Source organism: Saccostrea cucullata, unplaced genomic scaffold, assembly GCF_032062105.1.
Source record: "Saccostrea cucullata isolate Sc308-1 unplaced genomic scaffold, CSIRO_AGI_Scuc_v1 ctg2532, whole genome shotgun sequence".
Classification (NCBI taxonomy): domain Eukaryota; kingdom Metazoa; phylum Mollusca; class Bivalvia; order Ostreida; family Ostreidae; genus Saccostrea; species Saccostrea cuccullata.
This window is the reverse complement of record NW_026935580.1, coordinates 1-66,513: the sequence shown is the minus strand read 5'-3', so window position 1 is coordinate 66,513 and position 66,513 is coordinate 1. Positions and strand designations below refer to the sequence as shown.

General features: G+C 33.6%; 1 protein-coding gene, 1 long non-coding RNA gene and 1 pseudogene across 2 annotated transcripts; 1 reads left to right on the top strand and 2 right to left on the bottom strand.

The window, feature by feature from the left end:
• Positions 1 to 2,400: 2,400 nt before the first annotated feature.
• LOC134243343 (uncharacterized) lies at positions 2,401 to 9,164 on the top strand. The gene is made up of 3 exons (XR_009987013.1): positions 2,401 to 2,564; positions 5,481 to 5,669; positions 8,077 to 9,164. It is a non-coding gene; the product is annotated as an uncharacterized LOC134243343 (long non-coding RNA).
• A 12,835-nt stretch (positions 9,165 to 21,999) lies between these two features.
• Positions 22,000 to 28,862, bottom strand: LOC134243342 (uncharacterized). Its single transcript, XM_062725602.1, has 4 exons — positions 28,512 to 28,862; positions 28,296 to 28,406; positions 23,390 to 24,167; positions 22,000 to 23,145 (listed from the first exon to the last, which is right to left on the bottom strand). Exons 1-4 carry the CDS (start codon positions 28,848 to 28,850, stop codon positions 22,541 to 22,543), a joined length of 1,833 nt encoding a protein of 610 aa, XP_062581586.1. The 5' UTR covers positions 28,851 to 28,862; the 3' UTR covers positions 22,000 to 22,540.
• Positions 28,863 to 36,828: 7,966 nt separating this feature from the next.
• On the bottom strand, positions 36,829 to 64,905 carry LOC134243344 (protein O-mannose kinase-like; annotated as a pseudogene).
• Positions 64,906 to 66,513: the final 1,608 nt, after the last annotated feature.

The following is a 66,513-nucleotide window of genomic DNA, read 5'->3' as shown; positions in this document are numbered from 1 at the left end:
CCGTTTCAACGGAAGACCTTCTTATTATTCTGTTGTTTCTTTTCAACTTTTCTTATTATTATTCTTACCGATTTTGTGCAGGCGATTTCTCGTAAATGCGCCGATGGATTTTCATGAAACTTTCAGCATTGATGACAAATTATATGAACTTAAGGCGTTTTTTCTAAATTTGATGACGTCACTTCCGGTTCGGAGTTTTCTGCGATTTAGTGAGTTTTAGTGGGTCATTTTGTCCGGCAGTTTTCTCAATAATGGCTCAAGATAGAAACACGAAACTTTCAGGTATGATAGACCAAAGTCTATAGATATGTATAAGGTTTTTCATTTTTATCGGAAATTCCACAAGTCGGCGCTTCCTATGGCCCGAAAATAGACGTATCGCGAATTTCAAAATTTTTAACACCTTTTCCACGATAGCGTTTTACCTGGAAATAATTTGTTAAAAGATATAGAACAAAAGAAGTGTAGAATTTCAAGATCTTTCGAATGATATCTCGTAAAAAGGGCTGGCCCCTAAAATTAAGGGCCTAGAGGGTCCGAAAGTTTTTTCTTTATATCTCAAAACGTATTGAAAATTTGTAATACGTCAAAGAAGCAAAGTTGTTTAAAATGTCAAGCTTTATCTATCGGATTCGTCAAAATACGTCCGGCGTCGTTACTTGCGGTCAAACCGGAAGTAGTCCGAAAACGCGTATTTTTGCATTTCTTGACAGGTTTCTGGGTAACATATGTCTTTGGGAGCATAAAAATTAATTTTTTGTCCGTCGTCGTCACTTCCGGTCAAACCGGAAGTAGCCAAAAATAGCTTATTTTTTGCATTAATTAACATAGCTTTAGAGGAGTCTAAGCATTTTTAGGTGGTATTTCTCATTTTTGTTAAAAATGAAAGCTATTTCTGGTCAAACAGGACGGAAGACCTACTCGTTGCTTTGCAACGAGCTTTGCTCTAGTTTACCTAATATTATGTTCCCCAAACGAAGTTGGGGAACATATTGTTTTTACTCTGTTTCTTATTTTTAAGGTCTTCCGTCTTCAGCGGAAGACCTTATTGTTTTTCTTAGGTTTCTTTTCCACTATTTTTATTAGGGTCTTCCGCTTCCTTCGGAAGACCCTACTGTTATTCTACTGTTTCTTATTATTATTTTATTTTTTTTTCCCGCTCGATTTTTGACAGGCGATTTCTCAAAGACCTTTGGACTGATTTTTATGAAACTTTCAGGTTAGATACCTTGTAATTAAACCTATTTACACCTGTTTTCAATTTTTTGATGCATGCCTTTAATTGTGAGTTATTGCCCTTTAATTGAAAATTTTGATGTCTCGTTTCCGCTAAAAATCTCAAGGACGACGTAAGATATTTACACGAAAGTTGGAGAACTTGTAGCCAATACATTGTAGATGTGCAGAACGATAAAATTATAAGCTGATTTCCTAAGGTTTGGAAGCTATAAAACGGCAAATTTTAGTAATTTTTTTTCTTGAATTTTTGCTACTTTTTGTGTAATAACTTTTGAACCGAGAATAATTTGGTAAGAAATATAAAACAAAAGTTGTGTGTAATTACGAGAGCTTTCATATTAGATCAATGAAAAGGGGCTGGCCCCTGTAATTAGGGGTTAATAGCTCATACACGTTTTTTTCTGATAGCTAAAATATTGGTATATTATGAAAAAGTTTGACTGAAATAATTTCGAACTTATTAAATCTTGTCATTTGATATAAAAAGAAATAAACTCCCAGCTATATTTAATTGTTTTTTATATAAAACAAGTATACTTGTGAGAAACCTTTCAGGAACAAGTTGTCTACTATAGCCAGCCAAGCCTTTACTGCATGTGCACATTTTTAGTTGATGCATCTAAAAGATATAGTTTTGATTCGGTGTTTCTTTGTTTTCTTTTTATTCAAATAATTTTAAAATGTGATGATGTACACAACAATAATTAGTACCTAGTTTAGAGGATTTTTGTTTGTAAACAACGCGCGGCATTGTGGGAAATAGGAAGGTACTAAAGACGCGATGTACTAAACACTGATTTGACCTGATTCAAATTTGTCTGTGAATGTTCCAAACAATTGAATTTTTGTATAGCATATGCCTCGAAGTCATAAAGTCTGTACATAAGTAATTTAAAATACTCATTGTTACCATTTAATTAAAAATTAAAACGTCAGGTAAAATTTTAATATCAGGTCTCTAGTATATCCCGTTTTTAGTGTGCCCCTTCGAGTCGATGTCGGACACATCATCGTCACATGTTTACAAACTGAAAATAGAATGATTTGTGAAGTTGAACATTTTCTCACCAAAGAATACGTATGTAGACATGCAGCTACGAAGTACTTTGTCACACCTCTGGAACATTATTCTAAGCAGAATTATCCAGATTTATATATTCTAAGAATCTTGTGTGAATTGTTTACGAGGAAATTCCAACTGTCACATTAACAAGGATGAACACTCTTGACTCTGCTTGGGGTTTCCTAGTGATAATTGCATCGAGTGATGAAAGAGCTGACGGCGACATTTTAATGTATGATTGGCTTGGACCATTGGAATGAAGGTTAGAATATTTTTATTACTTAAAATTTACACTACTGATTATCCTGGCGTATTGTATTTTCGACCTATTTAGATGTTATTTTGTAATTTATCACAAACTTTATAGAACCTGAAAAAATATGGGCTTAAAATGTTAGCATATGTGTCTATAAATAAAATGATATAACCCAAGTTGCAGTTTTGTGTTTATTTTATTTATATGCCATAATATGGAAAGGGTGCATTTTCCTTACAAAAATATTAGCGTCTTGTGTTTTCGACCTAAATATAGTATCAACGATTAATCAGTATTGCCTATAAATATCCATTGGATATTCCAAACAATAAAAATACGATTGTCTGTCCTTCAAAAAAGTATTGAACAGGTTGCATATTTTGGTTGCAAATACATTTATTCGTTGGTTGAATCCATCTGTCAGTAGCTGTGTATTTCCAAAAAAAATCAATGAAATTACGTTGCATTTTTAAGTAAAAATCTGAATCTGAAAAAAGAAAGTGCTCATATTTAAGGTAGAAAAAAATTGTTTGATCCACCCATTCATTTCAATATTCTTGCGTCTCTTTGACATTTATCTTAATTTTCTTTTAGAAAAATTTCATCAAAAAATCTTTGTAATTAACCGATTACGGCTTTGATTAATCAACAGATAAAATGTGCATTAGTAAAAAGACTAGAATTTCTGACATCGGACTAAAACCATCAGGGAAAATCCGTTGAATTAATTATTTTGGGTATTTTCACTACAGCTGTGCTTCAAAGGTATTTTTCTAAGTGTAGCAACCGAAAATAATGTTCTACCGCGCGGAATCTGCACGGGAAACAGATTGAGAAAAATAGGTCGAAAATACAATACGGTCGAAAATAGGATACGAGACGATACTTAAATTTACACTACTGATTACATGACAGTGACATACATTGATGTTATAACAGTTATTAGAAATACACAGACACACCGATATATTATCTGTTTTACAGTTCAGACGCTCTCTGTTTACCTTGTAAATCCCCACAGCTTTATATTTTATTTTTTTTAAATTTGAGAATGTAATTTCAACAAGTCTTACTCACTCAGTCACTTTTACTTTCAAAACCAAAAATGCAAAAATTCCAACACAACAGTCCTACTTAACTATCTATCATAGTGATCATACCCTATAATTCAAACTGCACTTAGTGTTACAGAATATATTCAACTAATTATATATTGACAGTGTGACTTTAAGGGTGAGGGCAGATACTTATTTAGTTTTAATTTAGATTGTGCTTGTCAAGCCGCATTTGACATTTGGTGCATCCATGCTCAGTGTTCACACTGAGAGTTTATTCAAATGTTTAATTCGAAAGAATTCACTGCTCGTTAAATTAGTTATTACTTCCCATTAGCTCCATGTGAACATGAGTAAGGATAGCTAATTCAAATTAAATAGAAATGAATTTTGAATGTAGCTTAAACATGTTAAAGAAGCTAAGCACTGTGGGTAGGGTTGGACAACGATACACGGTACCAGTACCGTACCGAATAGTTACTTCAAAAATACCGGTAAAATACCGTTTCATTTCATACCGGTACTGATAACGGTATTTCTTTATCTTTAAAACATTGTTATACATTAGGCCAAAATGAAATTATTGTTTGGTTGGAATTGCCTCCCGCCTCATTGAAATGCCCCCTCCTGAAAAAATTTTATTGATCAAAAGTAGGAAGATTTCTTTTTATTTAATCAATTTTTTTGCCCATTACATGTAATACATGCACCATACAAAACACTGATATATAGTGTAGATATCTATGTAAAATTATGGGGTTTTTTGTTAATTGTAGATATCATTGTTTAAAGTCAGAAAATGTATTTACTGTTTACTGAGATATTTATAAAAAATTTAAAAATTTTCTTCCATTTAACATGTGTTTAAAACAAACAAAAAAATTTCCCTCCCTCCCTCCTCTGTCTGAAAACCTTCAGGCGGCAATTCCAAACAAACAATTTTTTAAGGATGGCCTTACAAATCACACTGAGAGTTTATTCAAATGTTTAATTCAAATGAATTCACTGCTCGTTAAACATGTTAAATTACTTCCCATTAGCTCCATGTGAACATGACTAAGGATAGCTAATTCAAATTAAATAGAAATGAATTTTGAATGTAGCTTAAACATGTTAAAGAAGCTAAGCACTGTGGGTCCAAAGTATACTGCGGAAGAATTGTGTGGAGCAATGTGCAAGTCACAATCTTCTTTTGCCAAGGTGTTATCATAAGAGCTCGCATTATGGGCAGGGATTTGTGCTGCTGTCTGGACTCGCTATTAATAGATGTTTTCAAAAAGTCTTAATTATTTAAGGCCATCCTTAAAAATTTTGTTTTTTGCGGTAACGCGCCTCATCATTTTAGGTGTTGGTAAGTAGGTAGGCATATTATTTTTTTTTTTTGATATAAAAAGTCAGAAATAAATTTAGATTACATAGAGGTATTAACTATGTCTTAGATTTCACCTTAATGAGTCAAACAAGAAAAAACATTCTTAATGAATTCAATCTTTTATTGCTCATATATCAGAACACATCAATTCTTTTGTAAAAACAGCTTAGGTGCAATGGAGACGTAAAAAAATATATCAATCAGATAAAAATGGAAAATGGATATGTAAAAAAAAAAAAAAAAAAAATTGAACCGATAAAAAAAATCCAGTAGGGTGGATTTTGGTGAGTCGGTCGCATTACTGCAAAAAACAAATTTTTAAGGATGGCCTAATATCATACTTCACTGACAAAAAAGGACAAATATTGCTCAGTTAAATTGCAAAAGAAATTTGTTTAAAAAAAATTGTAATAATAGAAAGTTTGCTTTTTTGTTTGATAAGACTGCTGTAATGGTTTAATGTTTGTTTATTTGCCTTAATCATACATTTTTCAGTCATTTCATGGTGCCACCACTTGGGATGGTATTAGCTGCAAATATAGACTTGTTTTTAGAACTTATTGCCTTTAAGAAGTATGAGATCCATTTTGTGCTAACACCTACCGTGACACAGAATCTTGGTTTATGCAGTCTCATAGGAGTAACCTGTCTAAAGCACTTAGCAATGGGATTGGAACCTGCGACGTAAGGTTCAGCTTCTTATTGATACTTTGATTGATAATATTTATTTGAGAATTTCACTCATTCACACTTAGAGATGTTGATATATACTGTTGAGTACCATCAATTTAGACCTTTACTTAGCTAAGTAAACATGTACTGTGAGGTTTTTAAGGTCTCATTCATTTTATATGCCAGATGCATGTTAAGGAACATTACTGCATAAATGTTTTTGTCTTAAATTTGAAGCTCTTTACTAATATAGAGATATGTTACCATATAGTGTTAAACGTCTTCAAATTAGGGTAGACCTTTACTTTAAACTCAGCAATGTGAGTGTGTTGTGTGAACTTGTGTTAGCGAGACAGTGTGTTGTATGAAATTGTGTTAGCTTGACAGTGGGTTGTCTGAATACTTGTTAGCTTGACGATGTGTTGCATAAACTCGTGTAAGCGAGACAGCGTGTTGTGTGAAATCGTGTATAAAGTGTAAGTGTGACAGTGTGTTGTGTAAACTCGTGTTAGCTAGACAGAGTGTTGATTGAACTCGTATTAGCGAGACTTTGTGTTGTGTAAACTGGTGTTAGTGAGACTGCGTGTTGTGTAAACTCGGGTTAGCAAGACTGCGTGTTGTGTAAACTCATGTTAGCGAGACAGCGTGTTGTGTGAACTCTTATTAACGAGACAGCATGTTGTGTGAATTCATGTTAGCGTGACAGTGTGTTGTGTGAATTTGTGTTATCCTGAAAATTTGTCGTGTGAACTGGTGTTAGAGAGACAGTGTGTTGTGTGAACTAGTGTTAGCGAGATTGCATATTGTGTGAACTCGTGTTAGCGAGACTGCGTGTTATGTAAACTCGTGTTAGAGAGACAGCGTATTGTGTGAACTCTTGTTAGTGATATTGCTTGTATTTTGAATATGTGTTAGCGTGACAGTGTGTTGTGTAAACTTGTGTTAGCCTGACAATGTGTTGTGTGAAATGGTATAAGAATGACAGTGTGTTGTGTGAAATGGTATTGGATGACAGTGTGTTATCGCAACAGCGTTTGGTGCGAACTTGTGTTAGTGAATAGTGAGACAGCCTGTTTTGTGAATTCGTGTTAGCGTGACAGTGTGTTGTGTGAACTCGTGTTAGCCTGACAGTGTGTTGTGTGAAATGGTATTAGGATGACAGTGTGTTGTGTGAAAATGGTATTAGGATGACAGTGTGTTATCGCAACAGCGTTTGTTAGTGAATAGTGAGACAGCCTGTTTTGTGACTTTGTGTTAGCATGACAGTGTATTTTGTAAACTCATGTTAGCGTGACAGTGTATTGTGTAAACTCATGTTAGTGAGATTGCGTGTTGTGTAAACTCATGTTAGCGTGACAGTGTGTTGTGTGAATTCATCTAAGCGTGACAGTGTGTTGCGTGAACTTGTGTTAGCTAGACAGTGTGTTGTATGAACTCATATTAGCGAGACTGCGTGTTATGTAAACTTGTGTTAGCGAGACAGCGTGTTGTGTGAACTTGTGTTAGCGAGACAGCGTGTTTGTGAATTCGTGTTAGTGTGATAGTGTGTTGTGTGAACTTGTGTTAGCCTGATATTTTGTTGTGTGAAATTGTATTAGCGTGACAGTGTGTTGTGTGTTAGTGTGACAGCGTGTGGTGCAAACTTGTGTTAGTGCAAAAGTGTTTTTCAGTGTTGTGATGGCGAGCTGTGTGATAGCTTATGGCATCTTTTGTGTCGGTAAGATGGCACGTTTTTATGAAAGTGCTATTGAGCTTTAGCAAGTGGCCCTATCTGGACACGCCTTATTATGATTGATCAGTTCTCAGATATACAGTGAATTACCGGTATTATTTTCACCATGAAATCAGCATTTACAGTTGCAATTACTTAGTTAATAATCATAAGATATTGGTTTGCCAGTTATTAAAGTTATGGTGTTCCAATGATGTGAAGTTGCAGTGTGCTAGCATGTTAATTTCAACAGACTGCCACTCCAATGCAGCTTTAGACAACACGCTGCTGTGATAACACAAAACAAAATATCATGCAAACACAACTCTAAACAATCTGTTGAGTGTTAGCTTCACTGCATGTTGGATTCAGTGTGCTGGCATATTATCACTGACGTACATGCTAGCACATTGTCACCTCGTGCTAGTATGTTGTCATAAATACTCTAGCACATTATCCTAGACCCGCTAGTGCATTATTACTTTGCACTTGTATGTTGTCTTATTAGGGAATAGCTTAAATGACTGCCTTAATTGGTGTAAACTTCTTTTAATTGATGAAAGAGTACATTAAAATTTACAAATTATACAGGGAAAATGTGACAATATCTTAGAACTCAATTTTATAATCTAATTTATAATCTCATGAATTGCATGTTTTATTGGTAAAAGAATTATGAATTAAAAAATTTCAATTTCTTTTGGATAGGTGTGACCCATCTGAATACTGAATTTTGATACCAAGCATGACCATGATTTGCCAGAAGATCATCTGTTTGGATGTGACATGGAATAAACAGCATAGTGAAAATAAGTCAAGTTTTGGTTTGTGACGACAACTTTTCAACACACTGTGTATCATTTTTAAATTTTGATTCGACAACATCAATCCACAAATACCGGGTATGAGCATATCAATTGCTCTTAGTTTTTCAAGTGAAATAGTTTTTGTAACAGAAATACATGTACCAGTAATTACATTGGACAAAATGTTATTTTTAAATATAATAATATTTTGTTTGTGTTGCATGTTGACCTCTTTATTAAGGTCTTCCCTTTCAAAGTTTAGACTTACTTATTCTAATGATTAAGATAGATCCTCTGTCTTCAGCAGGAATATAAGATCTTGTAATACATGTATGTGTATTTTTAGAGTATAATGTAAAAAAATTGTTATTTTGGCACATACAGCTAAATAAAGGCATATACATGTGTATGATTCCAAGGAATTCAATACATAGGGCATGTACATGTAGTTTTCTAAAACAAGATTGAAGAGATGTCCAGTCGCATTTCAATGTCAGCTGCAAAACTGTGCCTGTTGCATACTTATTAGCCCATCTGAGCTAAAGGAACCAGTAAATTTTTTAAAAACATAATTTTATCCATTATCATCATTGTCTAAAATTTCACAATATCATTTTCCAGAACCAAAGTGAAACTTGGCACAGAGCATCCTTAGTGTAGGGGATTCAAATTGTTCTTATGCAGGGCAATACTTTCAAAGAGATTTGTTTCTTTAATGCTGTAAATGTATTATATTTAGCGTGTACAATATTTGGTGGAAATTGACTTTTGAATAAGTTAGCGTAGATATTCTTATTTATGTTTATGTACAAGACTTTTAGCTTTGTAATTGATTTAGTGATTGCTGCATACCGTAAAAGCCGCTAAAAAAGAATACACAGCCATATGTAATATGTTTACAATAAACCTTTCAGAGAATTTTACACTCCTATTGAGGTACCACCAGTTGCTAGTGGAAAGCTGCAAATTTGAAATATACACAACACATTTCTGTGCGTTTATTATAAAAGTATTGTTCTACTTACTGATTGCAACTAATGAAGATTGTTCATCATTATTGTTATGTAAATACATTTGGATTTTTTGATTTATTATATAATTTGTTTATTTTATTTACCTAGTTATATTGTATATTAAATGATTTTAAAGCCATTTTTAAGATGGTAATGTAGCAAAACACTTATGTTTCTGTAGTATGACACGTTTCACAAACATAATTGCAACAAAGATGATATATCCGATATCAAAAGTCATAATATTGGAAGTTTAACTGTTTCAAGAATGCTGTTAGAGAGAGTACCCTTTAGACCTCATGCTCACACCAAATTAAAGAATTCAAGTAAGGGTTTTTGAGACAAATCGAAAAAGAGAATGTTAGCAAAATTGACAATCTAGACAGAAACATTGAATCTTTTGCTTATCGCTAGGAAGGAAGACCCACTCGTTGCTTTGCAACGAGCTTTGCTCTAGTTATTATTGTTTTTTTTTCTTACCGATTTTGTACGCGCGATTTCTCGAGAACGGCTCGATCGATTTTCATGAAACTTTCAGGTCTGATAGAACATCAAAAAATCTAGATATATATTTTTTTATTTTGATGACGTCACTTCCGGTTCGGAGTTTTCTGCGATTTAGTGATTTTTAGAGGGTCACTTTGTCCGGCAGTTTTCTCAAAAAGCACTTAACACAGGAGCTTGAAATTTTCAGTGATGCCAAAGCAACTTTTGGAGAAGTGCACTAAGTATATCACAACTACCGGAAGTACGAAGCGCCGATGCTCGCTATGGCCCGAAAATAGTCCTATCAAGAATTTCAAAATTTTAAGCACTTTTTCAACGATAACTTTTTACCTAAAAATATTTTGTTAAAGCATGTAGAACAAAAAATGTGTAGAATTTCAAGATCTTTCAAATGACATCTCGAAAAAAGAGCTGGCCCCTTAAATCAGGGGCCTGGAAGGGCCGAAAGCTTTTCCTTGATATCTCAAAAAATATTGAGAATTTGTGATACGTCAAAGAAGCAAAATTGTTCAAAATGTCAAGCTTCGTCTATTGAAGTCGTCAAAATACGTCCGGCGTCGTCACTTCCGGTAAAACCGGAAGTGGTCGGAAAACGCATATTTTTACCGTTCTTGACAAGTTTTCTGGTAACATATGTCTCTGGGAGCATTATAATTAATTTTCCGTTCGTCGTCGTCACTTCCGGTCAAACCGGAAGTAACAGAAAATGCCTTATTTTTGCAATAATTAACATGGATTTAGAGAAATCAAACCATTTTTGGACGTTTTTTCTCATTTCTTTTAAAAATGAAAGCCACTTCCGGTCAAACATGACGGAAGACCTACTCGTTGCTTTGCAACGAGCTTTGCTCTAGTTATTAAGGTCTTCCGTCTTCAGCGGAAGACCTTACTGTTATTCTTAGGTTTCTTTTCCACTATTTTTATTATTAAGGTCTTCCGTCTCCAACGGAAGACCTTATTGTTTTCGTTCGGTTTCTTTTTCCCTATTATTATTATTATTATTATTATTTTTCTTACCGATTTTGTGCACGCGATTTCTCAGAAACGGCTGGACCGATTCTCACCAAATTTTCAGATCTGATAGATATTTATCTGAACCTTGTCGGAAATTTTTCGTAAGTACGTCGTCACTTCCGGTCGTGAGATATGGACGATTTACTGATTTTTAGAGGGTCAGCTTGTCCTGAGATCTCCTCCTAAACGACTTAAGATATCGACTTGAGATTTTCAGTGAAGGTAGAGGAAGGATAGTAGATGTGACATTTTGCATATAGAGCTTTCCAGGTAAGAAGGTATCGACGCTCGCCTGGGATCGAAAAATAGCCTCATACTCATCTCGCAAAAATTGACACGTTTTCTTTTATAACTTTTTACCTGTTAATATTTTGTTAAGACGTGTATAATAAAAAATGTGCAATATAGTAAGACCTTTCATTTGATATCAAGTAAACGGGGTTAGTCCTTCAAATTAGGGGCATAGAGGGGCCAAAAGTCTCTCGTCTTTAACTTTTTTGTTTTCAATATTTTCAAATGATATTAGTAAAGTTGATAGAAACATTTCTTATAAGGTTGAATATATAATTCGTTTGTAAATTTATAAATTCAAACTCGAGATATTAACATTCAAAAATCTGAAGCGGGAACTAAATGGCGGCGGTCTCTGTCAATTCCGACATTTCGCAATAGCGGTTAACAGAGGCAGCCGAGCGTTTGCTTGAACGAAAGTAACATAAGGAGCAATGAAATGTGTAGGGATACTTGGATTGTCACGTCGTAGGTTCGTTGCAATTCTGTGTCAAACTACATTCATAATCCAAGGTCTCCTTACAAGTTTTCTTTAATTGGTTTTGGTTGTTTCTCAAAGTAGAAAAAAAGAAAAGAATTAATGTGCAAATTAAGTACGCATTGATGATATTATCTAAATCAAAAGGATTTAATCAAAAGAGAAAAGGCATGATTCCATGATGTTTTATCAAAGATCATAGTCAAAGTCATATCTCATCTTATCGAAAATTCGGACGGAAGACGTACTCGTTGCTCGCGACGAGATCGCATCTAGTTATTATTATTATTATTATTGTTTTTTTTCTTACCGATTTTGTGCACGCGAGTTCTCGAAAACGGCTCGCTCGATTTTCATGAAACTTTCAGGACTGATAGGGCATGGAAAAAACTAGATATATATTTTTTTGTTTTGATGACGTCACTTCCGGTTTTGAGATTTCCGCGTTTTAGTGATTTTCAGAGGGTCACTTTGTCCGGCAGTTTTCTCAAAAACCACTTCACACAGAAGCATGAAATTTTTAGTGATGCTAGAGCAACCTTTGGAGAAGTGAATTTCGTATATCACAACCACCGGAAGTACGAAGTGCCGACGCTCGCTATGGCCCGAAAATAGTCCTATCAAGAATTTCAAAATTTTTAACACATTTTCTATGATAACTTTTTACCTAGAAATATTTTGTTAAAACATGTAGAACAAAAGAAGTGTAGAATTCAAAGATCTTTCAAATGACATCTCGAAAAAAGGGCTGGCCCTTAAAATTAAGGGCCTAGAGGGGCCGAAAGTTTTTCCTTTTTATCTCAAAAACTATTGAGAATTTGTAATTCGTCAAAGAAGCAAAGTTGTTCAAAATATCAAGTTAAATCTATCGAAGTCGTCAAAATATGTCCGGCGTCGTCACTTCCGGCCAAACCGGAAGTAGTCGAAAAACTCGTATATTTGCCGTTCTTGACAAGTTTTTGGGTTACATTTGTCTCTGGGAGCATAAAAAGTAATTTTTCCGTCCGTCGTCGTCACTTCCGGTCAAACCGGAAGTAGCAAAAAATGGCTTATTATGAAGGTTTTGATGCAAAATTGAAATTATAAAGTCACTGGAGACTACTTAGCTCATTGCTTTTTTTTGTTCCGGCACTTCCGGTCAAAACCGGACGGAAGACCTACTCGTTGCTTTGCAACGAGCTTTGCTCTAGTTATTATTATTATTCCTGGGAAAATTTTGTCCACGAGTGATCTTGTAAACTATACATCTGACTAAGGTAAAATGTTTTTAGGGTCAGTAGACATGTTATGTAGATTTGCCGAACGAAGGTCATTTTGCGCGCACGTGCTTGCAAGAGCGCGCACGTGCAACACGTTAAATGACCAATATAATGGATATTGCTGTAACTTTTCTTTTTTTTAATGAATTTTTTTGAAACTCATAATGTAAGGATACATTAGTAGTGTAGACAAGATGGCTTGGTCAAAATGGCAAGATCTCACGCGCATGCACGTGCGCTTTGCTCTGATTGGCTAAAACTAAGGTCTTAATATCTTTCTTGTTTCTTGTCATAATCTTTTGAAATTTTGAACATAGTCCTACATTATGAAGATCTACAGCATGATATATAAAAACTTTCTTGAAATCATGCGCATGCGCGCGTGCTGCAATCTGATTGGCTGAAACTTTAAATGGCTATATCTCCTTTGTTTTTTGAAGAAATGCTTTGAAATTTAAAACATAGTCATGCATTAGGATATCCTAAAATATGATATAGAAAAAAATTCATGAAATCACGCGCATGCATGTGTGCTGCAATCTGATTGGCTAAAACTTTATATGGCTATATCTCCTTTGTTTTTTGACGAAATATTCTGAATCTTAAAATATAGTCATTCATTTAGATATCCTTCAAGACGATAAAGAAAAAAATTTATGAAATCACGTGCATGCATGTGTGCTGCAATCCGATCGGCTGAAACTTCAAATGGCTATAACTCCCTTGTTTTCCAACCAAACAGGATGAGAATATAGATAAATAAAAGGGAATCCTACAACAAGGTGTAGTCATTATGCACGTGCCTGCACGTGAAATGAGTAAAATTAAAAATACGCTCGAATGAGTGTTTTTTTTAAATACAGGATTAAATGCTTTGATATTAAGTATATTAAAATTTTAGATAGTGCAGACAAGATAATATGGTCGTTACGCACATGAACAGGCGTGCAATGCCTATTTTTAAATATATTTTGTATTTTTCTGGGAAGACCTTGATTAAGTCTAAATTCCATAAAGTATTTCTTATTTAATAGGGATTACGGGGAATATGGCAACAAAAGGGAGTTGGGGAGCGTTTGGGGAACATCTGTAACGGTCCCCGTTACAATTAGCACTAGTTTCTTTTATTTTTATACAGCAACTGAAAGTTATTATAAATTTGAAGGCCCCATTTCCAATTCAGTGACAGAATACATTTATTTATTACATATACCGGTACATTGAATTCAAACTCCCTGTTCTTGCTTAAAAATGTTGTTAGACAGACCAATGTCTTCAACTCGAATGTCTAATTAATTAACAATATTTACTTCCATTCATATGCCGATAAATCGTAGGGAACTTAAAGTAAAAGAACCATAAACTCTGACGCATTTTTTTCAATTTTGGAGATTTTGATCGAAAAAACATGAATGGTAACCTATCAACAAAACTTTATATAAACTTGATGACAATTTTTAAATTTATGTAACAATATACCCTTGAAGTTCAAGGTCATGCTTGCTTGTAGTGAGGTGGTGTTTGTTTTGCTCCTCTGTTAAAAAGTGGATTTTTAGAGTGTTTCAGTGTTTCATTGGTGGACAAAAATACTTATAGTGTGTGATATAGATATTTTGTAAAAAGTACATGTACATTAGACAGCTTTCATAAAATTTGAAAAAGTGGACTTTGTGGGGAAAAAATCAATTGCAGAGTGATAGTGGGAGCACTGAGTTTTGTTCACCTGTTTTCACCTGTATTCCATGTACCTGGAGTTCCTGTGTTCAGGACAGGTGACCTTTGTGTGCGTGTATTTAGTATTCATTGTTCAGTGAACCATTGTGCTGTTTAACAATGGCGGATCAACAGGCCAAAGACACAAAAGAAGTACAACAAAATGAGAAAGGTTTTGGCCTACTGCTTAAGCGATCAACATTATTTCTGTCAAGAGTGCCATCTGAAGTAAAGTCACAAATTGTATCATCAAAACCAGCATCAAAATAGAGGAGAATTTCCTCCGCAGGAGAAGAGGAATCTTCAGAAATTGATGAGATAAAGGACACGCTGGAATCAATTCAGTTGGCGGTTAAAAGAATTGTTTCAAAGGATGATATACGAGAGATTGTTAAAAGTAGTGGCTGAATTCAAGGGAGACCTAAAGAGGGAATTACACGAGGAGTTAACTATTAGTATCAAAGAAGAGATCATGAAAGATTTAAAATCAGACACTCAAGAAGAATTCAAGTCACAAATGAACAACATGTTGAAGATGTTGCCAAAATAGGGAAACATCTATCGGACAAAGTAGATGGGCTCTTGATGGACAATGTTACCAACAAGGAAAATGTTTCAAATCTTAAGAAACAGATAAGTAAACTGAAGACCAAACTGTAGGATGTAAACGAGCTTGCCAGCACAGCATGGCCAATTTTAACCAGCAGTACTTGCAAAAGAACAACATCAAGATCCTTAACTGGCCAGAACGGAAGGGCCAAAAAATGAAAGAAGAGTTTTGTACCTTGCGTTACTCTCGATCTGCGGGACATCCTAGCCATTCACAGAATTCCATCCGCTGATAAACAAAATCCGCGCCCTGTGATTGTCAAGTTTAATACAACAGAGGGAAGGAAAGCTGTGATAACAAAACGTAAGCATTAAAAAAGAATTTCATCATGTTAGACCATATCACCAGCATGAATGCGCAGCTCTTGAGAACCTTAAAAGCGGAAAACAGACAACATCTCCTTGATAGTGCCTGGTACTTCAATGGCAACATATTTCCTCTACATGTGAAAGGACACAGACACAGAATTGATGTCATGAATAACATTGACAAAATACTTAGAGCTTAAAAAAAACCCAAAAATTAAAAGACTAAAATGATTAATTGTCTACAATAAGTAAAACTAGCAGGAGGAGCCTGTACAGGTGGTACATTGACTTCAAGGCGAGGTATGCCTATTGAATGGTTGACTTTTGTGAATGTAAGTATGTGTGGAGTGTGTATGTATATGTTGTTTTTGAGCACCTTCTCTAATGTTCTGTTTAATAAGAATGAAAAAAACTTTCATGACATTTGATATGTCAACTAAATTGAACAACAAAGTAGAACTGTTAGGTATATTGAATATGAATGTAAGAGGTTTCTCTTCTTACAGCCAAAAACGTAGAGATATGTTTAAAAGGGTTAAAAATAAAAATATCTCTATTGTTTGTTTTCAAGAAATACATAGTACTCATGAGACTTCAAGGTTATGGGAATCAGAATGGGGCTACAAATCCTATTTCAGTAGTTATACTAGCAGCTCAGCTGGAGTCGCAATACTTTTCAAAAATAACTTTGAATTAGAAATCCATTCAATTAAATGTGACTCTTTTGGTAGATGAAGGATATGGAAATAACGAACAGTATTCAATCTCAAAGTCCATAAAGCAATATACAAAAAAGAGCAGAGGAAACACGGACCCCCGAAACATCAGAGGTGGGATCAGGTGCCATGGAGGAGTGAGCATCCCCTGCCGACCGGTCACACCCGCCGTGTTTTTCTTGTCATGATCAGGAAATAACAGAAAAAATCCATCGTCAATTCAGTATATAAATAATGGACTAACAATAGGTATGAAAAACATCAGTCAGCATTTGACTCAGTGATAAATTGTATTTGCTGACAAGGTCATTGTATCGACCATAGAACTTACGAAATGATGACTTTAAATTAGACTGTTGATATTCATGTTTCATCAACTTGCTTGTCAATAATTAACCTCATTTTAGAAATTGTTCATACGTAGAACATGCGTATCGAATTAACTGAGAATATATACAATGTACTCCGTATGCAGGTGATGGAGGTATATTGCTGCATAAGTAAGGGAAGTTGACGATAGAAAAGTTACAGTCATCACCTTTATCCTATAGCTTAGTTGTTAAATTACCATTGACGTCTTTTTCAGGTAAAATATCCAAGTATAAAACAGCTGTGTCAGACTCTGTGGTATCTTTTATCTCAAGCTATATCGTATCGACTTGGGAATGGAATGACCATAATTTTTAATTAACAATACGTCGTCGATATGTAAATGTCGAGTGGAAGGCCACATCAAGTGTTTTCTTCTTGTCATGCATAAGAGTCTGCACAAATTCTGCTTCATATGAATATAAAAATAGGTCTGCTAATAACGGAGCGAAATTGATACGCATGGAAATTTCAATTGAATTCTAATACGATTGAGCTTGTTCTAAGTATGAATTTTAAAACGACATGAAATATTAACTAACAAGACTTTTGAAACAAAAAAAATTTCAATCAATGTCGACATTTCGCAAATTCTATGGTAAAAACATTAATCCTATCAGCAAATCTAATTATTTTGGAGATTGCCTAGTAAATCTTTTCATATGAAATTTAAAGCAATTATTTACGCACTGACTTGTCTGAGGATTTTCCTTTTACTATGTATTGCCAGTCGTCGGGGATAGTTACTCCTCCATGGCATCTGATTAGTGGTCCGTCTTTGCGCCGGATTAAGCCTAGGAATCCAGTTTACCCATAGGTTTGGTACACTAATCTCTGCTGAGTTGACAGGACTGACTGTAACTTGTTGAGACTGAAGAGTTGTTTTAAAGAATTTTACTCTTAGAATAAAACATTTGGAGATAATGAACAGTGTTCAATATCAAAGTTTCAATAACAACACAATATAGGAGCAGGGCAAATAGGAGCCTCTAAACATCAGAGTTAGGATCAGGTGCCATGGAGGTGTAAGCATTCCCTGACGACCGGTCACACACACACTGTGTGCACCTTGTCAGGATGGGGAATTAAAGGAAATATCCGTCGTAGATTCAGTATATATATTTTTGACTAGAAATAAAAATATGAGCATGAGTTTGAATAATAAATGTGGAAATTTAGAAAAGTTTAAATAACAAGCCTTATAAGCTTCCTGGAACCGTAGCATATTGTCATGTACTTTTCTAACTCTTTTAACACGTCCCATGTAGCGACTACGGAGGGATAAGCAATACCTTCATGCTTTTTTAACTTTTGAGCACGAGCACTATTCTTAAACATAGGTCTATGTTGTCAATCTTTGATTAAAATGTAATAACAAAACTTTATGATAAACCTATTGACTTCGACTTTTCTATACAATGTAATCAAATTTCCTTATTTAATTAATGCCTTTTCATACAAATTATAAAGCTAGAATATACACACCGAATTGCATGAATAAACAGATTTCCCTTTATTTTTCCAATCTGATCACGATGGGTGTGACCGAACGACAGGGGGATGCTCACTTCTCCGCGGCACCTGTTCCCTTTTCCAATGTTTTAGAGGGCAGTGTTTGCTCTACTCCAAATTTGAATTATTTCAATGGACTCTCGAGCCTAATTATTCTTTTTTTTCTCCAAATCTAAGTCATAAAAATATTTTTTTAAATCTTTACCCACAAGATAAAAACTGTATAATCAAATATTTCAATATCCCATCATTTTGAAAATAACGGTTTTTGAATTAAAAGAAAAAATGTATCTTAATATAGATTTTTGTACTGTCCAATATTTTATTATTTTCAAGATATTTATCAGAGTTGTCAAACAGAAAATTGTGATATCTTTTCTGTTACATGTGTTTTGGCCAAATTCACATACAGGGATATCTTACAGAACATAGTCTGTCTTTATTCTCTAAAGAGAATAAAGCCCACTTCTAATGACATGAATTCAGGAAACAAAAAGTTTTTTGTACAACTTTCTATTTAATTTTCTTTGTGAATTTGAAATTAAGAAGAGACTTACCTGATATTTTTCAATATTCGGTGTTTTTTCTTATTTCTTATTGTTGGGATTCCTAAATACTTAAAATTTCCAAAGCAGTCAGTAAGTTTGTGTTTAAAATCTCTTTCTGTTGGGAGGAACCTGTTTTTATAACTGTCTTCAGATCTAACTTCCCTGTTCTTTTTTTATTTTTGTGGAATGCAGTTGATCAAGTCCCCATGACGTGTTCGACCCGAGTTATACACGTTCTACCTGACTGAGCTTTTTCAATTAAGTATTTATTGTGAAAATCAAACACATTATTTTTAGATTTCTTTTGTGCAAATTCAAATTTTTGTATGACATGGGTCCATTTTTAGCAACATTAAATATTGCTATATGATGGTATTGATTTTTTTTAGCAGATAAAGAATGGAGAATGTTATATTGCCAGACCCACGCGCCTTCATCAATTCTCGCTTTTCAGATCAAGGAATTGTAAACCTTTTGAATAGTCATCTGTAAACATATCTTGTAAAAAAGGAAATCGGAAACTTTATTTGTTATTCATGTTGACGATGGGGTCTTTATTTTGAGAAGTACGATCACTTCTTTGGTTTATTTTAGCTATTGAAAGAAGCAAAGATTATCTCTTCAATTGTCTGTCCGTTTTACTCAGTTTCCCTACCATTTTATTTAGTAAACGCATAAAAATGACCATATTTATACCCCCACTTAAAAAGTGGGAGGGTATACTGTTGTGTAATCGGTATGTCCGTCCGTCCGTCTGTCTGTTACGCTTTGGGCTACACATCTCTTATCCGCAACTCCTCTTATACCACTGAGTGAAATTTAATGAAACTTTCACAGAATCTTTATTACATATTGCTTTTGTGCACCTCCTATTTTACTTTTTGATCCGACACATAGTTTGGGTTTCCCGGCCACAACAAAACATGGACTTTTCCATTATAATCATATGGGAGGCGGGGTGTTTCATTTAGTGAGCTCGTTGCTCACAGTACCTCTAGTTTCAATTTAGGTTTCTGCAATCTTTTCCTAAATTCCAGATGTTGAGCTGATTGATCCCTAAACTCTACCGAGGGGCTCTTTACCAACTGAGAAATTCAAACAAGATCTCTAAACTCTAGGCAGGGGAACTTTACCATCTGAGACATTCAAATGAGATCTTTAAACTCTAGGCAGGGGAATTTATCAAGAAGGATATGCCAAATAACGAACAGTATTCAATCTACAAGTCCATAAAACAATACAAAATAAGAGCAGAGCAAACACGGACCGCCGAAACACCATAGTGAGGTTAGGTGCCATGGAGGAGTGAGCATCCCCTGCTGACCGGTCAATTCCGCCATGTGCTCCTTGTCATAACCGGAAAATAATAGAAGATTTCGTCTTCAAATCATTAAATAATAATGGATTAAAAATTAATATGAAAAACGTCAGTCAGCATTAGACTTGATGATTTTTAAATTGTATTTGCTGACAAAGTCATTGTGTCGACCATAGAAACTTATGATGACTTTAAACTAGACTGTTGATATTCTTGTTTCATAAACTTGCTTGTTAATAATTTACCTAGTTTAAGAAATAGTTCATACGTAGAGAATGCTCTTGTGTATCGATCTTCTGAGATATACACTCCGTATAAAGGTGATGAAGGTATATTGCTGCATAAGTAAGGGAAGTTGACGGTAGAAAAGTTAAAGTCATCACGTTCATCATATAGCTTAGTTGTTAGATTACCATTAGTGTCTTTTTCAAGTAAAATATCCAAGTATGAAACAGAAATGTTGGACTCTGTGATATCTATTATCTCAAGCTCACCAGGATATATCGTATCGACGTAGGAATGGAAATTATCATTGTTAATTGACAATATGTCGTCCATATATTTAAATGTCGAGTGAAAGGCCACATCAAGTGTTTTGTTCTTATCACGTATAGGATTTTCACAAATTCTGCTTCATATGAATATGAAAATAGGTCTGCTAATAACGGAGCGCAATTGGTACTCATGGGAATTCCAATAGATTGTTGGAATACCTGATCTGCAAAAACCACATAGATATTGTCGATCAGAAACTCAAGCATCTCTTTGATGTCAACTTCAGAGTACTTGTGTGCAATCAGAATGCAATCAAATCAAGACAGGGGCTCTTTTTAAAACAAATGAGGCATTAGCTACTAGTAAAAGACCACCAATATCCTACTTAACTAAAAAGTTGCTTGTTTACAATAAATGTAGGGCATCTGTCAATTAAATCAGTTTTCTGTAATTATTTCAAGAAAGAGATGTTTTTCTTTGTTTTTCTGTAACATATGATAAAATTGGTATGACAGTTAAAAAGACAAGTACTGTTAAATTCTTAACCGACATTATTTTATTGAACACAATATTATACACTGGCATAACGTTATAAACAACAACCAAAAACATGAGATAAACTTTATCAAAGTCAATATAGCATTTTTAAAATTACAACACAACCTCTAATGAGCCTTTGGATAAGTTACACTTACATATCGGTTCAATTTACAGAAAAAATAATAATAAATAATAATAATAATAATACTTTATTTAAAGAGGGTGACTCAATTAGTGCGAGCACTATTCTTCCTTGAGGCCCTCTATAAAAATACATATATAATACACAATGATAAATAGTACATTCAACAATGTTATATATTACACAACATACAATAATAATACATGCATTAATTATTTCAATAATACAGTCCACAGATATACAATTATATAATAATTTAAGTTGAACGTTGGTCTATTATAAATTTTCTTGACTTGATTTTAAAATTTTGAAGTGATGGAGACATTCTTATATTTATAGGTAAATTGTTCCACAATACTGCACCCGAATATTGAAAAGAATTTTGAAATAATTTGGTTTTGTGCTTTGGAACACACAAGTCAAAATTAGATTCAGATCTTAGATGGTAAGAATTGGTTGATTGGTAATTGAACATTTCAGACAGGTAATATGGACTTGCACCGTAAAGCGTTTTATATACTAATGCTAACTTATTTACAGTCAATTGCTCGTGTACTGATAGCCAATCAAGTTTTTCAAATAAGGGTTTTGATGGCGTGTCATAGGCAGCATCTAAGATACAGCGAGCTGCCCGTTTTTGTAATTTGTGAATCCTCTCGAGGCTAGAGGCTGATGCATTTCCCCAAATTGTTAAACAGTATTCAATTGATGGCATTATATAAGCATTATAGAATAACTTTCTTGTGTTTAATGGAAGATATTTCTTAATTCTTCGTAATACAGATATCTTTCCAGATAAAGATTTACAAACAGCATCGATATGTGTATTAAAGTTAAGTGAATTATCAATATGAATTCCAAGTAATTTTTCATGTGTGACATTCTCAAGAAAATGATCTGAAATTTCTAATATTAGATTTTGGTTTGTCTGTTTTGATCGTCTCTGATGTGTGCCTATCAACATGCATTTTGTTTTACTAGTGTTCAACAATGAAACATAAACAGCACTATAAACCTAGAATCACATCACAGCCGTGCAGCACAAAGTCACATTATGGAGATAAATCAGATTAAGGTAAATATATGTCTCAGGGACAGACACACCAACAAAGACTACAAATCTTACCTAGTGGAGTAGGCTGTGCACCAGTCCTAACCGCTCAAGGAAGCTATAACGGATTTAAACTGTAAATAATATAAATTTTCATTTTAAAAAAGACCCGTGTAATCAGTGCTGCATATCTAAATTACATACCAAAGAAATTCATTTGTATTAGAGAATAATGTCATTTTATTAAGTTTAAAGATACATAAAAAGAATACTTGTATATATTATTAACATATTGTAAAACAGTCTTTTTTTACAGATTTATACGGATATACTGCTTGTATGTACTTGTATATACTTATGTGTAAATGTTCAACACTAAAAATTCATTTATTATTGCACAACACTTAAAAAGAATCTCCTGTACCGTACCCGATGAAACGTCAATTTCATAGTTCTAATTAAAAAATTAACAACTAAAACTGTCAGTTTTGGTATGCACATAGAATAAAGAAACAACAGAAAAAATTCAAAATTGATAACTTGGATGTAGTTGAAGCATGAGAGATTTGATTGTTTAAGGTAGATAAAGAAGAAGCTGTTTGGAAATCTGTCATCGTAGTTGATGAGAGCGATGACGATGAATCAGCTGACAAGGACGATGACCGTGAAGATGATGTCGATGATGAAGCTGTCGAGAAAACTGCTGATGTCACGTCTGATGTTAATGATGATGATGGTGATGTGGATGTTTTCAATTCTAATTGATTTCTGAATTCTGACCCCACGCACTGATCACATGTGAAGAAACCGTCAGGGTCTTCTCGGAGTTTGATTCGGTACAAACGGTTGTAGTTAGTTCCCCAGAAGTTTGTCTGCCAGTTAGGGGTGGCCTGAGCTGCCTCGTTTGGATACATCCCATTACCAAATTTGGCGAATTCGATATTTCTTTCCATAGTCTTGTAGAAAATTTTCTCGATTTCTGGTATCCCAGGAAGTCCGAATCCCACACCACCTGACATAGAAAGGAGAGTGTCTCTGAAACCAGGATGGACAGATGTAACTTCCGGTCTTATCTCACGCATTTTCCCTACAAAATACAAATGTATTTTACTTGTAAATAATTTGCCAAGATCTTCCAATCGCTTCCCATTGTGCTATGGTTGCAACATTAAAAAATGAGGTAAACATACGGACAGTTCGATCTTTCAATGTTATCAATAAGATTCTACAAAATCAGTTTATAACATTAACTGTTAAAAATTTAACGATTGGGATGTCCCAGAAAAGTAAATATTTTTTTCTATGAAATCATTATGGATCTCTAAACTTGCCTCCAATTAGGGTGGCGGTATATACAGAGCCAGAATTCGGAGTGGGCTGGGTTAAAACAGTTTGTCTTATATAATCTCTAAACTCTTCTGTCAAATTAGAAGAAGGGATCAGAGAGTTATAAACGAAGGTAAAATAATACAGCTGGTCGTTTATTGTTTCTTCATACTCCAAAAAGGCTTGGTACTCCGTGACACTAAAATATCTCTTTGTTGGTAGAAATCCTATGAGACTTTCGAGGTATTTGTAAGATGACGTTGTGTTTGATCCCAGATGATTCAAAACAAAGGTCAGGTGTCCTTTGGAAAAGTACTCATCGGTATTGCCGTCAAAGATTAAATATCCTCCCCATTCATTTGGTAGGTCATCAGTGAATAACTCTCTGATTTTATCAAACACTTGGGAAAGGACGTCTTCACCATAAACTGTATACATTGGATAAATTATGATTAGTTTCACGACTTTCTCTGGTGGCATATGGAGTTTGAATAATAATCTGGTGGTCACTCCAAATGTACCACCCCCTCCGCCGGCAATGGCCCAGAAGAATTCACTGTCACTAACGTTAGACGTGCTTCCGTTGTTGTAAATGGTATGTACGTAGTCTTTTGTCGTTGTGACGATTCTACCGTCCGCCATGATCATTTCTACCTCCAGTAAATTATCAACAGCCATTCCATAGAATCGACAGATTGGACTGTGTCCCCCTCCTAGAGTGTATCCGCCCATACCAACGGTGTGGGCACTGCCACCGACAATCACCCTCCCGTACTTGTCTACCTAAAAGGAAAACCAGAAAGAGTTAAACCATCTTCTAAAAAACGTCCTCGAACGTTATTGATATGTAGACATTAAAATGCTACATGAAACCTATAGAGATAACAAACAGTATTCACGATCAAAAGTCCATAAAACATTACAAAATAGAAGCAAAGCAAACAAGGACCTCCGAAACATCAGAGGTGGGATCAGATGCCATGAAGGAGTGAGCATTCCCTGCTGACCGGTCACACCCGCCGTGTGCTCCTTGTCATGATCGGGAAATAACGGGGAAAATCCGTCGTCAGTTTAGTAAAAAAATAATAGACTAAAAATAAGTATGAAAAAATGTCAGTCAGCATTTGACTCAATAATAAGTTGTATTTTCTGATGAGGTCATTGTATCTACCATAGAACTTACGAAATAATGACTTTTATGATGAGGTAAATTCATTTATAAATAGATTTATCATGATCTCTAACTGCAAAATGATGAAAAAGATGGAAATTACAACAGTTATTGACCTCCAAAAACTAAAAGCAAACCACATCTGTAAACAAAGCAAAAATGTACCCTCGGAAACTAAAGGTGTCATTAGGTGACGACCATTTGATCCTGAGCGGGGGGGGGGGGGGGGGGGCAAATTTTTTTGAGACGGATTATTTATTTTCATGCCTGTCGAGGACAGATTATTTATTTTCAAGATTATCAAGGACAGATTATTTATTTTCTTCTGTGTCTTACCGTACCTTGATCAATTGATTCTAAAAGACTAATCATTTATATACCATATTCGGATACAGGATTTGGGGAGGGGACAGGTATAACTTTGTTTAGGCAAGAGGTCTGGGGCTGCCGTAAGGGCCCCAGTGGGTCCTGGGCGAAGCCCTGGTGGAGGCCAAGGGAGTACACCCACCCCCACCCCCTGACCCCCGAAGCTCTTGGGGTTTCGTGTATTTTAAGGGTAAAACCAGGCACTATTATAGTGGTATTGGTTAATATGAATCAAAGTATGACATAATTAATACTTGTCATACTGTACTTTGAATGAAGTAAGTTCAGGGAGCAAAGCCACCTGAAGCTCTTGGGTTTTTCAATACCGGTATGTATAAGAGTAAAACTTTTGTAGGAATTAGTTAGATGTGTACCAAAGTATGACATTATTAAGTCATATCATACTTTGAATGAAAAGGGCCCAGGGTGCGAAGCCCCCTGAAGCTCTTGGGTTTTTGTCTATTTTAAGAGTAAAACTAGGCACAAAAATATTGGTATTGTTCCAAAGTATGGCATTATTATTATTATTCGTATCATACTTTGAAATTTGAAGGGAGGGCCTGGGGTCGTACAAATGTACGTCCCCCTTAAATCCGCCAGTGTATATTTTGTATTAATTTATCTAGAAAGTATAATTATTCGACAAGAAAATTTATCTTTTGTGGTGTATAAGAATTGGTTTGTATTTAACGGTATTCTCCACACCTACTAATTAAGTGCACATTGTCATGTTGATAAACTGACTTAAGTATCCACTCTGGTAATCTGATTTTAAATACTATTTGGTTCTAAAATGGCGAGCGAAGCGAGCCCAAAAAAAATTTGGAATTGAAGACTTTTGAGATTAAATTACACGTAAATAAAAAAGGTATTTTTACAATATTTAATTATCAGAAGTCAAGGTCAGATTATTTATTTTCTCTGTAGTGGAGGACAGATTATTTATTTTCAACATTTTCAGGGACAGATTATTTATTTCCAAAATCTGCCAGCCCCCCCCCCCCCCCCCAGAATCAAATGGTCGTCCCCTTATGTTTTACAAAAAAAACATGAGAAATCAAAGATAACGAAGCTCTCCTCGTCAAATGTTATCAGTGTTAGTAATGCAAATCTCGCATCATTTTTTTGTATTTAGAGTGCACACTGAGGTCAACATCCATCAAAGTTGTTAAAGTAGGACAAACAGTTTCTTTGGAATAAACATGCTCCAAAAACTTTAAGCTTGTCATACATCAAGAAAATATTAATTCAGTCACAACATCCGAAGCAAATGTATATCCTTAGATGCATTCTCTATGCATGTTTAATCATAACAAGCCAACAAGCCATACAATGAAAGAGCTGATCCAAAATCATACCCTGATCTCTCATCTGGAAAATGAGGGAAAGATCCAGCATCCTAAGCAGGTCTCGTAGTGTTCATCTCTAATAAATCGTCCAAGCTAATTTGATTAAAGTATGGTTAAAATTCACGCATCCAGAAAATACAGGGCATATCAAGCACAGATCTGGGTTTGTTTCATTCCTTGAAATTTAAGTTTGGTTCAGATCGGACCTATAATTACTTGGGAACGGACCTGCTCTAAAAACTTTGACCTGGTCCCTCAACTGGAAAAAAAATATAGGTCTACCTATCCAGCATTTAAGGTACATGTAAGTCTGGTAGTGTCCATCCCTAGATGCATCATCAATGCAGGTTTGGTCAAGGTAGGGCTTATAGTTACTTAGGAATATATCTGCTCCAAAATCTTTAACCTGGTCACTCATCTGGAAAATTAAGGCCATGCAGATCCAGCATCTGAAGCAAGTCTTGTAGTACCTATCCGTAGATGCATCCTCAATGAAAGTTTGGTCAATGTTGGGCTTATAAATGTTGTTACTTGGGAAATGGATCTGTTTCAAAAACATCATATGATCACTCATCTGGAAAATGTGAGTCAAATCCAGCAAGTCTGGTAGTGCCCATCCCTAGATATATCATCTATTTAAGTTTTGTTCAGGTAGGGTTTTTAATTCCTTGGAAATAGACCTGCTCCAAGTACTCTAACCTGATAAGTATTCTGGGAAATATGTCAGATCCAGCATCTGCAGCAGGTCTGGTAGTGTCCATCCCTAGATGCATTATGCATGCAAGTTTGGTCAAGGAAGGGCTTATAATCATTTGGGAATGAACCTGCTCTAAGAACTTTAACTGGGACGCTGAAGCTAACGCTGACACCGACGCCGGGGGAATAGGATATATGTTCATTTTATTTTTGTCAAAGTGAAGTAATAAAAAGAAAAGTGTAGATTATTACACTTTTTCTCTACAGGAGGATTATTAATCTGGACACAAATTCTTAATACGTCTCTCTATATATAATAACTACTTTCTTCTCTATAGAAACCCCTGCTTACTTATATAATTTAGAAATTCGGATTTTACGCATTACTCTTTAAACATTAATTCTGCTCACTACTATTTAAACATTAAGTCTAATCATTTCTCTTTAAACATTAAGTCTACTCACTTCTCTTTAAACATAAATTTTACTCACTACTCTATAAACATTAATTCCACTCACTACTCTTTAAACATGAAGTCTACTCACTTCCCTTTAAACATTAATTCTACTCACTTCACTTTAGACATTAATTCTATTCACTTCTCTATAGACATTAATTCTACTCACTTCACTTTAGACATTAATTCTACTCACTACTCTATAAACATTATTTCCACTCACTACTCTTTTAAAATTATACTCACTTCTCTATATAAACACTAATTCTACTAACTTCTTTGAAGACATTAATTCTACTAACTTCTCTGTAGACATTAATACTACTCACTTCTCTATAGACATTGATTCTACTCACTTCTCTATAGACATTAATTCTACTCACTATTTTATAGACATTACTTCTACTCACTTCTCTGTAGACATTAATTCTACTCACTTCTCTGTAGACATTAATTCTACTCAATTCTCTGTAAACATTAATTCTACTCACTTCTCTATAGACATAAATTCTACTCACTTCTCTATAGACATTAATTCTACTCACTTCTCAAAAGACGTTAATTCTACTCACTTCTCTATAGATATTAATTCTACTCGCTTCTCTAAAGACATTAACTCTACTCACTACTTTATACACATTAATTCTACTCACTTCTCTATAAACATTAAAATTCTACTCACTTCTCTATAGACATTAATTCTACTCACTGCTTTATAGACATTAATTCTACTCACTTTTCTATAGACATTAATTCTACTCGCTTCTCTAAAGACATTAATTCTACTCACTACTTTATAGACATTAATTCTACTCACTTCTCTATAGACATTAATTCTACTCACTTCTCAAAAGACGTTAATTCTACTCACTTCTCTATAGACATCAATCCATTGGTTTCCAGGTCCCACGGTAATTGTCCCGTTTTCATGTCTCCAGGAATCTAGATCCACTTCTCTGCCCTTCATCAAACTTAGATTTATCTAAGTGTAAAACGGTTTTAAATCTCATTCATAACTACCTGTAAACATTGCTGTTTCAAATTTTGCAAACTTTTTTTTTCAATTTTAAAACGCTTTATTTCAAACCTGTAATGTGCCATTCCCCGTAGAACGACCATTGAAGTCGTGTCCAGTACCCAGAACAGTCACTCGCAGATTATATTGTCTGGCGAAGGCGATGGTGTCTTTGACATCGTCACGTGACATAGCCATGACAACCGCGAAAGGGTAACTAGTCCTGATGAGGTTGTGCATCAATGTGACGTTAGTGTAGGTTTTATTGTCAGAAGGAAATACAACTGATCCGTTAGGAAGGGAAGAAGAAAACGCTTGGATGACGCTGATGCTTGGAAAACAGGAGTCTTCAGGATAGCAGAAAGGGGTCAAGGTTAAACAAAGGTCAGGGAGGACCAATAAAAGGACCATAGATATGATAATCATTCTGAAAAAAAAGTGCATGAAAAGATTTTTTTATTAAAATAAAAAAAAGATTTTTTATTAGATATTGCAACTGCATTTCTTTCTTAAAATAATATTCCTATAGTTCAACAAACAAATTATTTTCAATGATCATAGAGGGAACGACTTTACTTTACCGGTCCCCAGAAAAACGCGTAAAATGTAGTGTCGCCGAAGGCGACTTCAGTTTATATGAGATCGCGAAAAAATTTTAAATACGCGGGTTTTTTTTTTTTTTTTTTTTTTTTTTGCTTTTTGATCTCAAAATCGAATTCTACGGTTAAAAGTTAAGTTTAAAACTACGTTTTAAACGGTTTTAACCTCGTTCTCTGAAAACATTTAACTAATATTGTTTATTCAAGGAAAAAATCGACAAAGAAAGATTATTCATGAACGAAACGCGTGCGGTGCATGCTTAGTGTCATTTCTTTCGGACTTAGCCATTCTTCCATATAAACAAACAAACGAAACGCCTTTGAAGCTGAATTATGATCTTAGAAAAATTACAGAAACATCTGAATTTCTTAACTTATCTAAGAGAACGAGTCACTAACCCTAATCCATCGTATGGTATGCAAGGACAAAGACGTTTAGACGAAATCTTCCGGGCAGATGCTAGACTAACCCTTATCAGTCGAATAATGTCCGAGGACTAACCTTAATCTCTCAGATGGACGCGAGACTAACCCTAATCAGTCGAATACTAGTGCAAGGACTAACCCTAATCTCTCAGGTGGGTGCAAGACTAGATCTATTTCTAATCACTCATATAGTGTGCAAATTTAACCCATTTCAGTTGAGTGACGTAGTTGTTACGTCATAGTCCAGTGAGCGCCAGGATCTTGCGGATCTTGGGACCGGTAAAGTAAAGTCTACCCGAAATCTGCATCATTTACAACTAACATATTTCAGGAAAAAAAACATTCCTATCCATGCATCCAATCTATTAATATAGCAAATGCCCTTAATTGTTATTGAAGAGAAATAATTTTTTAATGTTTATTTTAAAAGAGGAAATAAAATAGTCCTCACCTTTTACGCTCAGGCTCCTGGGTCTGCGTGGACTACCGTCCTTTACTCCGCGGTATTTAAGTTCATTCCCGGAGACACGGATATTAACCCCAGTCATAAGGTCTGGAATGTTTCGAAATACCTTTAAATTTATAACGAGCGGATTGTCAGGTGCTTAACATTGACAAAAAAGAAACATGAATCTTTCAGTATGTTTTAAATTTGGATATGTAGTCAATTCTTACCTGTTTTGTATCTCAGATTCTTATTTATTTACAGCATTTTCTATACACTACGGAACCTGATCCCATCTGATGTTTTGCAATCAAAACTGGCGAACTGGAATGCAGTGTGCAATAATCATAACTAATTGCATTCAACAATGCATTTCGCAATTCAAATTTTAACAGGTGTCCCATCATATGAGATTGTCAAGGTTATATAGTGGTGATCTGATACCATTTCTTTGAAATTATGGTGCCATCTTTACTTTCCAAATTCTGCAGGTCAAGATTTCAACTTTATTAATTAAACTGTATGAATGAAATCGGGCTCGAAATACCAAAATTAAAACGCACGTGTACACTGTACGTTGTAATAAACCCGGCCTTCTCAAATTCTCACCAGAGTCAATGCTTTTCTCGCAAAAAAGGTGTCGCGAAAATTTAATGATCTTCAAAATTTAATGTTCCTTGAATTCATACATATTGTAACGTGCAACGCGGCCGAGCTTGGTGTGTGTGATTTGTTTTGTATCACCGAGGCGTTACACTAGGTTCGTTAACCTGTTACCTCAGGTTTTTGTTGATCAAGTCCAATGTATACAAATATATACATATTTACAAGATATACAGTTTCTTCTCGATTGGACAACCACTAACTGTGGTCAACGGTTATCTCCCGCAATGAATTTCTTCTTGTCCTGCCACTTCATTCGTACTGCTGCATCTTGGCACTTCTCCCACTTCTGTGGTAGGCCACCTCTCTCAACATTGACCTACTGCCTTATGCAGGTCTTTCGTATTTGTTAATAATGTAAAGCGTTACTGCCCATCCCCCGCAACTGTGTGCCTTATTCAGGTCTTATCACAATGTTTAAGAGCATAGACATAAACGGTATAACAATTCTACCACCAGAGAGGTATCCTGAGCATATCCTTATACAACATGTATAAACCCAGTGCAGTCCTAGTACATAGGCAGCTATAAACTACTTAAATGATCTTAGAATTAATATTTTTTTATTGGTTAAGAATTTAAGGTGGCTCATTACATCCACAGTTTATTTTAGATTTCAATACAGCACCATTTATTATGTAGATGTCAAATATCCAGATGGGGGGTATTGATATCTAAATATTTTTTTATAGAATTTTTTAGTTTTTGTCTAATTTTAGTGAAATGTTTTATTTCAAGTTTATTATTAACAGAATTTCTGAACTTTCGGTGTCAACTGATGGGCATCTTCTTAAGACAAGTACACACAGGGAAAATACCTCATAATACCTAATAATAATTTTATTAGAAAAAATAATTTTCTCCTAAAAAACAATCAATGTCATTATCTTTTTAATCTATGCATAAAACATTAAGAAAATGAGTTCTGAAGAGACAAGGAATGTATTTCAATGAATTACATGTGTCAAATTGAATGAAGAATGTTTAAACAAAATGAAAAATCCAATTTTAAAAAATATTTGGAATAAAAATTCCACTTCCAAGAGTTATCTTTCCGAATTACCCAAGACTCAAAACACGAAGGAACGTTTGACATTACATTTAAAATTCAGAACAAAGCATTAATTTATTTTTTTAATTTCAACAAAGGTGTAGATTTTAACTCGAATTTCCTCCATACAAACATGTCATTGACTGCATGCATCGCTATGAAATTGACATTACTTGTTTGGCGAAGATTTGATTGTTGTTTTCCTTTGTTTCTGCTCAAAAGCAATTCTTCTTGGGTTATGCATTATAAATCCGTTACTTTGTTTTCACTTTTTATAACACCGCATGTTTCATCTATTTTTAAAGCGTTTTAAAGGTCAAGGTCATATTATAGAGGTACCTGTTCAATTCGTCCCCAGAGGAAACCGGTGGACACAATGGAGGTTTATTTTTTGTGTAGTACGTCATCAAAAAGTGGTGTAATGAGCCTCCTTAAACAAAAACGCACGTCTAACGTTTTATACGAAACTAAATCACAAAAACCAATTTCCGTTTCAATTTTTTATCTGGGACAACGTTATAGATGGATAACCTTTCTTAACCAGAGCTGATCAGAAAATATCTCACTCTGATATGAGATCGCAGTTGTCGATAGTACAAAATACCTACCTCTGTAAAGCGAAATTGATGATAGGGCTGCATGTACAAAAAATAGACCTCATCTGATACTTGATCAGTGGAGCAAGGCCTCTGCCGACGTTACAAAGTACGAGCAACCTCTCGAATGAAATAGGTAAATATTTACGTCAGTGAACCGCGACCTATGCAATAGTTAAATTTCTGTCCGCTGCATTTCATTTCCGGAAATATGCATATCATTTCCGACATTTTTTGTTTTCATTTCCGACATAATTTTTTTTTCATTTCCGGAATTTACCTGTGCGGCAATTTAATGTTTTCCAAGTTAGTGAAATGAAATTTTAAAAGTATTTATTGCAGAATATTGATAAAAAAAATATAAATCCATCATTACATATATGTATACATGTAGCACTAAGTCTAGGTATTAAAAGTGATCATTTAGCATAAAACTTTTTCACCACATTTAATGTGCACTAAATTAAATGTCAGTGACAGCAGCAAACTTATGTTCAAGTCATCAATAGATTAACTTAAATCAGAAATTGGATTTCAATGATATTTAATATCATAATGATTTTATTCATTTAAATTTTTCATAGGTAAAGTCTCAAATCTCTTACTAAAATGTCGGAAATGAAAACAACAAATGTCGGAAATGAAAACTAAAATTTGTCGAAAAATGAAAAGTTCATAATAATATTACAAAAAGTTCCGGAAATGAAGTGCAGCCTTTTTTTTGCTTGGGTGGGAAATAAATAAAACAACATTGAATTAGCTAATACAGTGAATCTCGTTTAGAAGTCCAAGTGTTTAATATACACTTGTCACGTACGTATGACAATATCTTTCCTGAAAAATCCCCCATAATACCCGTGCCTTCACATTGATCCCACGAGGTATTTTCATATATTTCCATTTCCAATTGTTTTCTCTATGATAAACACTACAAAAGTGTATCTTGTTAATTTCATGATAATACCCTGTGGTATGCATATTTCTCTATTACTGAAAGGTCAGGTGTCAACCTGCATGTATATCACTGGCGTATAAATATACTCAAGAAAAAATAGATGTTTTGTTTAATTGTTTACTAAGTAATTTGATTGATATATCTTTTTAACAAACAAAATAAATAATGAATTATCTTCGGCTCGAAAGCAAGTCACTAGCGCAACGCTGTCCACTATAATCGAGGCCTCGCGAGTCCGAGAACTCCACTTCCGTAACAGCCACGTGGAGAAATTGACATTGCCACATGGATCTGCACGTACTCCATCATCTGATACAGACATGGTCCCTTAGTCATTACCATCTGACTTCTTAAGCAACTCAACTTTTTCTGTTATTATAACATCCATACAAATCGGTTTCCTGACCATGCTGGCTAGCTCCCGTTTCATCAACTGCAACATTGCATTCAATATGGCGGCGGAGAAGTGACATAGTGCCTATATATGTTCGTGCTTCCGACAACCTAAATCTAGGTCACATATATAATTAAAGTCAACAAGATTACTTTGATTATCATTTAAAATTCTTTTGTTGTTTATTTTATAAATGTTGATATTTGGCTACGGTAAATATAAATAGTCAATAAAGGATGTATTCGCTTTAACAAAAGAATTGACCTATAGGAGAGAACAATTTCCCGGAAAAAGTGACATTGAAAAATTAATCTTTATTTGTTGTTTTTTACCGTATATATGTCTAAATTTTTTAAATTTATGTTTTATACCTTAAATTTATTAGTTATAACTTTACAATAAACCTCCAAACTTGGCCTAAACACCATTTTGTCCGATAAAGCGTTGATTTTTGCATGAATTTTGGCCTAGAAGTCCTTCAGGGCAGGCCTGCCCCTATATAAAATTGTGATATTTTGATAGGTTTGAATGTAATGATGAATTTAAGATAGGATTTTTTTAGGGGCACCCCTGCCCTAGGGTCGAAATTCACAAAAAACTTACAAAAAATAAGGAAATCTGATTTTAATAATCTGCTTCAAATTTATACCTATAAATTTTATAGTCAGACTAGCTCAGTTGAAATACATGCTGTCTTTTATACCGTACAAACTAACATTTTACTGTCGGGGGTTCGAATCCGCCTAGTACCACACTTTTAAAGTTTAAAATTTTCGCCTTTTCAAAGACTTTTTAAATATTTTTTATAGCCTTGTGTATTTTCCTTCAATTATATATCCTTTATGCATGCCCATTCTTGATATAAGGAACACTAAAGAGATATCAAATCGTAGAAATCTAATGTAAAGTTGTCAGTCAGGCGGAACAAACCTCAGTATAAGCACACTTTCTCCGAGGACAAGAATAACTCACTCTGTGTTACTCAATACAGGTACTCTTAGCAGCATTGAGCTGTGATGAATGTCAATTGTATATATTCTTTAGAATTTAATAACATTGCTTTTGGCTACATACAAATCAGTAACTGTCCTCCTCGGATTTGATTTAGGCCTATACAATTTGCACACATTAATCATGTAAATGGAATGTTTTACTTCATTCACAGATAACATTGCCTAGATATAAAGAATAGAATTTCAGAGGCAGTAAACATTACCATTTTGCATATTGAGAAGTTAAGACAAATATCAATTATTACTATTTGAGATAACAAACTCAGAAAGTCAATGAAAGGGTTCCTCATACCTCTACTCGCTGAAAAAAAAAAGATTTAGGAAAAACAAATTGTTATATGTATTCAGCCTAATGCCATTAATCAGAACGGAAATCGACAAGCTTTTTGTATAGAAAAAAACCAAGCCCGATCCTATAGGTCAAATCCCTATTTATAATGAAGTGATCCTTTGTTTCGTGTTTTGGGGACTATTTTTTATAGTAAAATTTGACGTCATGGGGCCTTGTGCATTTCAAATCTACTCAATTAGACGGTATTTCGATTTATTTTAAGATGGTTATTTCAAGTAAAAATGGAAATATAAGGAATCACTGTCTAGTTTTGAGGGTATGCCAGGGACATCAACAATAGTGGGAAACATGGGATAATTTAAGCATAACGGGCTTCGCCCGTTATGTAAATTATCCCATGTTTCCCACTATTGTTGATGCCCTGGCATACCCTCAAAACTAGACAGTGATTCCTTAATTAAACACTTTTTGCAGACATATTCTCGATTCATTTTCTTTAAAACAACAAATGTCTGCATTTTTCAAAATACGTATTTAATAGCACTACTCATTAGTGCTACTACCCTAGCCTTTTTAACTCTCTCGCTATTGTCACTTTAATGATTGCCTTTGTAAAAAAAAAAGAGACTTCCTTCTCCTCATTAAATACTTCTACTTTCACAATGCCATACATTGCCTCTGCAGCATTTTATATAGAAAAGGACAATACCATCTAAATAGGGGTAAACAGGCTGCTGGACTATACCATTAGTCCTGGTCATACCAGTGTTTGGAAGTTATAGGCCCATTGTCTATCTACTTCATCCTTCATAACAATATATATATATTTGGCAAAAAAAGTTAAGGTTTCGTCAAAGGTCAACATGTCCAAAGATTTATTTTTACAATAGCCCCAAAACTATGTAAGGTATAAAGTTAAAACTTTTACAGTTTATAAATTATTTATTGATTAACAGATAGAAAGTATCACTTGATAAAAAAAAATGCTTGAAATAATATTAATTGAGAAAAATTCTACTTAAAAATGCATATATTTTCCAAAAAATACACCTAATTAATTCCATGCTTTTCGTGAAAACCATCATTGCAGAAACAAAATATGTTTATCAATGAAGGGCAAGTTGGACTTGGATAGCCTCTGGAAAGTTGTTTTCCCTGTTTATTTTGTCCAAATGTTAAGACTTGAAAGTGAAAGTACACTGCAAATGGCGGATTCTATAGGGGTCTTGTCTTTATACATGTCATGCTTTCAATAACAGCCTTTCAGAGACCATTCACGTCCAACTTGCCCTTCATTGATAAACATATATTATTTCTACAATGTTGGTTTTCACAAAAAGGACAGAATTAAGCAGGTGCATTTTTTTTAAAATATGCACATTTTCTGATACAATTTTTCTCAAAAAATATTTTTTTTTAAATATTTGTTATCAAGTAATACTTCCTATCTATTAATTAGTGATATATTTACAAAATGTAAACGTTTTGACTTCATACCACACATAGTTTTGGAGCAATTGTAAAAATAATTTTTTAGATATGTTGACCTTTGACGAAACCTTAAGCTGTTAGTATTTCCATGCAATGTGTGACAATATATGATTTATGGTCATAGAGTTAAGCTACACTTCCAATGCTTTTCTTGCTTAACGTGTATCTACAATTTAATAATTTAATAGAGCTTGAAAAAAAAATCGATGTTAGCTAATTTCCGGTCCATTTTGATCTTTACAGTGACTAACTTTAAAAAGACGCCTTTCGTGAGAGGGAGGAATGCATCTTAAACATCTTTGACGAGCAAAGGGAAAACTAAAGGTCACCAGACATTGGTACACAACCATACAATACATGTAATTTGTTAGTTGACAAAATTATGTTAATGGCGGACGCCAGGTTCCTACAAGTATTGAAAGCTAACAAACACAGATATTAATTTTATTTTTAAATAACCCATTTTCTGCGACAACTGGTCGAAAAAATCTTTGGTAATTAATGCAAAAATGATTGCTCAGCTGTTGTATCCAGACCTACAGATGACAGGGATATATTCACACGACTTTTTATGACGTCACGTAAAACTCTTACGTAGGCGTGTAACACTTCTTCCGCGGACGGTCTTTTCCGAGGATTGGGGTTCTTGCACCATTTATGAATTTCTTTTAAAGAACGTTTAACCTTAAGTACAGAATTATCATCTCCCAAAAAGGACAAACACATGTCTGGAATTTTCCAAATTTCAATTTTTTCATCATACAACGGCATCCTGGAAGCGTCGAACTTTCCTGTGTACGGCCATAACTCCTCCGGGGCGGGAAAGTAGCCGGTCACTTGCCCCCAGTCCGTACATTTAATCAGTCGTCTGCTCGTTTCGTTCAAAATAATCGCCTCCATGGAATCTACGTCACTGAGCACCAACCGGAAGTCTTCTGTAAGGAGAAATTGTCCAGTCAACTTTCCCAGAGAACGCGCATCACATTGTACATATATTCTCCTGTCGATGCCTGAGTGCAGAACTCTTAAGATGTCCACGTAGCTTATACATAACTTCATTCTGGTTGACAATGTGTTATATTGAGGATACTCCTTAAGCCTTGTTTCTAGGTATCGCGCGTCCAGTAACGGATGGATTTCCGTGACGATGGTGTCGTTACATTGTCCCACTAACTGAAGTAAAACTGAACGCTTTGGGGAATTTTTCATGAGGTCTATTCCTCTGAAGTAGCCCGGTCTACCTATGATTCCACCAATGTCGTGACGCCGTAATTTTTTGACGACCACAGGAAATGAATTCCAACTCGACTGCCAAACCTAATAAAAGTAAAACATTTTTAGTGCCAAATGACGATCATTGGTTTTAACTTACACATAAAAGACAGACTTTGACCCGAAACTAGAATACAGTGATACTGAACGATCTTTTATATACTTCCGAAGCAGAACATTTTTGTTTCTAGAGTATTGCAAATCTGTTTCTTTTTCGGATATTTTACTCGAAGAAGGCATTGCATGCAAACCACTGTACACGTGCTGACTTAAACATTTCCAATGTTAACTTTGCTTATTGCAGTCCGGAGGACTGGGCTGCTCTATACATATGTTTACGAGTTGGTGTATGGGGATTGAGGTGGGAGTTATTCAGAATTACAGGTTTTCTAAACATTAAAAAGATTGTTGATCAGAATGTTCTTTCCTTTTATAATTTACGAGATATAGAATATACTTATAGTTCCATAAAGTGAATCTGTAAAAACATACATGTTTTTAATATTTAAGGTTGCTTATCATTTGCTATGTAAAAAACGACAAGTCCATTTTTTAGAACATCGAATTTTACTTTTCGCATAAAACGTACTTTACACAGTTCGTGTTTACATGTATATTCTTAAAGTGAAATACATTTTTTAAAATAAATGATGCATATGTCTGGTTGCATTTGATATTTTATGCAGCCAATATTTACAAGAGGAATTGATAAAGTTTAAAAAGGCATCGTTTTGTTCGATTTTCATTACCTTGGAAGACGGTATTGTATAGTTGGAATTTTTTACAGTCTTCGGACTATGCACTATCTCTCTTTTGTGATTGGTAGAAATTGCATGATGAGAAAATTTTCAATTATTTCATTGGTTGAAATGCTGTTCAAGGCAAGGGAGATAACTTTCTGATGATCTAATTTTCGTACGACTTAACAATTTTGCAAGATTTTCAATCTAAAAAAATGACAAAACGAACAACAAAATCAGCAGTAATTATTTCTTAATAACATGATATTTTTTATAACAATAAATAAAAAGGTCTCTTTAATTTCATTATAAATAAAATTTGATTTTTATTTCTTGCAGGCTTTACAATTTGTTATTATTCTTTTCCCCTTTCTTGTTTGAAGAAAGGAATGGAATCAGCCGAGGTTTGCCGAAAGCTCTTGGCCATTCGTGACTACTCGGCCATTTTCCGAAAGAGTTATTTGTTATCGTTCACGGAAATGGCCGAGTAGTTACGATTGAGCTCTTGGCCAGTCAAACTTTACGGAGATGACCGAAGGACAACCGTGGTAGGGCTAATGTCCGTAAAAAAGCAAATTTAGATTTAGAAATACAAATTCAAGATATTCAAAAGAATTATACGGCCTGATAGGTGTAGATCAGTTTACTGTTTAAGATTGTTGCTAAAGACGGGAAGCTTTTTTAAAAAGCTCTACTTGTCCGACTATAAGTTTTCAAAATATTCCCGACTATCGTCTCCATCATTTAGACGCATGCATTTTTCATACATATCCAAGCGGTTTGAAGATCAAGACTCATTGTCATCTCCCTCGGGAGATGACACATTAAGATTGTATGCCGAAAGTGAAGTCCTAGTGTAAGCCTCCATTAATCTTTCGGGAGTCCTCGATGTTTAACAGAGTTCCAAGTAGCCTGTAAACTGGTTTTCGTTTAGAAGAACTAGCTTAGGAGAGTGTGATCTACTTTCGGTTTACAATGGTTTTGGCCTATTTGAAAGCCAAGGAAAAGTTAGAAAAGAAGTACGAAATATCTATGGTTTCGGTGTGTCGTATATATATTGATCCTCAATACTATGCCTTATTAAATTGGTAAGCCGCACAAGGAGAATAGACAATGACGTGTTTCTATATATAGATTTGTTGACGCGAAGGGAAAACTGGTTCTCGCACAAAAGAACAAGCTTACAATTAGATTCTGCAAAAAATGAACGAAGAGTGGTCAACGCTAATTTTATGTTAATTTTTTATTCTGTAGTCGGATTAATTAAATTAATTCCTGTCAAACATTAATGATTAGCTGCTTTTAATTGAATAATGATTATTGTTGATAATTCCGTATTGTGTTTAGAAAATATAGTTCAAGGAAAGTATTTGAATTTAAGTAAATTGTAAACACCCAGAAGCACAAAGACCGCAAGAATGAAATTTCACCAAAAATCGCCTTGGGTGCTCTCGCAGACGTCCATGCTTTCCATATATATACTGCGGCCAGAAGAAACTGCGTACTTTACTGTGGAGTTTGCTGAATAAGTCATTTGGGAACTTCAGGTGTAATAATCCATATATTCATTGCATTAAAATATTTCCCTTTCTGTTTTATTTCTTTGACATTATTGATACCAAAGAGATGACATTTAAGGGGCAATATCCCTCTGCTCCAAATTTCACGACCTATTTTTTTAAAAATCCAGACATTGATTTTCAGCAACAACTATAGCATTAAATTCAAATGGAAAATAGTCTGAAGTATGAAGCGTTGCTTACTTTTTCAGAAATGAATAATATGTAAAATCATGATGTGAAGAAAATTTGATATGGTAAATAGAAAGATTAATTATTTTTTATCTCACAATTAAATTAGAAATATGAGGTATATATAAAAATAATATTCACTCTCATACTTATCTAATTCCCATTAGAAAACATACTGAAGCGCTGCTTTTTAAATCACAATTACAAATTGTTTTCTGTGCATGTAAAATAACACGCATCCATAAACAAGAGTTATCGTTCCATTATCGCCCTTGAAAATATTTTTTAATGAAACAAAATATTAATTAAATGTTTACAAACAATACTGCATCTGAAATTTCTGTACAATTAAAAGAATTATACTTTTAGAGATAGAGATTTCTCAATTTACACTGTTTAAAGGAACTGAGTATAAACGTTTTTAGAAAATTATTATAAATAATTAATGTGCATACTAGCAATAGAAACTATAAATCAACATTTGTACCATAGAATAAGTTTGATTAAGGTGACAATATAATGGTTCCCATAAATGAAACTTGTGAACTCTGATATGACTATGACTGAATTTCTTGACAAAATGTCTGAAGAAAGTTATCTATCTTATCAGAAGAGTTATCTCTCTTATCAGAGGGATATTCCACCTTAAGGCTTTCTGGAAAGCCAAACTTGTTTCCATTACTTATTTTATTCAATTCCTGGACGACTATTTATGGTTACATTAATGTTTTCTTATTTATGTATATAGCAATCTGATTTAAATTAATCAGATGTTTGTTACGCTCCGAAATTCTGATGGTCCCTGTACCAGTTTTCGGAGCGTAAAAAAGATCTAATTTTTCAAAGATTTCATTCTTGTCCCCTAAGATTGACCCTATTAAAAGTTATTGCCCCTTATGCAATTTTAATCAGATTGTTATGTATTGCACTTTTCCATTTTCATTTACAAATGGGTTTCCGTTCTCGTAAGTGATACAATAGGAAAATTATTTTCCCGTAAAGCCAAATTTATTTGCGACTTTATTTTGCAATATTCGGGGATAAAATAGTTCGCGACGATTAATTTTCGTGATCAAGTCTTTTTGGATCTGTTGTTCATGGACAACAAGACTTGAAGGATCGGTTCGCGGCGATAAATATTCGCGATGATGAGGCTCTCGCTAACCTCACGAAAATTTTTCGCACGCAAATAAAAGTTGGTTTACAGTATCAAATCAATATTTCGCAAATTCTATGATCAAGACAATGGTCTCAATTACAATAATAAATTTTGTCGTTAAGTCGAATGTTGACTCATTTTCATTCTGAATTGTTCCCAGATTTCTCCACATAGTGGAATAAACCTAGCCAAAGCAGAGGGTTCGTTACAAGTAAGACCAGTGGCTGGAGGGAATACTTGCTTATTCGTGGCATTTGATCCCAAACTTGATGTTTTTGGAGCTACTACATTTTTTACAAATTAAAAAAAGATGAAATATATGGTTCCGCTAAAAGTCGTTACCTCTCTGCAACATACATGTATACATTATATTCAGCTAAGGGATTCCGACCCTCAGCCAGGAAGGACAACTCTTTAATTTATAATTTAATTCAAAAATTCTTTAAATTTAGCATGAAAATTAAATATTTTTATACAACAATTATCATTATATGCCTATCAATGTGCTTCAAGGTTCTTTGCGAAGCTCCATAAATCACTTCTAACTTCATATCATGTTAATAAACATTGGTATCTAAAAATGCTTTCTCGGGATAAAAATTTCTACTTTTAATTAGACCTTTCTGAGAAGTTCAAAGGACCTTGAAGCACATTGAGAGGCATATAATGAAAATTGTTGCATGAAAAGATTTAATTTTCAAGCTTCATTTAAAGACTTTTTGAATTTAATTATAAATCAAAGAGTTGTACTTCCTGGCTGAGGGTCGGAGTCCCTTAATTATTTTACATGACTCGTAATATCTAAATACTTTTGTCGTGAAACAAATTACGATAATAGAAGATCAGTCCCTAGAATCTTCCAAAGTATCCAGAGAGATACATCATCTCTAGTTCCCTTTTTTCATGATTTTATTGATTTATGTAAGTATATATCCTTGAAAAAAATTACATAAACATCCCTAGCAATTTTTAGCGGAAAAGTTTTTATTTGAAAATTGATGAACTTCAGATAAACCTGTTGATGGACTTCAGATAAACCTGGCTAATTAAACCATTAACCTACAACATCCAAATCGTTTTATTTTAATAACATTTAGATAATTATGCATGTATAATGTGTATGTATCCAAAGTGGTACTTTATTCTACTCACGACATGGATAAAGTCAGGGATAGAATAGTAAGAGTGAAAAGCTAAGGAATACGAAAATGTACATTTGGAAGAAGAGGGGGTTGATATATGCCTTATTCAAAAGAATTCACTGCCGATAAACTGAATGAAACATTTTGTAATATTTTTAGTGTGAAATTGTTTATTTTAAATTCTGCCTCGGTCTCAAAGACTTTGTAAAGCCATAAACCGACTCAATTAATTAAGAAATACAGTCCGCGTTTTCGTGAATGTTGCAAAATGACCTCCGAGGTCGAGAAATGTTGTTTGAAAGATTAAAGCCAAGGACTTAACCTAGGCTTTTATATTTCAAATAACATTTCGAGACCGAGGAGGTTATTTTGCATTAATCAAAACAGGGACTTAAATTTATTTTTATTCTACTAAGTAGCAGTAAATACGGCAGATCGTTTCTCTATCGAGAATCAAATTAGGTCAACATGCTGCAATGTGGCAACGCACTTTGAAAAAATTACGTACTTTGAAAAATTTTTTCAAAGTGTGTTAAAATTGGGACAAAATCAACGCACTTTGAAATTTTTTTTTAAAGTGCGTTAAATTTCGGACCAACTCAACGCACTTTGAAAAAATTTTTCAATGTGCGTTAAGAGTCTATATCAATATATTTTGCCATGGAGACACTTAACGCACTTTGAAAAAAATCATATTTTAGTCATGGAAAGATTTTATTTGTTATTTGTCGTTCAAAAAACTAAGCCTAACCCTAACCTCAAAAATGAATTGATTTACTCCCGTCGAAAAGAGGAGGAGACGGGTATAAGATCCCTCAGTCCAAATCTTTTTGGACTGAGGGATCTTATCAATAAAGAATCGACGCCTTTGTATCTTTCCAATACAAAGGTGTCGGTAACAAACGGGGAAGGGGAGCAATAAACCTAAAAAGGGTTCGCTGCATTTTCAATTCTTATACGATGTATATATCTTTCCAAAATAAGTGGGGGGAGGGGTAGCCCCCAACCCCTCCCATGGCCCTTCGCCCAGTCTCGATGTCTATGTTATACTCAAAGCAATCATATAATTATGTATTTACCTAACTGGTATGACGTTAAAAACTTTCAATAATAAATGATTAAAACAGATGAAAACTAGAAATTTTAAAGTACAGTAAAACGTATGAGAGAGAAAGAATTTTCATAGTTTTGAACAATCAAATTGGCCCCTTTTTATTATGATAAATGCTAAGTTGCTTGAAGCTGTCCTCTGTTAGTGCCCCCTATACACCTTTTCATCTACTTATCAAACACTAGAATTAAAAAAATGGGGGACGAATTAATGAACTTAAAGGTACTTGGACACAGATTTGAAGTTAATATTTTCTCTATAATATTACAACTTATATATTTTAATAGCATTTCACACAAATATTAATTAAAAATCTTATTTCATTTAAAAGTTATTAAAACTTTAAATTTTTTGGCGGGTTTGATTGACACATCCTTGCACTTTAGCTTTATCTTTAATCCTTAGGAAAAGTGGCAATCCTGATGTGTATTAATGAGAAATATTAATACTATAATCCAGAAAATTCAGAGTAGACAAGTACTAAAGCAAAACAAACACACAAAATATTGTCAGTCCGTGCAGATGTGGTGAACAGACTTTGGCGATTTAACGCACCCGATGAATCGTAAACACCAAACAATAACATGTTTACAAAAACCTGTGTACATAACACGAGTGTGATCGATTCGCAAAACTCTGTACAGTACGGATTGACGATACTTGTGAAGTAGTTCTGCTTTCTAACATTTCTACTCTGAATAAAATTATTCTTCTTGATTTAAGTTTTAATATTTCTCATTAATACACATCAGGATTGCCACTTTTCCTAAGGATTAAGAATAAAGTTAAAATTTGTGAAAGTGCAAGGATGTGTCAATCAAACCCGCCAAAAAATTTAAAGTTTTAATATCTTTTAAATGAAATAAGATTTTTAATTAATTTTTGTGTGAAATGCTATTAAAATATATAATTCGTGATATTATACAGAAAAAATGAGAAAATATTAACTTCAAATCTGTGTCCAAGTACCTTTAAACAATCGTCACTCTTTTTTCAAGACCCTTTAATTTTCCCTTTTATTTTATCAAAACCTTAAATATTTAAAACGTCAATTTCTCAGGTCCTTCCACAGGTACTTGTGGACAGGACTCCCCCCCCCCGATATTCAACCCCGGACTCTATTCGACATTTTTTTCACAATTTATATTCTGACACTGACTCCAACATGTTTGCACATGTCAAAACCCCCAAATAATTTGCTTCACAAAAAATACCCCACTATACATTATAAGAGAGTATATAATGTATAGTGGGGTATTTTTTGTGAAGCGATTATTTGGGGTTTTTGAACTATTTGTTCCTATTGCAAACATGTTGAATAAGTGTACTAAATATAAATTGTGAAAAAAATGTCAAATAAACCCTAGGGTTGAATATCGGGGGGGGGGGGGGGGGTTCTGTCCACAAGTACCTGTGGGTCCTTCAGTGACTTTATCATAAAAAAGTTATCAAACCAGGATCTGTTATTAGGGTCTTCCGCTTCCTTCGGAAGACCCTACTGTTATTCTATTGTTTCTTATTAGGGTCTTCCGCTTCCTTCGGAAGACCCTACTGTTATTCTACTGTTTCTTATTATTATTTTTTTTTTTCCCGCTCGATTTTTGACAGGCGATTTCTCAAAGACCTTTGGACTGATTTTTATGAAACTTTCAGGTTAGATACCTTGTAATTAAACCTATTTACACCTGGTTTCAATTTTTTGATGCATGCCTTTTATTGTGAGCTATTGCCCTTTAATTGATAATTTTGATGTCTCGTTTCCACTAAAAATCTCAAGAATGACGTAAGATATTTAAACGAAAGTTGGAGAACTTGTAGCCAATACATTGTAGATGTGCAGAACGATAAAATTATAAGCTGATTTCCTAAAGTTTGGAAGCTATAAAACGGCAAATTTTAGTAATTTTTTTTCTTGAATTTTTGCTACTTTTTGTGTAATAACTTTTGAACCGAGAATAATTTGGTAAGAAATATATCACAAAAGTTGTGTGTAATTACGAGAGCTTTTATATTAGATTAATGAAAGGGGCTGGCCCCTATAATTAGGGGTTAATAGCTCATACACGTTTTTTCTGATAGCTAAAAATATTGGTATATTATGAAAAAGTTTGACTGAAATAATTTCGAACTTATAAAATCTTGTCATTTGATATAAAAAGAAATAAACTTCCAGCTATATTTAGTTGTTTTTTATATAAAACAAGTACATGTATGTGAGAAACCTTTCAGGAACAAGTTGTCTACTATAGCCAGTCAAGCCTTTACTGCATACATGTGCACATTTTTAGTTGATGCATCTAAAAGATATAGTTTTGATTCGGTGTTTCTTTGTTTTCTTTTTATTCAAATAATTTTAAAATGTGATGATGTACACAACAATAAATAGTACCTAGTTTAGAGGGTTTTTTCGCGCTTGTTTGTAAACAACGCGCGGCATTGTGGGAAATAGGAAGGTACTAAAGACGCGATGTAAGACTAAACACTTATTTGACCTGACTCAAATTTGTCTGTAAATGTTCCAAACAATTGAATTTTTGTATAGCATATGCCTCGAAGTCATAAAGTCTGTACATAAGTAATTTAAAATACTCAATATTACCATTTAATTAAAAATTAAAACGTCAGGTAAATATCAGGTCTCTAGTATATCCCGTTTTTAGAGTGCCCCTTCGAGTCGACGTCGGACACATGTTTGTCATGGTTTACAAACTGAAAATAGAATGATTTGTGAAGTTGAACATTTTCTCACAATGAATCCGTTTGTAGACATGCACACTCATTTAATCTGGAGCTACGAAGTACTTTGTCACTTCTCTGGAACATTATTCTAAGCAGAATTATCCCGATTCATATATTCTAAGAATCTTGTGTGAATTGTTTACGTGGAAATTCTGACTGTCTCATTAACAAGGATGAACACTCTTGACTCTGCTTCGGATTCCCCAGTGATAATTTTATCGAGTGATGAAAGAGTCATGGTGACATTTTAATGTATGATTGGCTTGGAACATTGGAATAAAGGTTAGAATATTTTTATTACTTAAAATTTACACTACTGATTACATGACAGTGACGTACATTGATGTTATTAGAAATACACAGACACACCGATATATTATCTGTTTTACAGTTCAGAATGTCTTCGTTTGCCTTGTAAATCCCCACAGCTTTATATTTTATTTTTTTTAAATTTGAGGATGTAAATTCAACAGTCCTACTATCTATCATAGTGATCATACTCTATAATTCAAACTGCACTTAATGTTACAGAATATATTCAACTAATTATATATTGACAGTGTGACTGTAAGGGTGAGGGCAGATACTTATTTAGTTTTAATTTAGATTGTGCTTGTCAAGCCGCATTTGACATTTGGTGCATCCATGCTCAATGTTCACTCTGTAGAGTTTATTCAAATGTTTAATTTGAATGAATTCACTGCTCGTTAAATTACTTCCCATTAGCTCCATGTGAACATGAGTAAGGATAGCTAATTCAAATTAAATAGAAATGAATTTTGAATGTAGCTTAAACATGTTAAAGAAGCTAAGCACTGTGTGTCCAAAGTATACTGCGGAAAAATTGTGTGGAGCAATGTCCAAGTCACAATCTTCTTTTGCCAAGGTCTTATCATAAGAGCTCGCATTATGGGCAGGGATTTGTGCTGCTGTCTGGACTCGCTATAAATAGATGTTCTCAAAAAGTCTTAATTATTTAATATCATACTTTACTGACAAAAAAGGACAAATATTGCTCAGTTAAATTGCAAAAGAAATTTGTTTAAAAAAATTGAAATAATAGAAAGTTTGCTTTTTTGTTTGATAAGACTGCTGTAATGGTTTAATGTTTGTTTATTTGCCTTAATCATACATTTTTCAGTCATTTCATGGTGCCACCACTTGGGATGGTATTAGCTGCAAATATAGACTTGTACTCAGCACTTATTGCCTTTAAGAAATGAGATCCATTTTGTGCTAACACCTACCGTGACACAGAATCTTGGTTTATGCAGTCTCATAGGAGTAACCTGTCTAAAGCATTTAGCAATGGGATTGGAACCTGCAACGTAAGGTTCAGCTTCTTATTGATACTTTGATTTATAATATTTATTTGATAATTTCACTCATTCACATACTTAGAGATGTTGATATATATTGTTGAATAGCATCAATTTAGACCTTTAATTAGCTAAGTAAACATGTACTGTGAGGTTTTTAAGGTCTCATTCATTTTATATGCCAGATGCATGTTAAGGAACATTACTGCATAAATGTTTTTGTCTTAAATTTGAAGCTTTTTACTAATATAGAGATATGTTAGTTTTAAACCTCTTCAAATTAGGGTAGACCTTTACTTTAAACTCGGCAATGTGAGTGTGTTGTGTGAACTTGTGTTAGCGAGACAGTGTGTTTTGTGAACTTAATTGTGTTAGCCTGACAGTGGGTTGTGTGAATTCTTGTTAGCTTGACAATGTGTTGCGTAAACTCGTGTTAGCGGGACAGCGTGTTGTGTAAAATCGTGTATAAAGTGTAAGTGTGACAGTGTGTTGTGTAAACTCGTGTTAGCTAGACAGAGTGTTGATTGAACTTGTATTAGCGAGACTTCGTGTTGTGTAAACTGGTGTTAGTGAGACTGGGTGCTTGTGTAAACTCGTGTTAGCGAGTTGCGTGTTGTGTAAACTCATGTTAAGGAACCGCGTGTGTGTGTATTCTTATTAACGAGACAGCATGTTGTCTGATTCGTGTAGCGTGACAGTGTGTTGTGTGAACTTGTTATCCTGAAAATTTGTCGTGTGAACTGGTGTTAGAGAGATAGTGTGTTGTGTGAACTCGTGTTAGCAAGATTGCATATTTTGTGAACTCGTGTTAGCCAGACTGCGTGTTATGTGAACTCGTGTTAGCCATATTGCATGTTTTTTGAATTTGTGTTAGCGTGACAGTGTGTTGTGTGAACTCGTGTTAGCCTGACAGTGTGTTAGTAAAATGGATTAGGATGGTGTGTTGTATGAAATGGTATTAGGATGACAGTGTTTTGCAAAGCGTTTCCTGGGCAAAACTTGTGTTAGTGAATAGTGAGACAGCCTGTTTTGAGAATTCGTGTTAGTGTGACAGTGTGTTGTGTGAACTCGTGTTAGCCTGACAGTGTGTTGTGTAAAATATATTAGAATGACAGTGTGTTGTGTGAAATGGTATTAGGATGACAGTGTGTTATCGCAACAGCATTTGGTGCGAACTTGTGTTAGTGAAATGAGACAGCCTGTTTTGTGACTTTGTGTTAGCGTGACAGTGTATTGGGGAAAACCGTGTTAGCATGACAGTGTATTGTGAAAACGCGTGTTATTTGATGGGGTTGGGGAAATCATGTTAGCGTGACAGTGTGTAGTGTGAATTCATCTAAGCGTGACAGTGTGTTGCGTGTATTTGTGTTAGCTAGACAGTGTGTTGTTTAACTCGTGTTAGCGAGACTGCGTGTTGTGTAAAACTTGTGTTAGCGAGACAGCGTGTTGTGTGAACTTGTGTTAGTGAGACAGCGTGTTTGTGAATTCATGTTAGCATGATAGTGTGTTGTGTGAACTCGTGTTAGCCTGTTTTGTTTGTAAAATTTGTTTTTAGCGTGACAGTGTGTTGTGTGTTAGTGTGACAGCGTGTGGGTGCGAACTTGTGTTAGTGCGAAAGTGTTTTTCAGTGTTGTGATGGCGAGCTGTGTGATAGCCTAATGGCGTCTTTTGTTTTGGTAAAGGGAGCTTTTATAAAAGGTTTTGGGCTTTAGCAAGTGGCCCAACCTGGAAGGCCTTATTATAATTGATCAGTTCTCAGATAAAAGGTGAATTACCGGATATTGTCACCATGAAATAGCATTTACAGTTGCAATTACCTAGTTAGTAATCATAAGTTTTTGGGTTTTGGTCAGTTTTAAAATTATGGTGTTCCAATGATGTGAAGTTGCAGTGTGTCAGCATGTTAATTTTCCAACAGCTCCACCCAAAGTTTAAAAAAAACCCCATTTGCCCTGTGTTTACACAAAACAAAATATCATGCAAACACAACTTTAAAAACCCTGTTGAGTGTTAGCTTCACTGCATGTTGGTTATTGGGAATTTTATCACTGACATAATGCTAACATTGTCACCTCGTGCTAGTATGTTTATAAAACCCTCAGCACATTACCCAAAAACCCACTAGTGAAATTATTACTTTGCACTTGTATGTTGTCTTATTAGGGAATAGCATAAATGACTGCCTTGATTGGTGTAAACTTCTTTTAATTGATGAAAGAGTACATTAAAATTTACAAATTAACACAAAAAAAATTGCCAAATTTTATCTCTCAATTTGATAATCTAATTTATAATCTCATGAATTGCACTTTTTATTAGTAAAAGAATTATAGTTTAAAAAATTTTTCAATTTTTTTTGGATAGGTGTGACTACCCCAAAGACTGAATTTTGATACCAAGCATGACCATGATTTGCCAGAAGATCATCTGTTTGGAGGGAATGGAATAAACAGCATAGTAAAAATAAGTCAAGTTTTGGTTTGTGAAGACAATTTTTAAACACACTGTGTATCATTTTTTAATTTTGATTTGACAACATAAATCCACAAATATGAACATATCAATTGCTTCAGTTTTTAAGTGAAACAGTTTTTGAAACAAAAATATATGTACCAGTAATTACATTGGAATAAATGTTATTTTTAAATATAATAATATTTTGTTTGTGTAGCATGTTGACCTTTTTTATTAAGGTCTTCCCTTTCAAAGTTTAGACTTACTTTTTCTAATGTTTTAAGATAGATCCTCTGCTTCAGAAAGGAAAGAAAATCTTGTAATACATGTAGGTGTATTTTTTACAGTATAAGGGTAAAAAAAAATTTTATTTTGGCACATACAACAAATTTAAAAGGCATAAAATGTGAATATTCCAAGGAATTCAGTACATAGGGCATGTACTTTGGTAGTTTTTAAAAAAAATTTTTAAAATTTATTTCCATTTCAATGTCAACTGCAAAACTGTGCCTTTTTGCAATTTATTAGCCCATCTAGCTAAAAGGGCCGGGAAAATTTTTTTAAAAAATTTTTATCCATTATCATCATTGTCTAAAATTTCACAAACCCATTTTCCAGAACCAAAGTGAAACTTGGCACAGAGCATCCTTAGGGGTAGGGGATTAAATTGTTCTTATGCAGGGCAATACCTTCAAAGAGATTTGTTTCTTTAATGCTGTAAATGTATTATATTTAGCTTGTACAATATTTGGTGGAAATTACTTTTAAAAAAAAGTTAGCGAGATATTCTTATTTATGTTTATGTAAAGAATTTTAGCTTTGTACTTGATTTAGTGATTGCTGCTTTCCCCAAAGCCGTTAAAAAGGGAATACACAGCCATATGTAATATGTTTACAATATACCTTTAAAAGAATTTTAAAATTCCTATTGAGGTATCACCAGTTACTAGGGGAAAAGGGGCAAATTCGAAACATACAAAAATTTCTGTGCGTTTATTAAAAAAGTATTGTTCTATTTATAATTGCAACTAATGAAGTTTGGGCCCCATCATTATTGAAATACATTTGGATTTTTTGAATTATTATATAATTTGTTTATTTTATTTACCTAGTTATTTTGGGTATATTAAATGATTTTAAAGCCATTTTTAAGATGGTAATGTAGAAAACATAATGTTTCTGTAGTATGACAGTTTCACAAACATGATATATCCTTTAAAAAACTAATATTAAATTTAAAACTGTTGTGGTACGTTTTCCAAAATTTTTGAGAGAGTACCCTTTAGACCTCATGCTCACACCAAATTAAAGAATTTCCAAGAAGGGTTTCTGAGACAAATCGAAAAAGAGAATGTTACAAAGTTGAAATCAGACAGAAACATTTAATCTTTTGCTTATCGCTGGGAAAGGAAGTTGTTTTTTTCCAAGGCTTCGCTCTAGTTATTCTTTTTTTTTTTGCTCGACTTTTCAGGGTTTTCCAAAGACCCTTGGACTTTTTGTTATAAATTTTCAGGATAGAAAAGCAAAAAAACCGGGTTTAAACCTGTTTTCAGTTTTTTATGATGCCTTTATTTGTGAGTTATTGCCCTTTAATTGAAAATTTTTTAGTCCGTTTCCATGAAAATCTCAAAAATGACATAAGATATTTACACCAAAAATTAAAATTGTGAAAACATTGTAGATGTGCACAACCATAAAATTTAAGCCAATTTTTTAAATTTAGAAACTATAAAAAGGCAAATTTTAGTAATTTTTTTTTTTTTTAATTTTTGCTACTTTTTGTGTAAAACTTTTAAAAAGAAAATAATTTGGTAAGAAATATAGAACAAAAATTGTGGGAAAATTTCGGAAACTTTTTATATTTGATTAAAAAAAAGGGGGCTGGCCCAATTAGGGGTTAATAAATTAATTTTTTTCTGATAGCTAAAAATTTTGGTATATTATTTAAAAAATTTTTTTCTGAAATAATTTCAAACTTATAAAAACTTTATTTGTATAAAAAGAAATAAACTTCCAGCTATATTTAATTGTTTTTCTTATAAAACAAGTACATGTATGTGAGAAACCTTTCAGGAACAAGTTGTCTACTATAGCCAGCCAAGCCTTTTACTGCATACATGTGCACATTTTTAGTTGATGCATCTAAAATATATAGTTTGATTCGTTGTTTATTTGTTTTCTTTTTGTTAAAAAATTTTAAAATGTGATGATGTACACAACAATAATTTGTACCTAGTTTAGAGGATTTTGTGCTTGTTTGAAACAACGCGCGGCATTGTGGGAAATAGGAAGGTACTAAAGACGCGATGTACTAAAAATTTATTTGACCGATTTTAAATTTGTCTGTAAAATTTAAAATTTAATTTTTGTATAGCATATGCCTCAAGTCATAAAGTCTGTACATAAGTAATTTAAAAACCAATTTGCCATTTAATTAAAATTAAAAAAGTCAGGTAAATATCAGGTCTCAGAATCCCGTTTTTAGTGTGACCCTTCGAGTTAAGGCCGGGAAATGTTTCCATGGTTTACAAATGGGAAAAAAGAATGATTTCTGAAGTTTAAATTTTTTACAAAGAATCCGTTTGTAGACATGTACACTATTTAATCTGCAGCTACGAAAGGAAAATTTTTCACTTCTCTAAAAAATTTTCAAACAGAATTATCCCGATTCAAAATTTAAGAATCTTGTGTGAATTGTTTACCAGGAAATTCTACTGTCACATTAACCCAAGGGTCCCCTTTTTCTTGTTTTTGGATTCCCCCGGATAATTGTATCGAGTGATGAAAATGGGGGCGACATCTTAAGTATGATTTTGGGGGGGGTTTTGGAAAAAAGGTTAGAATATTTTTATTGCTTAAAATTTACACTACTATTAATACAGTGACATACATTGATGTTATTTTGAAATACACAGACACCCATATATTATCCGTTTTACAGTTCAGACGCTCTCTGTTTGTAACCTTGGGAAAACCCCACAGCTTTAATTTTTTTCCTTTTAAAATTTTTGGATTAATTTCAACAGTCCAACCCCATCCATCAAGGTGATCATACTTAAAATGTTTAGGTGCGACCGTTGGGGCGAAACGCAGTTATTGACTATCCAAACCTTTACACAGCTTTATTTTATTTCCAAAGGGGAAACGGGGTTGAATTCCAACTTTTCGCAAATTTCCCAAAATCGGAAAAACCCAACCCCCTTTTTGTGACGAAAATATGACGTCAAATAAAAAGTCTTGTAGACTTAAAACGCAAACGATATCTCTGTGGCAAGGATATTGCATAAAAACGTTGTTTGTAATTTTTTTTCAAGTAAGTTGTTGCTATGTTTTTGCCTTCTGGTTGCTATGCACCGCAAAGGATTATGGGATTTTAGAATTTTTTCACGCGGTCAAAAAAAATTTTTTGGAACAATGTGGGAGATTTAACCCCAATTTTCCCCCGTTCGTACACGTTAAATCCATTAGCTCGCTGCGCTCGCTATAATTCAAAATGCCTTAAAGTTACAGAAATATTCAACTAATTATATATTGACAATACTGTAAGGGTGAGGGCAGAAAACTTATTTTGTTTTAATTTTTGATTGTGCTTGTCAAACCCCATTTACATTTTGTGCATCCATGCTCAAATGTTCACACCCAGAAAATTATTCAAATGTTTAATTGAAGAATTCACTGCTCATTAAATTACTTCCCATTAGCCCCCATGTGAAAATGAGTAAGGATAGCTAGTTCAAAAAAAATAAAAAGGAAATTTTAATGTAGCTTAAACATGTTAAAAAAAGCTAAACATGGGGTTAAATATACTGCGGAAAAATTGTGTGGGGAATGTGCAAGTCACAATTTTTTTTCTTTTGCCAAGGTCTTATCATAAGAGCCCCGCATTAGACATGCATTTCCAAATTTGGCGATCCAACCTTACCCCCCAAACTGACTTGACAGTTGTTTCAAAAATTTTAGGGGGGGTGTCAAAATTTGATTTATTTACAAAACAGTTTCCTAAAATTAAACAACGTATTTTTTGTAGCATTTAAGGGCACACAAGGGTATATTTTTTATGAGTTCAGACTTACTAAAATTAAAATGACCTTTCTCTAAAAGTTTTGTTACTTTATTTAAAGATAGAACTCTTCTGGGAAAAAACAATTTAAATCAATCGCGTTAAATAGAAATCCGAGGTTTAAAACAATAGTCAAATTTTTTTCCCGACTCGGTTAAAAATACCATTTCAAAAACAGTTTAAAGTCAATTTAACTTACATGTATAGAGATATGGGGATTATATTTGGGTTTTTAAAAAAGGTGATTTTATTTTAAATTTAGAAAAAGCAAATATTATATTAATTTTTTTTTTAATCTCGAGTTTTATTTTTTTTTTGTTCAAATGTCATACCTAGTACGAGGGTTGTTGGAAATTATTGAGAAAAAAATACATTTACTCCATAAAAATGGAAAATTTTATGAAAAATTTTTTTTCCCTTAAAAAAAGAACGTATAAAACACTTAAGCAAATTTACTAATTCCCACGATAAAAATAAATTTTGGGGGAAGTAATAAATATGCATATGCTATCGACCCGGAAACCACGCTATGTCATTTAACGTTACGTTAGCCGTAGAATGTTTTTGCACGTGAAACGATAGGGAAGCATTTAGTACTCTTCCGTCTTAAATTATTCAAAAAACATTACAAAAATCAAAAATTTCATTTCTTTAGCTATTCTTTAAAAAAGTATGCTGTTGTACCCCAAATCAAAAATTTTCATTTATGGGAAAAGGGCCACTTAAATTACGGGTGCCAATTTAATTCCCCGGGTTAAATACCGTATTATATCAATACTGAAAGAAATAACTATGGCGTTTAGATCTTTTAAATTTAACCCTTTTTTAATTAATTGTAAAAAAAGCATACCAAGGAAAAACAAACCCTAGCACGTTTTTTTCGTTGCTATTGTTTTAGCAGGTTGTTTAGTCTTAAAAAAGTTCTGTATTGGGTACACAAAATTTAAGGTACGCTGGGTGCTCCGCCCTTGACGTCAAAATCCAAATTTTTTTGTTGTTTGCAGATTTCTTACCGCGCTTAATTTTTTAAACCGATTTTGATTAAAATTCTATCAAAATTTGGGAAAATGAATTTTTTAACCAAAGCTGAAAAATTATACACTTAAATGGAAAATTTTTTCATTTTATCCACGAAGAGTTAGAATTTTAGGTTACACATTTTCAATGTCCGATTTTTGATGTCCGGGGAACCCCCTATTCCATTTATATAACATTGTAGAGAAAAAAATTTTTAAAAATTTTTTGGGTCTTATTAATTATTAGTGTATGTCAAACGGAATCCAATTTTTATGAAAGACGTTCATTAAAAAGCAAAATAAACAAAATGTCGCAATAATTTTTTGAACAACCCCGTATATACCTTTATAACCCATAAAAAAACTTTATACGGCCCCTTATTTTCGAAGTAAAAGGTTTCCCAGTTGGGACGTGGCGCTTTAGCTGGAAAAATCTTTTGGGAGGGGGTTTGGCTGCTGTCTGGACCCTTAAAAAACTTTAAAAAATTTAATTATTTAAAATTATACTTTTTCTTTCAAAAAAGGACAAATATTGATCAGTTAAATTGCAAAAGAAATTTGTTTAAAAAAATTGTAATGATAGAAAGTTTGCTTTTTTGTTTTATAAACTGTTACATTTAAAGCTAACATTTAAAGGTTTAATGTTTGTTTATTTGCCTTAATCATACATTTTTAAGTTATTTCATTGCCACCCTTGGGATGGTATTAGCTGCAAATAAAGACTTGAAAAAAGCACTTATTGCCTTTAAGAAATATGAAAATCCATTTTGTGCTAACACTTACCCTAAAACAGAAATTTTTGGGTTTTTGCATTATAGGATAAGGGTTAAAGCATTTACAAGGATTTGGGCCCCCAAGGGTTTTAATTCAGTTTTTATTATACTTTGAATTTTAAAAAATCTATAAAATTTTTTAATTTCACTCATTTACAATTAGAGAGTTTAATATATTGTTGAATAGGATCAAAAAGAAACCCTTTTTTAAATAAAAAAATGACTGTGGGGGTTTTTAAGGTCTCATTCATTTTATATGCCAATGCAGTTAAAGGAAAATTACCCCCCCTAAATGTTTTTGTCTTAAATTTGAAACTTTTTACTTATATAGAGATATGTTAGTGTTAAAACCCTTCAAATTAGGGTAGACCTTTACTTTTAAACTAGCAATTTGAGTGTGTTGTGTGAACTTGTGTTAGCGAGAAGTGTGTTGTATGAATTTGTGTTTAAGGGATGTGTTTTGTGAACTTAATTGGGGTAAACCCAAGGGGTTTTTGTGGAAATTTTTTTTAGCTTACGATGTGTTGCCTAAACTTGGGTTTGGGGCAACGTGTTGTTTAAAATTTTTTATAAAGTGTAAGTGTGACAGGTGGGTTTTGTCCTTTTGTTAGCTAGACAGAGTGTTATTAAATTTTATTTGCGGAAAATTTTGTTTGTGAAACTCGTGTTAGAAAATGGGTTGTTGTGTAAACTTGTGTTAGCGAGACTGCGTGGGTTTTGTAAAATAAAGTTTGCCAAACAGCGTGTTGTGTGAAATTTATTAACGAAAAAGCATGTTGTGTGAAACGTGGAGCCCTGACAGTGTGTTGTGTGAACTTGTTATCCTGAAAATTTGTCGTGTGAACTGGTGTTAGAGAGATAGTGTGTTGTGTGAACTGGTGTTACGAGATTGCATATTGTGTGAATTTGGTTAGCAAGACTGCGTGTTATGTGAAATCGTGTTAGCGATATTGCATTTTTTTTTTAAATTTTTGGAGCGGGGACAGTGGGGTTGTGTGAACTCGTGTTAGCCTGACAGTGTGTTGTGTGAAGTGGTATTAGGATTAAGTGTGTTTTTTAAAATGGTATTAGGATGACAGTGGGTTATCGCAACAGCATTTGGTGCGAACTTGTGTTAGTGAATAGTGAGACAGCCTTTTTTTGGGAAATTTTTTTTTAGCGTGACAGTGTGTTGTGGGGGAACTCGTGTTAGTCTGACAGTGTGTTGTGTGAAATGGTATTAAAATGACAGTTTGTTGTTTGAAAAGGTATTAGGATGACAGTGTGTTATCGCAACAGCATTTGGTGCCAAACTTGTGTTAGTGAATAGTGAGACAGCCTGTTTTGTGACTTTGTGTTAGCGTGACAGTGTATTGTGTAAACCTGTGTTGGGGACAGTGTATTGTGTCCGTTTTGGGGGAGAATTTGGGGTTGTGTAAACTCATGTTAGCCTGACAGTGTGTTGTGTGAATTCATCTAAGCGTGACAGTGTGTTGTGTGTACTTGTGTTAGCTAGAATGGGGTTGAAAAACTCGTATTAGGGGGAGACTGCGGGTTAAAACTTGTGTTAAGGGGAAAAGCGTGTTGTGTGAACTTGTTTTTACAGCGGTGTTTGTAAATTTGTGTTAGCATGATAGTGTGTTGTGTGAACTCGTGTTAGCCTAATATTTTGTTGGGGTGAAAGTTTAGGGGACAGTGTGTTGTGTGTTAGTGTGACAGCGTGTGGTTAAAATTGTGTTAGTGCGAAAGTGTTTTTAGCTCACCTGAGCCAAAAGGTTAAGTAGTTTTCTATTAAAATTTGTCCGTTGTCATCGTCGTTGTAAATTTTTATTTTCATCATTTTTTTCAAAAACCACTGGGCCAATTTTAAAAATTTGGAAAACTACCCTTGGGTAAAGGGGATTTTTAAATTTGTTTTTTTTTTTAAATGGAAGCCACCCCCTTTTCCAAAAGGGGGGTAAAATGAATTTATTAAAAATTAATGGCATTTTTTAAAATCTTCTTCTTCAAAATGTGGGCCAGGACAGATGAAACTTGTATAGGATTACCTTTAGGTAAATGAAAATTCCCAAATTTGTTCAAAACATGACCCCGGGAAGGGTGGGGTAAATGGCCAACCCCAGATTTTACAAGGAAAATAAAATATCTTTAAAAAATTTTTTCTCCAGAACCACTGGGTCAGGAAAGATGAAACTCATGTGGAATCATCCCCAGGAAGGTAGTGTAATTTAAGTTTGTTCAAATCATACCCCTTGGGGAAGGGGGGGGGCCAAAATGGCCAAACCCGAGGGTTTTAAAATAGGAATATATAAAGGGGAAAAACTTTAAAAATCTTTTTTTAAAAACCACTTAGCCAAAGGGGGGACGAAAAATCATGTGGAATCATCCTCAGGAAATTTAAATTCAAGTTTGTTCAAATCATGCCCCCCGGGGGAAGGGTGGGACCAAAATGGCCCACCCAATTTTTACATAGGAATACAACAGAAAAATCTTTAAAATCTTCTTCTCAAGAACCACTGAGCCAGGAAAGATGAAACTCATGTGGAATCACCCCCCAGGAGGTAGATTTAAGTTTGTTCAAATCATGACCCCTGGGCATGGGGGGGGAAAAAGGCTCCCCAACTACATAGGAAAAAGGAAATATCTTTAAAAAATCTTCTTCTCAAGAACCACTGGGTCAGGAAAGATAAAAACTCGTGGAATCATCCTCAGGTAGTGTAGATTCAAGTTTGTTAAAATCATCCCCCGGGAAGGGTGGGGCCAAATACTCCCCAAGTTAAACATAGGAATATAAATAAAAATCTTTAAAATTCTTCTTCAAAAACCCCATGGGCCAGGAAAAATGAAACTCATGTAAAATATCCTCAGGTAGTGTAATTAAAATTTGTTAAATCATGACCACTGGGGAAGGGGGGGGCCCAAAAAATGGCCACCAAGTTTAACATAGGAATATATAATAAAAATTTTTAAAAATCTTCTTACAAACCCAGGGGGCCGGGAAAAAATAAAACTCATGGGGAAATATCTCAGGTAGTGTAATTAAAGTTTGTTCAAATTATGACCCCGGGGAAAGGGAGGGGCCCAAAAATGGCCCCCTTTTTTACATAGGGATTTTGGAGAAACCTTTTAAAATCAAAATTTCTTTTCAAGTACTTCAAAGCTATGTTAATTCAGTCAGTGTCGGGGAACGCTGTGGCCCCTGGGCCTCTTGTTTAGTGTTGTGATGGCGAGTTGTGTGATAGCGTAATGGCGTCTTTTGTGTCGGTAAGATGGCATTTTTTTATGAAAGGTATTGAGCTTTAGCAAGTGGCCCACCCGGGACAAGCCTTATTATAATTGATCAGTTCTCAATATAAAGGAATTGGATTTTTTCCCCCTAAATAGCATTTACAGTTGAAATTTACCTAGAGTAATCATATGATAGGTTTGCCAGTTTTAAAATTATGGTGTTCCAATATGTAAGTTGCATGTTTTGCAGTTAATTTCAAAACTGCCACTCCAATGCAGCTTTAAAAAAACCCCTGCTGTGTTTACACAAAAAAAAATATCATAAACACAACTCTAAACAATCTGTTGAGTGTTAGCTTCACTGCATGTTGGATTCAGGGGCTGGCATATTATCACTATAAATGTAGCACATTGTCACCTCTTGCTAGTATGTTGTCAAAAACTAGCACATTATCCTAAACCCACTAGTGATGATTTTTGCACTTGTATGTTGTCTTATTAGGGGATAGCATAAATGACGCCTTAATTGGTGAAAACCTTTTTTTAATTGATGAAAAGTACATTAAGATTTACAAATTATACACAGAAAATGTGACAATTCATCCCCAAATTTATAATCTAATTTAAAATCTATGAATTGCACTTTTTATTAGAAAAGAATTATAAATTTAAAAAATTTCAATTTCTTTTGGATAGGTTTGACTCATCTGAATACTGAATTTTGATACCAAGCATGATATGATTTGCCAGAAAATCATCTGTTTGGATGTGCATGGAATAAACAGCATAGTGAAAATTGTAATTTTTGGTTTGTGAAGACAATTTTTAAAAACACTGTGTATCATTTTTAAATTTTATTTTACAACATAAATCCAAAATATGAACATATCAAATTTAATAGTTTTTCAAGTGAAATAGTTTTTGTAAAGAAAAACATGTACCAGTAATTACATTGGAATAAATGTTATTTTTAAAATAAAATATTTTGTTTGGTTTGCATGTTACCCTTTATTAAGGTTTCCCCTTTTAAAGTTTATACTTTATACTTATTTAAGTTAAAAGATCCCCTTTTCTTCAGCAGGAATATAAGATTTTAATACATGTATGTGGTTTTTTTTTTTTCAGTAAATGAAAAAAAAAATTTTTATTTTGGCACACACAACTAATTAAAGGCATAAACATGTGTATATTCCAAGGAATTAGTACATAGGGCATGTACATGAGTTTTCTAAAACAAGATTGAAAGATGTCCAAGATTTCAATGTCAATTGCAAAACTGTGCCGTTGATACTTATTTATCAAAACTTTGTACTCTATGTTTATCAAATAGTGTAGAAGATGAAAGTCACTTTTTGCTTATTGACATCATATTCAAATCTAAGAGCAAGCTTTTTTACCAGTTCAATTTAATCCAACTTCATTTGATAAAATATGTCAATTTAGACAAAATTAAGTTTCTTTTTTTTAAATTTCCCAAGGCATATTGGAAAATTATATATTCAGCATATACTTACAGACAATCTATTATTTAAGAAACCAATGCGAATATCTTTATTATTGAATGTTATATTGTTAAAGTGACATATAGGCCCCATGGGCCGGGGTTTTAATTTAAATAATGATATTTGTTGAAAATGTTGTAATTGTACATAACACATGTCACTTAAAAAACCATTTATTACTTACTTACTTTCTTACTTTTTGGCCCATCTGAGCTAAAGGAACCAGTAATTTTTTTAAAAACATAATTCTATCCATTATCATCATTGTCTAAAATTTCACAATGTCATTTTCCAGAACCAAAATGAAACTTGGCACAGAGCATCCTTAGTGTAGGGGATTCAAATTGTTCTTATGCAGGGCAATACCTTCAAAGAGATTTGTTTCTTTAATGCTTAAATTATTATATTTAGCTTGTACAATATTTGGTGGAAATTCACTTTTGAAAAGTTAGCAAAATTTCCATTTATGTTTATGTACAAGAATTTTGTTTTCTTGATTTAGTGATTGCTGCATTCCGCCAAAGCCGCTAAAAAAAAGGATATGGAAATAAGAAAAATTCAATCTCAACGTCCATTAAACAAATATACAAAATAAGAGCAGAGCACACACAGACCCCCGACATCAGAGGGGGATCAGGTGCCATGGAGGAGTGAGCATCCCCGCTACCGGCACACCCGCCGTGTGCTCGTTGTCATAATCAGGATATAAGGGGAAAAACCCGTTAATTAGTGTATAAATACATGAAAGGACTAACAATTGTATGAAAAAGTGACATTTCATTCAATGATAAATTGTATTTGCTACAAGGTCATTGTATCGACCATAAAATTTTACGAAATGAACTTAAACGAAGCTTATTTTCTTGTTTCATCAACTTGCTTGTAAAAAGTTTACCCTTTTAAAGAAATTTTTAAACGTAGAGCATGCTCTTGCATATCAATCAATGAGATAAAATACTCCGTATGCAGGTGATGAAGGTATATTGCTGATATGTAAGGGAAGTTGACAATAGAAAAGTTAAAGTATCACGTTTATCATATAGCTTGGTTGTTAGATTACCATTAGTGTCTTTTTCAAGTAAAATATCCAAGTATGAAGCAGAAGTGTCGGACTTGTGGTATTTTTATTTAAGTTACCAGGATATATTGTGTTACGTAGGAATGAAAATTATCATTATTAATAGACAATACGCCCGTAACAAATGTCGAGTTGAAGGCCACAGCAAGTGTTTTCTTCTTTTCACGAAAAGATTTTGCATAAATTCTGTTTCATATGAATATAAAAAAGTTGTAATAAAGTGCAATTTGTACCCAGGGGATTTAATAGATTGTTGGAATACCTGGTCCCAAAAAACCAATAGATATTGTCAATCAAAACTCAAGCATCTTTTGAGTAACTTCAGAGTATTTATGTGTGCAATCAGAATCTGTTTTAACAAAATAATTTTTCAAATGACCAATGACGAGGAAAGTAAACTTACGATTCCCATTTTGGAAAACAGTGTCAATGAATCAAAAAGCCTGGATTTTAATTTGTGTGGGAATTGTTGAGTATAAATTTAAAATTTTTTTTATGCTGTTGTTTTTTTAAAAGTTGTGATTTCAAATTGTCCAAAAGTTCTTTAGAATTTTTAAGTATCCACATCTGATTTACACCACTTCTTGAATATATAGCTGTACAGTACTCTTGAATTTTTTCCCTTTCACTTCTGTAATATTTTAGTGAGAAAAACACAGCCATATGCAATATGAATATGTTCAAATATATTTTAGAAATTTTAACTCCTATTGAGGACCCCCAGTTGTAGTAAAGTTAAATTCAAAACATACACAACACATTTCTGTGGTTTTTTTAAAATATTGTTTCATGATTGCAACTAAAGAAAAATTGTTCATCATTATTGTGAATACATTTGGATTTTTTAATTATTATATAATTTGTTTATTTTATTTACCTAGTTATATTGTATTTTAAATGATTTTAAAGCCATTTTTAAGATGGTAATGTAGCAAAACACTTAAATGATTCGAGATGACACGTTTCACAAACATAATTGCTAGTGTTGGCAAGAGTACCCTTAAAGGGTTTACCGTCAACGTTGCCAGTATCGGTTAGAAAACGCTATTCGGGTTTTTAAGAAATTAATTTACATAGTAAAGGCATAGGAAAAGATTTGCCAAACTAAAATTGACAAACCCGATATATCCATATCAAAAGTCATAATATTGGAAGTTAAAATGTTGTGGATACGATTTCAAAAATGCTGTTAGAGAGAGTACCCTTAAAACCTATGCTACACCAAATTAAAGAATTCAAGTAAAGGGTTTTTGAGACAAATCAAAAAGAGGTTAGCAAAGTTGACAATCTAGACAGAAACATTTAATCTTTTGCTTATCGCTAGGAGGAAACCCATTTGTTGTTTGCAACGAGCTTTTCTCAGTTTTTTCATACCGATTATTTGAAGGAATATTGATCAACCTTTAAATTTTGTCAAAAGGTTTTATATGGTCGATATAACGCATTTGAAAAAAAAAATTTTTTTTTTCAAAGTGCGTTAGCTTTTCCCAAATTTTAACGCACTTTGAAATTTTTTTTTTAAAGTGGTTTTTTAAAGGCGTTTAAAACTGCGATAACGCTGTTCCATTTACCACCAATGTAATTTGTTTAATGAAATTTGTTTTCGCTGCATTAAATTAGCCTTTATTAATTATATGAATATGTTTTGGCTTATATAGATTAATCTTTTGGAAAACAAAACAAAAAAATTTCCCCTTTTACCACTTTATCACTTAAATCACGGAGTTTAAATATGGCGAGGGATGTGAAAAACCCCGTTTGGCTTAGAAACCTAATTCATCAGTATTTTATTTTTACAGCTACTTTTGCAATAAAAAGCGTTTACATCAAAAACACAATTATGGGTCTAAAATAATTTCTTAATAAATGTACATTTCAACTGCACAGGTTTGATACGTGTTTCTGATCTGATAATTTTTTGATGACGTGCGTGATTTATTGGAGAATAATGTTTTATTTCTTTGATCTTGGCAATAATCGTAGTAGAAATAAGCAATTTAACCTTTGCCTTAATTAAAAACTACCTAGATTGTGTAAAACTGACCCAGATTGTGTAAAATTGCCCCAGATTGTGTAAAACTGAGCCAGACTGTGTACCTCTTTGACGTATCCCTGTTTCCCTATCTCGGAGGAGATGTTAAGTTCCCTGACCTCCTCACACGTTAACAGAGGATGGCAGCTCTTATTCGTACAGCCCGAAATATCCGGCTTACAGTTCGGTTTACATTTTTCGCTCTTCCACCGCACTCCCAAGTAACAAGAAATCCAGGCCCTCGTCCGGGAACGAATTGCCTTTTTCTTGGACAACTGTAGAGCCAGCATAGACGGAATGTTTCTTGATATATAACAGACGGAAAGATACAGAAGGATAGTCCAGAGGAATAAGTACCGAATACAGGGAGACTTGGTTTACAAATCATTGGAAACAAGCCTCTACCGACCTCATACAACGAAACAACAAAGTTATTTTGGAAACCAAACCTACAAAAAGGAAAAAGAAAGTGATTCATTATCTTTTTTCTCAACCAGAAGCAAAAACGATGTACCCCCTCCCCCGCGTAACCAAAATCTAAAAAGCAAAGAAAATAACAACATATTTAAATTTAATAAAACCTAAATTAACAAAAATAAAAGATTACAGTATAGTTACATCCTCATCTGCCTTTGATTCAACTACAGTTATACACTACAGACAGACAGACAGACAATGCCTCTAGTACCCCGAGAGAGGTATAAAATGATTTCCCTGTGTATAAATAAGGTCTTTAAACCAAGGTCCTAAAAGATAATATGTGACCTTCCTTCTAGATGTTTAGTAATAGACTTTGTATGTTGTCATTGGAATTGATTTCTTTTGTATAACCCTTTTTTTGAATAATTTTGTTTTATTTCCTACATACCAATTGCAATCAGCAATTATTTGAAATCTTTCAGATGCGAAATTATTCGACTGACTTTACTCAACTTCAACTTGAAGATCTTAACACATAGATTTTGATACATCTTGTATTCCCTCACCTCCAACAAAAATAATGAAATTTCAAAAAAAATATTCTTATAAATAAAGTTGATAAGTAATTTGAATATTTAAAAAAATTATATGTATAAAATTGGAAAATGTTTCAAAAGAGCGAGAGAAAAAATACAATCAAGGAAAATAACATTTTCTAAACTGAATAAACTAGGTGTTACTTTAGAGTGCTGGGGTTTGTGGCCATTTTTAGACCATTTTGATCTCCCTTAAAGAAGAGCTCCATATAAGATATACAAAAATGATCACATTTTAAAACTAAAATGTATGGATTTTTTCTTTGCCAAATGATAGACAGCTTAAAATATCATATCTAAATGCTTAAATTAAAAAGGGTCGAAGCACACTGAAAATTTGCTTTTTTACACAGAGCCATTAAAAAATAAGAAAAGAAATGAATGAGAAAACCAAAAGAAATGTAAAAGAATTGTAAATCGTAATGCATCTATACATGCATATTTTTAACCAAACATAAAAAAAATAATTTAACAAAAAATACAAAATACCCAAATCAAAACAAATAGGTTGTAAACATATTAAATGGATATTAACTGGTTGATTATCTCATCTTATTGTGTATTATCCATTACAGGTATTCTTACCCGAGGGGGGAGTCCAGGAGTTGCAGGCAGGTGCACGGACAGATCGCTAAAGACTGTCGTCACATAACAGGTCTACACCTTAATAAACCACAAAAAGGAAAACAAGATCCTACGATGTAATTTTTTACTTTTTATAGTATTTCTTGATAAGATACGAGACTTATCGGTACACGCTGGTATCATCCTGAATCCACACTTGGGCGCCATCACCAGATGTTCAGCCATTCACCATAACGGATCGAGAGATGCGCACCTTAAGCGAGAAATGTCCATTGATCAGCTTTAACGCAATACAGGGTATAACCGGAAGTTAGATAACGGGAAGTAATACCGGCCGTCCGGAGCAGGGGGTTAGCTTTATTTCTATTAGTAAATATGTATATAAAAAGGAAATAGTTTTCACAAATTACTGTAGCCGTAAAAAATTCGTTAAAATTATCTTTAAAAAGGTTAAAAAGAAACCACAAACATAGAAATATATATATACAGTAGAAGTACTTTTTTCTGCGTGGTATTAATTTACGCTATGTACGCGGTCACAAATTTTCCGCGGAAATTTGTCCAAGCGTTCTGAATATAAATTTAAGGCATATAGTGACAGTCTAGGAATCGGTAATTTTCTACAGCGGATTAAATAGAAATTGCGATTCGCGGAATTATAACCCCGTGGAAAAAAGTACGTCAAGTATATAAAAACTAAGTAAATATTAAATAACAAGATCCTGCATTCATGAAATAGAAAAAATATTAATTTAAAATACTTTATTTTGAAATAAATCAAATTGTCAATTAATATGTTTAAAAGACGTTGACAGAACAAGTCGTGCCAAATGCGAATATTTTCAAATGTATATAAGTCATATTCAGTTTGTGAATTTATTTTTTATTAAGAATAATTTTTGAGCAAAAATATTCCCTGATTAAATAAAATGTGGTTTTATTGGGGTTCCAACTCAAACAATAACAAAATGTTTTTGTGAAACACAGTCACGATGCCCTCATATGAGTTTTTGGAGAAGGTTAAACGTTCTCAAATGCAAGTCAAACTCTAAGGTTAGAAATACTCCCAAACCGGTACTACTTTTTATTTTGTTTTCCCCCCGTAATTTGCCCTTTTTTATTTTGTTCATTCTATTTTTTCTTTTAAAAATTTTTTTTTATTACTTTCTGTATTTTTTTTCCTTATGTAAATT

Excerpts from the sequence above, each read along its gene's own strand:
- LOC134243342 (XM_062725602.1), bottom strand. The coding sequence starts at position 28,850 with ATGGTCCTTTTATTGGTCCTCCCTGACCTTTGTTTAACCTTGACCCCT. Across the intron at positions 28,407-28,511 it reads CGGGGAATGGCACATTACAG|ATAAATCTAAGTTTGATGAA; the intron begins GTTTGAAATAAA and ends TTTTACACTTAG. Across the intron at positions 24,168-28,295 it reads GGATTGATGTCTATAGAGAA|GTAGACAAGTACGGGAGGGT; the intron begins GTGAGTAGAATT and ends TTTTCCTTTTAG.